The sequence below is a fragment of the Setaria italica genome, chromosome VII (assembly GCF_000263155.2).
Source record: "Setaria italica strain Yugu1 chromosome VII, Setaria_italica_v2.0, whole genome shotgun sequence".
Taxonomy (NCBI): Eukaryota; Viridiplantae; Streptophyta; class Magnoliopsida; order Poales; family Poaceae; genus Setaria; species Setaria italica.
The window spans coordinates 28,109,890-28,180,964 of record NC_028456.1 but is presented as its reverse complement, the minus strand read 5'-3'; the positions used below and the strand labels follow the sequence as shown (position 1 = coordinate 28,180,964).

Below are 71,075 nucleotides of genomic sequence, written 5' to 3'. Positions count from 1 at the left end.
GGAGGTAGCACGTACTACGTATGTTACCGCCTTCGTGCTCTCCCTTTTACCCGTTTCTCCTGCTACAGTCTGTCTGGTTGCAGTTATTTCCTGGTATCTACCTTTTACGTACATTTACCTAGGCAGAGTTACTGTGACAAACGGATGTGTTGTGTAAGTTACGACGGATAAAAAAGCCCTCCATAAATTATGTATGGATCGATCGATCATATTGATCTCCTATTACGATTTACAAATGCCTGGAAATTAATTATAGCAGGGTATCGAATCAAATTTGAAAAATGGAACAGGTTTTGTCCATCACCAATTAGCTTATTATCGATTTCTCTTTGCATGCTCAACATAAATATGAAGAAGGATGCCATGCCATCTCACAAAAACCTCAAATGTAACATCAATTCACAGGCAAGACGAGTTGATTAATCAAACATGATGTCTCATTAGTGATAGATAGTTACACGCACCGTTTTAAGCTGATTTAGTTCTGTCCTAAGCAAAGCTATTTAATTTTGATCAACTTTATATGTAAGAGTACCAAATCTTCGAGACCAAATAATTATGGTATAAAAATATATTTAATGATGGATCTAATAATACTAGTTTCAATAGTGTTTTTACTGTTGTGCTAAAAGTTGAACTAGCTAGAAAAATAACTGCATGGGAAATAGAACATTGAATACATTGTCATGAAGAACATATGTTTGACATGAAATCACCTAATATACAATATAATGGTGACCTAAAATTAATATTTTCTTGTGTCACTACTAGAAGCAGGATCTAAGCAATCTTGTCAAGGAACATTAAGAGCACCCTTGACACGTAACTCATGCGGAACATTCGACAAAGAAAAGTTGAGACCTTACACATCTACGGGAATCAAGCCTACATATATACTTATGTGTCTAAGAAATCTTTTCCAATTTGAAAAATGAGTGTGGTTGCTAAAGAGATGCCTAATAAGTGTAGTAGTGTACTAGTGTTAGTACTTGATCTAATTAGTTATTAGTTGCACTTTATTTGTGGCTAAAAGCATAATTAATCTATCTATCTAGCAGCCGTGCATGGACTTATCAGAGTTCAGTGGTGCGCCTACTAGCTGTGTATGATATATAGGAGGGATTTTTTTAAAAAAAAATATGTACAGGTGCTAAGCTACAGGAAATGGAAAAGTTGGTCCATGGAACACGAAGGGATATGATACATCAGGCAAGCCGGAGGGTCTTTTAAGCTTCATGGAAGTGGAATTAAAGCTCTTCCGATGCTGTAGCTGTGACAAAGAAGAGGGCCCCTTTGTTTTGCAAGTTCTACGATAACGAAAGGCTGCCTCAGCCGGCCTTCATCAGTTTTAGCTTTCCTTTTTTGCCACTCTCGTCTTGTTTCCTGTGTGCCGTGTGCGTCTTTGCAGCTCACTCTCGCGCCCAACAGTATGCAGCTATGATGCAGCAGAGATAAGGAGGTAAAAAGGAGAGGGATTAAACAATAAACATCATGATGCATGTGTCAGGTGAGGAACTAGAAACCTCTGCACATCCGTATGATAACGTCCTGCTGCTACTGCTCATGCCAATAAATGTGAACTCCACCCGCCCGTACGGATCAGTATACGTGTAAATGGCTCTGTGTAAGCGTGTAGTATATTTGTCTTTTTCTGAACTGCAAAGCGCCAAAAGGTGTGGCACAGCTTAGCTCAGACGCCCAAGTCGTTATTTGTGTAAGATAATTTTTTTTAAGACTCTGTAAGGATATGCTATGTGTCAATCATTTGGTTGTTAAAACCATTAACTGTTAACACCAAAATTAACAATCTAATCGTCTGCTATTTATACAGGAGTATAAATAGTTGGTGCCAACAAAAAAACCATGTAGTAGTGTGTTCTATGGTTGACGATTTTGTGAGATAAAATACTACCATTAAAAGCTTCCTAAACAGGACTATCTGACCGTATGTGTGGTTACAGGGACACAGTGCTGCTCCTCCTCCTGCTACCGCCCTGCTGGACGTCGGCTGATCTCGGCAGGATACCCCTGCTATCAAATGCATCGGTCGGCGTGTCTGCCAATTGTGCTCGACTTCAATGATCCGTGGCATGCATGCCACCCGACTCATCTCTGACACGCCTCGCGCCAGAGCGTTCTCTCCCTCTCCTATCCCGGCCTCTGTTCAGCTTCAGCATGCATGGTCGACAGGCCCGGCCGGAGACAACGGATCGCAGGCGGACGGCATCTCTGTATGCATCAAAGTGCCGTCGCAAAAATGCGCCGCCCCTAAAGTCATGTGTTCCCCTGCCGCCGCTGCTGCTGGAAAAGGCGTGTAAGCTACGAGGCACACCAGCTAGTATAGCTTAGCTAGCTGCACGCCCGCTCAGGTTTCTCCATGAAAGGCTGAAGAGCATGCCTGCATGGCGGCAGGACGTATGCATGTCGGGGCCGGGGGACATGGAGTGAGTGATATGCATGCGAGCGAGCCCCCATCGCCCATCCGGCGACGTTCCGGCGACTGATGCGATTGTTCCATCACCCGTCCAACCATCGTCTGCGATCTGCGAGTGAGAGTGTGTGCGTGCATGCATGCACGCGCATGCGTCGGTCGAATCGATGGCTTTCTCTGACACTCCCTGGTGTGGTGCGTGCTGTGCGACCTGCCGAGAGAAATTGGAAACCGTGCACTACCGCGCCGTCGCTTCCGATTTGATCCACGAGAGCTCGGCGGACCAGAAGCCAGGGCGACTAGGCGATGGACGGCGCATCCTGCAGCACAACAACCGGACACCCAGGCGAAAAAGCACAAAAAACCAGCGCGCGCGGTCAAGTCCATTGAGAAAGGCACCTGTTCTCTGTTTGGTGGTCAGCTCTCAGGCTCTCAGCTGTCACCCAACTGAATTGTTTTTAGCGTACACAAAGGCGTTTCTCTCTAGCTAGCAAGCTCCGAGGTTTGCCGATCGGTGGACTAATTTCCTGTGGAGGAATCCAAGGTTTCTTCTTAATCTTGCGCATGGCACATGCAGGAGCATCAGGCCGGACGGGCCGGCGTTAGTTGCTCTATCCGAAATACTACTAAACTGTTGAGGCTTGTTCAGAGGATACCTGATGGCTATCAGGCTATGCAGCATGCACCTTGGTCTTCACATGGTGTAAATTAATTACTGTATGTTCTTCTTTGAAAATTTGAGAACCCTTCGACTACTTTTTTTTTTCCTATTTGAGCTAGAACATCATCTTCAACTGCACAGATGGCGCATCAAGCAAGGGTGCTTCTAATATAATCCTAGTCACATGCATCATCTGAATCTGAACCCATAATTCAGCCCATGAGGTGACCAGTCTTCATCCCATCTAGCGATAGATATTGCCGATTTGATTTCAGGACATTTCTTGTATTATTGCTTTTTTGGTTTTGCAACTAGGAAAACACGCACCAACCAGCAGTGGTCCTTAAATCTCAGCACTCTCAATCCATCGTCTCGATGGCATTTTATGGGAGCTGTGTTGCCATTTTCTTAGGCATCTAATCAGGCTTTTCATTGGCACAGGAGTACGATCTAAACTCTAAAAGAAGCCTATAGGCTGTACCATCTGTGCAGGTGACGAGCAAATTGAGAAGAATCTGTCGTCGTGCACGCATTGTGCTTGTGCGTGGCTTTGTGCTTAACGAGCCCTATAACCTCGGGTTCTGCAGCTATAAACGATAGATCTTCACTTTCATGAGCTTTGTTTTCCCCACCCTAACCACTGCTATCCTGGAAAATGTTCTGCACTGGTACCACTTGCCAGCTTTTCCTCTGCTTCGAGCTCTTCGATAGGCCGGTGCGTGTGGTATCAATTGCGAGCAATCCACTGATTGAGCTTGAAGGAACTAACATGACTAGTGTTAGTGTAAGACGTATGCATAGGGCCTGTTTGTTTACCCACTGTATTGTATAATCCAGCTTACAGGTGTGGAAGAAAAAAGCTAAAATAAGTTGAAATAAGCTTTTGGTCTAGGGCAGCTTATTGGATTATATAAGCTGGGAAGCATAGATCATATAAGCCGGCTTATAAGTTGGGGTGTTAGTTGAGCATATGAGCTTATATAAGTTAGATTATAAAGTTAAAATAAAGTAAAATGGACTATATAAGTTGAGGGGTAAAGAAACAAGCCCTTACACTTCTTGCAGCGGGCGTGCCTACCTTCTGTAAACGAGCAAGTGGTCATTTCAAGCTATATATGTCTAATTTGTAACTTGTCTTTCCTTAACAAGTTGTGCAAAGATAATAGGTGGATTACTGCACTAAATCAAAAGTGCAGTGGCTTCAAGTAAGGCATATTTTAGAATGCTTATGTTTTTTAAAAAAAGTTATCCTAGAGCAACTTGTTTTGGGAGTGAATAATAGTAACTACGCCTGACCTCAACGTAAAAAAATCTTCTTAATCTTCATTTGGCACCATGGCCTTTTGAAGAACATTTGGTTTGTTATTTATTTAACAATGCTTTTTTTAGCAGTGACAATGGGGGGGCACATATGCACCGGCCACTTGATATTGTGAGCATTTGGGTTCGAATCCGGGTAGATGGGCTCCTCATCATAGGAGTTCTCCACCACCCGAGTTAGTTCCGATTCTCACTTTTATATATAATAGTGCAATTAATTAGTTAAAAACAACTTAACTAATTAGATTCTCTAGATGGTACTACCTCAGCATTGGCCAAACCAACCTAACCCTAGTGGTCCAGAAAACTTGAGTGGAAGTTGAACAACAAAAAAATTAAAGGTTCCGTTACACGAATATATACATTATCTTCTGCAAAAGCAATCTACACGTACAAGATCATTTTAGAAGTAACGCATTCAAAAGAGTCGACAAAACTCTTACCAATCATCTATATAGCCCAAAGGGCATGCATCCAGAAATTAAATCCAGTCATTTCTCATTTGAGCTGGCTAGTACACCTCAAATTACTCAAGTGTTTGCATTTTTTTAAAAAAACTAAGTGTATGCAAATGGGTACATGCATTTGCCGCTACCAACGTCCAACGGCACATATATACTACTGTATGAAGTTTGAGCAAAATTCTTCATCATGTGCTGCATTTTGATTAGTGCTACCATAACAGTATATATAACACCATGGAAGTCGGCACAAACCGGCCAGGTACCAGATGCAGGTGGTGTGCGTCTAATGTAGTCCTAGTACAGTTTATTTGCTGCGCAGCGCTGCCCAGCTCTTAAACTACGTAAAAAGAGGGGGTCCGTTTCACCGCCTGCACATGCGCAGTTTTTTGCCGACATGTGCAAGTAGCGGCCGGCGCCCCACTTGCAGTAAACTGGGCAGCGCCAACGCGACTCTGCTAGGTGTCCAGCGCGCCCTGACCCGGCCGGAGAGATCCGAGGCGCTGCCCCGATCGCGCGGCGCCATTGGGCGTCCGCGTTTGTCCCCATGCGCGGCGGCTTTTGCCGTTGCCCAGGGGAGCCAGGGCAACTTGCATTGGCGAGGGATCGGCGAGGAACAGCGCGCCGCGCGCAGGCAGAGAGGCAGGCAACCCAGCTGCGCCGCCCCCCCCCCCCCCCCCCCCCCCCCCCCCCGGTTCAGGCTTAGTAGTTTTTTCCGGGAGCTCCAACTTGCTGGTGGTGTGAGGTCAAATGAGGCCTTAATCATGCCAGTAAACTAAGGATTAAACTAATCCCGGCCCAGTAATCTGATTAAATGAACAGCCTGTTGTTTTATTAGCCCCATGACGCGGTGATGTCACCGACGAAATGGATGATTACATCAGTAAGCAGTACCAATGCAACTTGCATTAGACATATATAGTAGAACGGATAGATATACTAGTACTACTAATTGCCCTCTGCACTATTTTTCTTGTTTTGGAGAATGAGTGTACAAAATACAAATATTGCAGAGATAAGATATACAGCTGCATATTTGTCTTTATATTCCGCCATCCTTTGAACAATAATGTAATTTGGTTACATTATTATTGATATATTCTTCTGCCATCCTGAAACACTGTATGGATAATTTCCTTTATTTGTGTCACTAGAAAAGAAGAATAGTATCCTACTATTTGTTACTTGCGAGCTATAGGCTTGAGAAGATCATATCAGATCAGATGCGCGGCACCTGAAAAACAAAAACAATCTCAGGTGATGGGGGCGAGAAGCCTTTGGAAGCAGAAATGCTTCAGAGACAGGGTCCGGGAACCGCATGAAGTACCAACTGTGGGACGAGACAAACATGACATGTCAACAAACAACGCCATGGCAATCTTCACGCCTCTTTTGCTACAGTGGTAATATTAACGTGCACAGCAGTACTGACATCTTTATTTTAATTTGCTCACCCTTTTTGTCCTTGATAAATAGTTGTATGTTCATATGGTGCAAAGGGATAAAATAATCCAATTGTTCATCACCATTCAATTTTCTTGAATGGACAGTAACATGCATGTGTGTACCTGAGGACTGCAGGTTTAAATTTGGTCACTATTTCGTCCACGGATTTTTCATATAAATGTCCATGGTGGCGTGTACTATGCAGGGAACAGGCTCTTGCACGGACATCCCTGCCAGCGTTCTGGTGTTGCCGGGGGGCAATAGTACCCACTGACATGTGGGACTGGAATCAGCTAAGAAATCAGGAAAAGGTACAGTAAAAGCATGCCGGAGGGAGAATGTACCATCGAGATAATATAAGGGTGGTTATATGCTTTTGTCCATCCACTGCACCCTATATATTTATATATAGCAATTCACCCCGGCATTGATCATTTATATTCTGACAGTAGCATTTACATTGTTACCAGAAATGGCACTGATGTTCCAATTTTTTATTCTTGCTCGATCAAAACGAGGCCATCGCTGAGTACGGAATGTCAAGAAAGTTTATAGTTACAATAGGTAGCAGATATCAATGTAATTTAGCACGTGATCAAAATCCCTCACAGAGCTTGGAAAAACTTTTAAGCCTGTTTTTTTATGGGTTTTATTATTTGAATCCTTTTTTATGGATATCTGTCCTTGAATTATTTCTTACTGCAGCCTGCTTTTTGAGAAGTCATAGCTACAAACTTAGGGGGTGTTTGGGAAACCCCTGTTAAAGTTTAACACCTGTCACATCGGATGTTTGGATGCTAATTAGGAGTACTAAACATAAGCTAATTACAAAACTAATTGCACAGATGGAGTATAATTCGCGAGACGAATCTATTAAGCCTAATTAGTCCATGATTTGACAATGTGGTGCTACAGTAACCATTTGCTAATGATGGATTAATTAGGCTTAATAGATTCGTCTCGCGAATTAGCACAAGGTTCTGCAATTAGTTTTATAATTAGCTCATATTTAGTCCTCCTAATTAGCATCCGAACATCCGATGTGACACTGTTAAAGTTTAGCACCTCATATCCAAACAGCCCCTTATTATGACATGCCTTTATGCTTGAATCTAGCCTTTGATGGGCAATATATAGAAGACTGCTAGTAGTGTAGCATATATATATATATAGATATCTGTGTGTGTGTGTGTGTGTTTTAACAAAGAGTGGACGAAATATATGCTCTGACTGCAAGTATTTGTGCTTGTGTCAGACTCTCAGAACCAGTGCAAGCCGTTTTTTCAGACTACCCAGGCATGCCACAGATCACATCAATCAGCCAAAGTAGAGGACATTTCATGGTTTGATGTGATCCAAGTTGGAAGTCCGGTCTGGAATCTACAGAAACATTTGGGTAGCAACTAATGAATCCCTGCCATTGCTGCAGTGATCTCAGTAAGCACCTGTTTGAAACCTGTGAAATTCACTGTATTTTTACAGGAAACAGAAGTATTCCGGCCTTTTTTTTTTTTGCAGTGGATTCAATCCTTTTGCACTAGGACCCACCATATTTGCATTTTTAGTATCCAGGAAGTCCTAAAGGGAACCTTTGATATACAATCACTTTTGCACAGGAAAATTTGGCAACGGACTCTGTATTGACGCGGGGGCAACGGCCGCTTAACAGAACTGTCTTAGTCATGCTGCTACTCAGCACTGGATTTACGGTCCAATTGTAAGCATTGGTACGGCATGTGGAGGAAATTTTAAAAGTGTTTAAAGGGAATCAGTCTGATCATGGTTGCTGGAAAGGCTAAGAAGAACCAGCTCTGACTAAGACCAACACCACTAACCGAACTCCAACGACATCTGGCTCCTCATTACTTAGGAATGAATCTAATTAGTATATGTAGATGCTGTCTTGTTACGATGCATTTGACTAGTCAGAAAATAAAGCTAATTAGTATATAATCCTATAAAATAATTATGTCATTATGCCGTGCATGTAAACTATATAGACTAGTACTACATAGACAATTATCCAATATGATTAAATTGACCGTCAAGTAGTAGTAGCCAATCAGAAGAGGGAAGTTAAGATACCAGCTAGAAGGATGAAAGGGACACAACACCTTGCTTTTATTGGTAGTTGCATGACATAAACCCACCAAAAGATAGGAATTCAGCCATTTATTTGTCTGTGATCTGCAAAACAAAGGACATGTGTAATGTGTTATTAATGTACTACGCATGGCTAATCTTCTGTTTGGTGATGGCGAACGGGATGTCGGAGTAGTTGTACCATACTTAGATTAGTAACTAGTTTGCCTCCCAAACTGTTGGGGTGATAGATGACAATGCAAAGGCTGAATGATTTGAATTAATTCCTTGATACGTACTTACATCATACTAGCTGCCTTGTGTACTGTCACTTGCCGGATCACGCGTGAGAGACTAGTCCCTTTTCTTTTCCCTGCATCACATCAGGCTTCTTCATCACCTACCTGCAACGATTGGCCGTGGGAGTATCGGGAGAAACGAAGATGAGCTGGGACCCTGATAAAACAAGATAGATACATACATTAATTAGGCTTATCGCTACCAGTACATACCGGTATTGTTAATTCAGAAAAGCAACCGATCGAGATATGGGATCAGCACTGTGTTAGTCGTTGCTAACTGTGCGTTGAACAGTCTGCTCCCGATCGATGGTACAGGAAAAGCTATAATAAGCTTTGATTATCATTTTTTCATGGCAAAAGCTTTGATTATCATTATAAGCACTGTTATATAGTTCAATCAACGATGTGTGTGTGTATGTATGTATGTATGTATGTACACACACACACAATTATAGGCACTGTTCACCTGGTGCCGACGACGGCGATGTGTGATGGGGATTTGCCCGGCGCCACGACGTGGATGCTTGCTTATAATTGGAAGTCACGAGGCGTGCTGGGTGGCGGCTTCACCACATATAGAAGCTTAGCTCACGCCACGCCCTGCAGAGAAAATAAAACTCGGCGCAGAAAGGGAAATTTCACATAGCCGTCTTGGGATGATCTGTAGCGTTGCTTTGCGTGATGGGCACGGCAAAATGAGAGAGAGAGAGAGAGAGATGGAGGAGTGGTAGTAGCGCTGCACGTGCTGAATTGCTGATGCATCATCTGCTGACCGAGCTTGACATGGAGATAAGCTAGCTGATGTGCCTCCTTCCGGAGAACAACTCAACACCAATAATTTACCAGCGGAGAAAACCCTCGGCACAGATCGATTTGCCACGTCAGCAGGAAATTCGGAACCCGAGGGTCCTGGCAACAAGGGGTAGAATTGTGATTACTGTTTTTGTGTTCGTTCAGCTTTTACCCTGGAAAAAGCGTCAGTAAACTAACTTTTGGGTGGTCCTTTCCTTTTCTATTTACTGTGTGCTACCAGCAGTAGTCATCTGATATTGCCCTTTCTTTCTCATGAAAAAAAAGAGAGAGTAGTTCAGAGCCAGATCCTTATCAAGCTGCAAAGTTACTACAATGGTGTACTATTACAAAGCTCCAAGCTAAGGTGACAGTTGCAGAAGTATGCGTCGTGGGGCTCTTTGATGCTTTCCACAACGCTGTGCGCTTACCCTATTTGTATTGAGGGGTCCCGCAGCATCTTGTGCATTCCAGTCTCCGTCGTCCAGTGTACTCGCGTAATTGTCATCCACAGCGTGCTGATTATCCGGGAAAATACACAGCTCGGGAGCATCACTTTTTCTCGCTCCTGTTCCTGACTTCCTTCTCCCTGGCTCGCTTTCGCTCCCCATTCAAGCCGGGGCACGCGCGCCACGCACTTCGCCGCCCATTCTTCGCCAACGCAATCCGCCGGCAAAGACAAATAAAGGCCGCCGGCCGTCTAGGCCCTCTTTCTCCCTCGTGTATTATTCGGTTCGCCGGCCGGCTAAGTTCGACGACTTGCATGTGTTCACCGCTCTCGATCGCCTTTGCCGTGGAGCCGCCGGAACCTGTGGTAGGTGCAGTACCCATGGATGTTGTGCGCACTTGGGATCGATCGCCGTCAAGCTCGCATGAGTGACCCTTTTGATGTAAGAATGCTCCCAGCAAATTAAAGTGCGCTCGAAGAAGAAAAATCTAGTGTTCATGCAGTGGGGAGAAGCCACCATGTGTCTGCTGTGCCAGCTGAATTATTGGCTCTCTTTCTTCTCTTTGAAAAGAAAGGCAGATCTTTCTCCCTCCGAGTACTTCGTGGCTTCGTGCAGAAAACCACCACCACTCCTCTCCCTCCTGCTGTGCAGTTAGAAACTGATCCAGTTGCTGTTAGTTTAGGGGAAATGTTTGTGCGTGTTGAGACTTGAGAGGATCGGAGCTAGGATCCACCACCCAATGAGAGGGACAGCAGGGAACAGGTAATGCGACGTGCAGGCACTGTCCAGCCAATTGACGCGAGCTGGGAGACGGAGAGTACTGGGTCGGGACTCGCCTTTCCCCTGCACTGCACACGGCACTGCTCCTCCTCCAACAACCGGTACCGCCCCTGGGACTAAAAAAATGGGGGGCGGCACATCATGAGAGGACGCTTGACGTAGCATGGTACTCCCCTGGCATGTGTGCGCACCACTCGCATTTCCAAGAGCTTCCTGCGCTCGCTGCGTCGCCTGCGTGCGCGCGCTTCACGAATAAACAAGAGTAAGATGCTTTTACTTTCACTCCTGTCGCACGCAGAGGGCATCTTCTCGATCGGCAGAGGGGGGAGTGAGGAGGATGGACATGGACATGGATGGATACTTTGGTTGAAGGTCTCTAGAACCCTACTGGCCTTTTTGTCTCGGGGAAGCCTCACCAGGACACCTCACTCGTCTTGTAAGCCGGGTCCATGCACCATACACGTATCAATCATTACCTCCACTCAATAAACCTTATAATATTCCGCCCAGGAATTTTACATTTCTGTGCACTTCAAAATTTTCTAGAAAAGGGCATTTTCTGAACACTCTGGTATGAGTATGAGCACACTGCATTTTTGTAGGTGTCTTTTCGCCACTATCTGCCATGTCGGTTACCCCCCCCGGCCCGAACCCTTTTTCATCAATGGGCCTGTTCGCTTCAGCTTATTCAGCCGGCTTATCAGCCACCAAACAGTGTTTTTCTCTCACAACAAATCAGCCGTTTCAGCTTTTCAGCCGGCTTATAAGCTGAAGCGAACAGGCCCAATAATGCAGGGTTCACGATGAATATGCATGTTTGGTTTCCTTGCCTTGCCTTGTCTATCATGGCGTCATCAATGGATAAGGAAACCGTCAATAGTGATGAGTGGAGGGCTAATCAATTTTTTGATAACTCTCGAAAGCAAGAAGTCAGTAAAACTCTTCATTAATTATTACTATGCTACTCACTCCACAAGTCATTCTAACTTTTTTGGATAGTCAAAACATCTGACCAAATCTATACAATAAAGTACTAACATTTACTACCTTTAGAAATTAATTGCTACTAAGTATTTATCCATGTTGCATAGCATGCCATAATCATTTATATTTCAGGACGGGAGGTAATAGGAAAGATGAAAATAGACATGGTTACTCTTGTCAGATAACCTTACCGGGCAAGCGAGAAAAGATCCAAACATATCTGTGACACTGCAAATGATAATTGTAAATGATCATAATTCTTTTATTCAAAAATGATCATCATAAAAATGATACTGCATTTGGCCATGAAAAATATATATACACATGTACTAGTTTCAAAAGAAATATATATACAGATGCTTTATATGAACAGTTTTGGAGATCCTGCCTGAGCACTTGTTAAATTATTGGTGCGGCTTGGCTTATCTGTATGGAAAATATTTCTGATGCTCAGCAGTAGCTAGCTGCCACAAGCTAGCACAATATGAACCCTACGGGCCTGTTTGGTTGGCTGCATTTGAACTAGCCAGGCTCTTCGGATGCCACGTTAGCTTGTTTACTTACCTGTCTCTGCGTCAGGCTTGGCTGGCCAGATGAAAAAGCACCGCTAGGCCTGGCTCCCTCGCGGCATGCGGACATTAGTCCAGTTTAATGATGCTGCTAGTACATAATTAATGCATATTATGTGATTTTAATTTATTTTAAAACAAATTAGGACTTGGTAAGATAAAGTAGATATTATTATAATATAATATCATAAAATAGTTTTTTTTGGCAGTTTCGTATTCCTTACGTGCACTCATACATGAAACCAAACACCATCTCATCTCATCTAGACTAAGCGCATACAAGTAACCAAACAACGACTTCTTGCATGCGCCCAGCATGACCCTCGACAACCAGGCTCGGCTGGGAAGGCAACAAATCACGCCCTACAAACACGGAAGTTGGGGGCAAAATTTGTGGTGCGGCTATATGCCGCGGAAGGCGACAGATCAGCAACCATCGCCTCAAGAAGTGTGCGCTGGACACGTGTCAGCCCAATTAATTAGATTGTTTTAGCACAGTTCGTTGCTCCCCCTAAACTGTTTTAGTGTGGGTCCTTGCTTCCCTATATGACAGTATAGCTTTTTTAAGTCAGATGTCAGTGCATGCATATATAGTTTAAAGGAGATAGAGAAAAAAGACTGCATGGGTGCATGCAAAAAGGACAAGATCATGACCTAACTCACATGCATGCAAATTCAAAGCTAAAAAATATATAAATCTTAAACCGAGCATCCAAACTAAATTTTGATTGCACCATGATGTTTGTTATGTCAAGATCTTCAAAATAAGACCCCACTTGACTATGTTTTGAGATTTTTTTTATTTTTTTCATATTAAATAATTAATTTTGGCTACTGCGAACAAATAATTGAACATCACGAACAAATGATTATTTTCTATGAACAAATAATTAAACATGATGAACAAAATAATTGTACAGTGCGAACAAAAATATTTAAATCATGAACAAATCGTTGCGTAAGAGAGTGTCAAACTAAAGATGAAATCAAAATTAAATTTCGATTGCACCATTAGATTTTAAAATTGAAACCTTCAAAACAAGACCCCAGTTGACTATGTTTGGATGAATTTTTTTATCACTATTTTTTAATCATATTCAAAAAAATTTCTTAGATATATACGCCTGAACAAATTATATGAATTCAAAGAACAAAACATATATACACATCAAACAAATTGTATGTACTTACAGAACAAAAATGTCAACACCTGGAACAAATTATACGAACTCACAGAACAAAATAGTTGTACATGTCGAACAATTTATATGAACTCACGGAACAAAAAATCTATGTAACTCGAACAAAGTGTAGGAACCCACAGAACAAGTATTTATACACATAGAACAAATTATATGAACTCATCGAATAGAAAATTGTACATTTAGAACAAATACATTATAAATATATAACAATATTTTAATCCGTAAAATAGAAAATAATATAGGAAACATGAACTAAAAATAAAAAAGGAAATGAAACTATAATATACCAAATGAAATAAAAGATAAATAAATAATATACAAATAATTAGAAAAAGAAAAGGGCACCACAAGATAACAAAAGCAGAAGAAAAGAAAATAAAATTGTAGTTTAACATTGAATTTCTCTTCGATCTGAATACTTTAATTTCATCATGGGAAAAATCGGTTATATTCTATTAATATAATATATAAAGATTGATGATATAACGTATGAAATAAGCCATCCAGAGAAAGAATATCCACATGAGAATTAGAATAATCAAAAAGAAAGAAAGAAAAAGAAAATAATATATATACAAAGAGAAATAATTAAAAGGGGAAAAATAAAAATTGAAAGGAAAGAAATAGAAAAATTGAACAAACACAAAGAAAGCAAAAACCAAACCAACCTTAGCAAGAAAATAAAATAATCCAACTTAGCATAGTCAAGGAAACAAAATAATTAGAAAAGAAAGAAGTAAAGATATGCGAGAGAGTTAGAAGGAATAAATGAAAAAGAAAGGAAAAGAAAAATAGAAGATGAAATAAGTAGGAAATAAATAAATAAATATATGCATATACAGGTTAAAATAGAATATCTATTAAAGGTTTAGAAATAAAAAAACAAAACAAAATGAAAGTGGAAAAGTAAAAAAAATAAAAAAACCGACCCTAGCATGCATGTGTTTGCATGCAGGTTAGGAGTTCGGGCATGCATGCGCTAAGATCCCACGTTAACTAATACATACACACGACAACTAAATTTTTGAGAGGCTGGCTGGCCTCTCACCGACCATTTAAATGGTTTAGGTGACGAGATGTTATTCATCGCATATGCGACTGCACAGAATTTGCTGCGCAAACATGTCCTGCGCCGCAGCACATGTGATTATCTCCGCCTCCGCATCCGCGAGAGCGATGTGTGGTCGAAAGAGACGGCCTTCATTCGCGTGGTTGATCGCTTGGTTCTAAAGCACAGCTACGATCTGATCAGAGTCTACAGAGGGCATGTCTCGCGGCTGGCATGCGTGTCATACTTGATCCCCATATCATGACAAGGACGAGCTCACATGAGCCCAACCAGTTGATTCATGGGCCCCACCCTACTCCCGCCGTCCTCCCTGCAAAGCTAGCTACACTGAGCCGCGCTAGCTGCAGTGCAGTACTACAAACCTACTTTTCCCCTGCCTAATTACCTGCTCGGTCTCAACTCGGGCAATTCACATTTCGGTTTTTACCGTGGATATGAATTGAATTTTGCCCCCAAAATTCAAGAAGACGCTGCAGTAGCGTGTACTCACAAATGACCCATGCAGTTAGCCTTTGTTCTCTTGTGCACTGGCTCTGAAATGAGGTACTTGTATATGCACAACATTTCTTTGTCTAGTACTAAAAGTTCACTGGTTTGTTCAACGACTTTCTCTGTATGACCAGACATCGTAAATTGGGATAGGAAATCCAGTTGCCTAAAAAAAATAATGCACCCATGGATCGATATTTAAACGGAAGACAGTTGATCCACTGCGAGTTTTGTCAGTTCCTTGAAATTTCATCCTTAAGATCGAATCGGTGGTTTGTTTATGGTTTAGCACAGCTCGCTCGCTCGGTAACAGTGTACGATATATTGTATTCAATAAGACCAAAAAAAAACCAGAAGGCAAAGAGTAGGACCATGCAGTACGATACTCCATGCCCAACAGTACAATACTCTCAGAATAGAAATGCACAACGGCAATACACCATTCCTACTGGTACTAACACGAGCTGTGTGTCCCCGGTCACCTTCCCGGAATCTTCTAGGGCAGTGCCTCCCCCTCCCTAGTAGCAGCTGCGCTGAGCTCACCTCCCTCCCCGCCCATGGGCTGGCCGGCTGGGCTCCTCTCCCTCCCCCACTGTGGGAACGCGGCAGCAGCTAGCAGCTTTCCCGCAGCTCGCTTTACCCCTCCCAAGCAAGCGCCCGCCACTAGTCGCTAGAGAGAGAGAACAACCGCACTTAATTACCACACACTTTCTCTCTCCGTCCCATCGATCCCTCTCCCAGCCCCAGCCTGCCTCCTCTTCCTCCGACGCGTCGCGCGGCGGAGATCGATCCGGCTCCAAGCGGGCGCGGTCAATGCGAAGGCCAGAGGGAGGCAGATGAATCGCTTCCCGTCCCCTCCCGATCGGCCGTGTCGTGCTAGCTAGCTGCCGAGTCAAATTCACCCACAGCCAGAGGAGAGAGAAGGGGAGGGAGACAGACAGATAGGGGCGTGGTAGATATAGATAGGCTCATCGGGGATAGATCCCCCGCCTCCTCTTCACTCTCCCCAGCAAGCAACCAAGCCAGCCTCCACCCCGCCTCCGCCGCGCGCGCCTGGACCGCGTCGTGTCGAAGCCGCCGCAACAGGGACGCCCGGGCCGCTCCAAAGGGAAGGCATCCAAGCAGGACGAAGAGGAGGCCGCGTAGGCGGTAGATATGGAGTTCGCGAGCTCTTCCAGTAGGTTTTCCAAAGAGGAGGACGAGGAGGAAGAGCAGGAGCCGGAGGAGGAGGAGGAGGACGAGGAGGCGTCCCCGCGAGAGATCCCCTTCATGACAGCGGCTGCGGCGGCCAGCAGCACGGGAGGAGGGGCCGCCTCGTCGTCGTCCTCGCCCACCGCGGCGGCCTCCGCGTCCGCGTCGGGCTCGGCCGCCCTCCGCTCCAGCGACGGCGCCGGGGCGTCCGGGAGCGGCGGCGGCGGCGACGACGTGGAGGTGATCGAGAAGGAACACATGTTCGACAAGGTGGTGACGCCCAGCGACGTGGGGAAGCTCAACCGGCTGGTGATCCCGAAGCAGCACGCGGAGAAGTACTTCCCGCTGGACGCCGCGGCCAACGAGAAGGGCCTCCTGCTCAGCTTCGAGGACCGCGCCGGCAAGCTCTGGCGCTTCCGCTACTCCTACTGGAACAGCAGCCAGAGCTACGTCATGACCAAGGGCTGGAGCCGCTTCGTCAAGGAGAAGCGCCTCGACGCCGGGGACACCGTCTCCTTCTGCCGCGGCGCCGGCGACGCCGCGCGGGACCGCCTCTTCATCGACTGGAAGCGCCGCGCCGATTCCCGCGACCCGCACCGCATGCCGCGCCTCCCGCTCCCCATGGCGCCCGTCGCCTCGCCGTACGGCCCCTGGGGAGGCGGCGCGGGTGGCTTCTTCATGCCGCCCGCGCCGCCCGCCACACTCTACGAGCACCACCGCTTCCGCCAGGGCCTCGACTTCCGCAACATCAACGCCGCCGCGCCGGCCAGGCAGCTCCTCTTCTTCGGTTCTGCCGGCATGCCCCCGCGGGCGTCCATGCCGCCGCCGCCGCCGCCTCCACCTCTGCACAACATTATGATGGTGCAGCCCAGCCCCGCGGTCACGTCGGGTCTGCCCATGGTTCTCGACTCCGTACCGCTCGTCAACAGCCCGACGGCGGCCGCCAAGCGCGTGCGCCTCTTCGGAGTCAACCTCGACAACCCGCAACCGAGCACCGGCGAGTCAAGCCAAGACACCGACGCATTGTCGCTGAGGATGCCGGGATGGCAGAGGCCGGGGCCGTTGAGGTTCCTCGAAACGCCTCAACACGGCGGCGCCGTTGCAGCTGGCGCCGAGTCCTCTGCAGCCTCGTCGCCGTCGTCATCGTCCTCCTCCAAGAGAGAAGCGCACTCGTCACTGGATCTCGATCTGTGACCGGTCCCAGATCGATCAGGCCACCTCGATCGATTCGGAGCGTACAAAAGGAAAGTTGAACAATTCTTCCTTCCGCCTGCTACCTTCTTCTTCATCTTCTTCACCTTTTGGGATTCCATTATAACTTATGATAGGATTTAGCTTCTTAACATTTTGTTTTCCAATTTTTGTTTCGGCCATTCAAATTCTTGTGTTGGCTTGACAATATATAGAGAGAAGTTAGTCGAATTAATCAATTTTTAATGCTTTCATATGGTTTCCAAATCTGACTCAGTTTTTGCTTCGCCTCTATTGATCGGTCCATTTTTTGCCCTCGCGATTCGTTTCCATTACTATATGGTAACTTGCTATTTATGTAGTTTGTTTGGACAATCGTGATTGTCCCTACATATGATAACACTCCTCCAAATCTGCACTCCTCACAGCATCAGTACCAAGAATCTGAAACGTAATACCATAGGTGCGGTGCAATATGCATTGTGCCTTCCTTGCATCATATGTATGATCTCTTCTCGTCCTAGATTGGAGTTGCAGCCACACGGATCTCACAAAGCATGGCGAGACATCAGCATTGACAGTGGATTAGCTGCAGTCAACAATGCGGCAGGCAAAGCCATGGAGCTGGCTACGCGCATTGGAGGTCAGATGTTTAAATTCTAAATCCTCTCATCTCCTTCCATCAGTACTGTGCTCATCATCTCTTATGTTTGTGGTGTCGTTCTTGTTTTCATTTTCGTGCTTTCACCGGCAAGCGCTTTCTATACTGTTGCTCTCTCTTTGTCCATTCTACATATATACCAAGGTGCATCTTGGTATAATAGTAGATTGTATGGTAGGTACTAGCACCAGCAGAATGGAAGAATTTTTCATCTTGAGGTTTTTACAAGGTCAACTGAGAATTAACCCCTGTCGCGGGCCAAATTACATGTAGTTTGGTTTGTCTGGGCTTTGAGTGGTATAGACTCCAAGAGTTCTTTATGGCCCCTGGCAGTCTGTAAAGAGGAGGAGGATGAGGAGCATTGCCACTGGCCTTAACTTCTTTGTACGGTCTGATGAACGATTTATGGGGGAGGAGGGCCTCACTACTGTTGCTGTAGTAGTAGGAACAGTGCTGCTTCGATGTGCACCTCTCTCTCTTGGAGTAGTCTTGGTTGCGTTCTGTGTTCTTGTCCTTTGTGTGTGAGACAGTGAGGAAGAGAGAGAGAGCCTGTACATCACCGTCTCTTTTCCTCTTGCTTTTTCACTGCAGTGAGTAGGTACGGGCGTGTGTGCTTGCTGGGAGCAATGGAGGCAAAGGTCACGTACTGGCTCCGGAATAGGTATCCATAACTAGCAAGGTGTAGGAGGGGGATCCTTTTGCACTGGTGAGACTAGAATAGATATGTATAGATGCTGTGTCTGCTGACAAAAGTACCTTTGGTACGTTGTAGGCTGGAAAAGGCAATGTGGAGTTATGGAGAGGTAAAAAAGAGAAGGGCAGTGTCTATATGCATGTGTTTGCTTGTTCTTCTTTCTTCCTTTTGCATATGGTTTGTTCAATAATTCGCCTTTCTTTTCTGGACTTATTGCACTCAGTGCATGCTGAACCTCCAACTTCATACATGGTTGTTGACGTGCCTGGGGTTATCCTTGGTAGAACAGCCTCTTGTGGCCTCTCACAAAGAATATAGAAGTAGATCCTCCATTAATATTATTACTGTTGGATACAATATATTGAATGCATCTTGTGTTTTGTACCCAAAAAAGAAAGAGAAACATCTTAGGTTTACCGACACGTTTAGACAATTAAGAACTTGAGGTGAAACTGTAGCCAATTTTGATTATCATCACCATTCACCAAGTACCAATTGCACCCTCTTTACTATTATAATGGAACACACATTTTATCACATACACATTATTGCATAAACATAACTGAATTGCAATGCTAATTATTGTGTAGTAGTTATCACTTTGTTCATAAATGGTGAAACTGAATTTCTGCACCCCCCCCCCACCCCACCCCACCCCCAATCTTTATTACCTGGACAAGTACAAAACACATTCGCATTCCTCTTTTATTATTTATTTATATTCATGCAAGGCATAGTTTGTACAAATATATACTTCATGAAGAGTTGATGGGTGATATGTGTCTAAAGTTTGGAAGGCTGAGGAGCAATTTTTATTTCACCTGTTTGACAATTAACTCAAACTTGTTGGTCACTATGCAAACCATTCCATGCATATATTTCTGAACAAAACTGCCTAAAATAGTAGATCGGGATTGTACCCCAGGCTGTTTCAGAATCTGCAAACTGTTCTTAGTTGTAGCGTTATTACAACATAACACTTTCAACATCCCATTTGTTGATAAAACATGTATGAACCAAATTATTGAATGCTTGGTGAGTATAATAATCTTTTCTAAAGCTTCAACTAATTAGGAAAATTATAGACCTTAACGTAGCTACACAACTGAGTTAAGTCATCATGTATCCAATGACGAGTTTGGCCATTATTTGAAACTAGATGCTGCACAGCCTTTTAGCTAGGGGTGTATACATTCTCACAGTTTGGACTATGGATTCTAACTAGTGTTTGGTGGCTAAAATTTATAAGTTACCTTCATTTTTGTCAGGAGCATTCAGTGGTCTCAACCATAACATTTTCATAAATTATTTTCTCCCTTCATAGGAACATTTTGATTTATTTTCTCCCTTCCTAGAAATGATTCAGCAAACTACTTTTGCATATTCTTCATTTGGTGTATACTTATTTTTTTCTGTAGCCCATAGCATACATGTTGCTGACTTGCTGTTAGTACCATATATAAGAGCTAAGTTGAAATTAATATATAATGTCACGTTATTTAATCTAGCCATTAGTATCAATCTATAACCAATTTCCCTAACTGTTCACTTACACGGGTAGGCACAGTATACAAATGCATATTCTTTTGTACTGCAAAGCTAGCTAGCTTCGAACAGAGACTGGAATGAATTGCAAAATTTGATAGTCGATACCAATGAGCCTGGGAAATGGAGGTGAAGCACCAATATAATATAGTGGCGAGCAAAAATGTTTGAATATTGTTCATTCATTATTTCTTTCTACTTTATAAGTTTATAAGCTAGGCTGGATGCATCATTTCTGAATATATTTTATCTCACACCTCATTCGTCAACATATATGTTTTATTTGCATGGTTCCTGAATATGTGAAAGCTATATAAATGCTAGATATTTTGTATTACTATATGAATCTAAAACTATAGAAAGTTAACATGATAGATTGTCCTTTTAATTTAATCCAAATGCTCTTGGTATCAGCATTTGTACACGAGATTATGAGAGAAATAATTAAAGCTACACCAGATCCATGCAAGCCGGCCTTTTGCAAATGAAATCTGATATGACCTTTGTGGTTTATGTGTGTTGGTATAAATATGTTGGAATCTGGAAACACTTTTTTTAACTTCATATTTACTAGTTTTTTTTAACACATGGATTGTAGCCATGATGCCTGCCTTTTACATTCGAAAAGTACCGAATAGACATGCATGCTTGAGTGGCAACAGCTAGCTCATCTTTATGTTTTTTCATGTATAGCACTATACTCCTTTTTGATGGACATGACGCAAATTAAGAAGGTTCATCGCGTGTAGGCAGTGATCAGGACCATGGACGTGCTCATGTACTACAGTCTGCACCAGCTGCTTGCCACACTACACCCCCAGGATGGAATAATAGCTAATAAGCTTAGAGTGGCAAACTTGATGCATGAAGCATATGCAAAATATGGTTGATTCAATGCATGTTCGTTAATTGTGGTGGAGTCCTAGTTTACCTCTGCGCCCGCGTGTGTGTGGGTGTGCGCAAAAATTACAGCAGGCTAGATTGGCGATCGATGTACTTCCGAGACGATGCACTGAATCAGCACTAGCCGGCTCGATAGTTTGTCCATGCATGCATAGCCAGATTTCCATAGTACGCATAGACAGATAGCTTTCATCGAATTGTATTATTTCTTTCTTTTGGGTAGCAAATCTCGGTGCAGTTTCTGCATTTCACTCTTGCAAAATCCTTCACTCTTTTGTTGTTCTTAAATCTTAATTCTACGGTAGTGTATATGTTGTAGTAGAAGAGTGGAGAGAGACGACGGCACATTGATTTCATCTGTATAGTGTGGTGTGGAACGCAGTATACTTGTAGTCGTATATACCGCTAAGTAACTAATGCTACGCATGGTGCTTTAAATATAATTTATGGCTGTGCAGCCCTCTTTTACTATCTCTGACTCGTCTTTCTGAATCCAATATGCCAGGTCCTTGGTTGCATGCATGGCTTGGTAAATTGTCTCTTGTGGCACAGTAACTTTGTATCGTACTACGTGACACTTGTCACAGGTAAGTTTTCTACGTGTTTTTTTTTTAAAAAGGCAATCCACGGACCACGGCCTTTTGTGACAATTAAGAGGCATATGGTCGCTCCAATCCGAGTGCAATGAATCGTCAATAAGCACAATATAACGAACAGAAGACATCACGATTCAGAGATGCAGAACGACCAGTATGGAAAATAAAGCGCATGTGTACGAAGGGTCGTCGGTAGGAGAGATATCCTTACAGTGCCAAAAGTGAAACCCTAACTGGAGCATAGCTAAGGAGAAATACGAATCATCCGGAGTACGGTTGTGAAGGTTGACACCGCTTGATGTATCGTGTTTCCTTGGCAAACCGTATGGTCTTTAGATCATTGTCAATCTTCAAAAATTGAAGTTTACATGGTTTAAATGTCAAACCAGATAATTGAAATTGACTACCGATTGCCTAAATTCTAGGCCTAATAACTAGCTAAGCCTATCCTATACCATGATGAACGAGTTTACTTCATTTCCTAACAAACCGGAACTTCTCGCTTCTCTTGCGTGTATATAGTGGTTCTGTAGGCACAGAAGAGTTATTTCGGACAGCACGATCACTTTTAGTAATAGACTCATTTTTTGAGTCCCCACATTAATCCTCATAAAAATTAGAAACGTTAGATACTAATCATCATTGGTAACTGTATCCATTGGCTCTATTATATATATTCTTTAAAAGGTATCCACCTCTGCGATTACAAAATATAATCTAAAGTAACACCCGAATTTATAACCTAAAATAACCCCACAATCTTCTTTTTAAATTACACACCTATATCATTATTATAAAAAGTAAATCTTAAATTAACGCTCTAAATTTGTATCTATATTACCTACATCTATCACTCCAAAGTACATTAATGTGTAATTCTAAATTACACAATTGTCCCCCCTTGCTAATATAAAAAATAGTAACCTAAGCTATGCATGCATGATATGTTCATATGTGTCACCATGTAGACCATGTTTCATGTATGTAGAAAGTGGTGAGAATAACGATTTCCAGGTTAAATTCATACCTCAAACTAAAATTTAGCGAAACACATGTTAAACACATATGAAGGTGGGATCCAAAGGAAAAAACTATGATTTGGATGAAATGTGTACATAGTAAGTACAAATAAAGTCTATCATGATCATATAAAGATAAGTATATGTATATGAGCATTATGTTAGAGTATTTAACATACATCAAAATGAGTTTAGCTCAGTTGGTTAGGCTCTTTACGATGGATCCTGTCCATTTGGATTAGCGTTCTCGCCTCAAGGAGTGTTTGGGAGATAGGGGCTAAACTTTAACCCTGTCACATCCGATGTTCGGATGCTAATTAGGACGACTAAATATGAGCTAATTACAAAACTAATAGCAGAACCCCTAGGCTAAATCGCGAAATGAATCTATTAAGCCTAATTAATCCATCATTAGCGAATGGTTACTGTAGCACCACATTGTCAAATCATGGACTAATTAGGCTTAATAGATTCGTCTCGGGATTTAGCCTAGGGGTTGTGCAATTAGTTTTATAATTAACCAATATTTAATACTTCTAATTAGTGTCCAAACATCCGATGTGACAGGGGCTAAATTTTAGCCCTTGTGTGCCAAACACCCCCTCAGTCTGTATAGGTGATTGTAATTTGCTAGATTTATTCCAAGAATTAACAACCCTATTTTTTCATTGGTAGATGATGTGCCCATCGATAGCGAGTCATTCGTGGTGGCTTTGTAAATTTTAAGATCTACCGGTCTAGTATCTCGAAGGTAAATATAGGGATACGATTGCATGCGTGAGAATTTTTTTTTACAGAAGTCAACATGGGAAGCGCATACCTATTTTTTATAATTTTTTTATTGCAGTTCTGTTTAATTCGCTTCCACGGGGATTTGAACCCGACCTACTGGGTGCTACTCAGGTGCTCTAAACACTAGGCTAGAGGCCCTTTCACTGCATGCGTGAGAATTGCTAGGGCCCGTCGATATGTGAATTTATTAGATATGTGCCATATATTTTAAATAAATTTCTAATACTTATGTCTCCAAAAACCCACTAGCATGTGTGGAAGCACGAGTTGATGATGGACTAGCACAAAATAATTTGACCATAACTACTGGTGCAAAATATGTGTAAATGTAACAAAGATGTAATGTTTTAAAATTAGAAAAAAATATAAATATTTTAAATATTTATACATCCCCCCTTTGAAGAAAAACGTTCTTGTGTAAATTTGACTATCAAGGACCTTTTTGGCTTGAAATTTCGTAACTTATTGAACAAATTTTAGTTGAATGAGTTTTTTTTTCAAAAAAACTCTAATTTGAGTAAGTTTATTTTTGCAGCACTCTACTGAAAAGTTTTTGTGAATAAGTTGCCCTAATAGATTTCCAAATATAGAAAGTTATGGAGGAAGAAAGATTAAAACAAGGAAAGTTGGGAGGTGGGAAGTGGGCATTACCCACCAACTGGTAGGCACGTTTCCATGGGCTCCTTTTGTGGATACCATATATGATGGTCCTTTTTCATTGTGTTTTTTTATACGATGGCGGATGCAAAGCTACTTTTCTAATTAATTTATCGAAGGCACAATTGGAGATGTTGGTCACATCTTGCAATGAAAGGAAAAAAAGAATAGAAACTCTAAATGATGGAATTGTTTGTGCTAAATGCGTAGTAAGGTTGTACTGTTGTATTTATTTATTTATCTATCTATCTATATTTACACTGTCACTAATGCTGAACATTTTTGGCAAACCCTTCTGCTTCATGCATTCCAAATTTCTTAGATCCTAAGGCTGACCTCTTTAATTTGAGAGTTCAGTTTGCGAACCGCGAAGTTTTCATGTCTAGGACCGAAGGAAATGGTTAAGACATCGAGTAGCTGCTCATCTCCAAATGCATATATTGTGATTTCCCGCGTATCATTGTTTTGACTATTATGACACACATATGTATTGGCGAGATGGTTAAAGTTGGTTGGTCAAAATTCATGTACAGTTTCTCTTTTTCCCAGGTTCCAATAGAAAACCAATGCAAGCAGTATACATGTTGACCTATCTCTAAGCTTTACCATTATTAGCCCACCAAAAACCACCGTCGAGTTTGTTAAGATAACTTTTGTTATTGTCTGTTTGTGAATATTATGTTATGCCATGTTATTAGCTATATAAAGACTTCTTTGGTATGGCTCCTCCACCGGATTTTCCACTGACTTATGGAGGAGCCCTACCAAATGGCTCTTTTCAAAACAGCTTCGTTGGTGAAGCCCTCGTAGAGCCGGAGCCAAAAATCAATTGGAGGGGAGGAGCCAAAAATATAGTGGCTCTTCCGGCTTCTCCAACAACCGAGATGTTGAAGGCTGATGCTACCCTCGGGCGGAGTGACGGGATGCGCAAGGGACAGAGCATGTTCGTGCCAACAGGAGGAAGAGATGCGACAGAGCGGCGCGATGGGGATGAAGAACGGCATGGGGCTCACTGGCGGTGGCATGGCACGGTCGCATGGGGAACCACCGGTGCTGGGAAGGAGCACAACAACGTGATCCTGAATCATCGCTGCCATGGAGTCATCCTCGGCCCTCGCCGCACATGGAGCCACCGGCCACGCAACCAACACAAGTGGAGGGTAGGCATTTGCATCATGGCAAGGCGGGCTGCATCCATGGTGCAGGAGATCAGCTTGGGGGAGGAGAGATCAGGGAGGAGGGAAGGCTGAGCGCATGCCTAGACGGATGTATTTGTTGGGGAACGATAGCGGCAGAGGCTCCGCCGTGGAGCAGGACCCGCGAGGCGTCGGGGGCGGATAAGAAATGAAGGGAGGAAGGTAGGGAGAAACAGGCATGGGGTGGTTGTCGTGGATAGGGATTAAAAAAGGAAGAAAATAGAAAAAAAGAGTAAAAGGATAAAATGAAAGAGAAAAATGAATAAAAAGATTTAAAAAATGAGGAATTAATGATTAATCTATAATTCTATTTATTTATGATTTTCATCTCATGCGATCACTGTATAACTTGAGAGAAAATATAAAATGCATATGTACCTTCAAATGAATTAGTCAGGGTATAGTGGACATTTGGCATCTCATCTATTCATTAGAAAATTGGAGGAGTCATTTTACAAAATGTTATTCCAAAACAGCTTCAGCTCCACCAAAGAAGTTGCTTCATCGAAGGATCCAGAGCCGGAGCCATTTCGGTGGGAATCGAAGCTCTACAAAACTCGCCCTAAGAATACTCGCCTATATTTAATTTGTTGGATTTTTACCATACTACACTAGATAAAAATCATTTAAGAATTTAAGATGCTTCCAGTTAACAAGTGCTCCCAAAAATCAGAACAAACAAGTACTTTTAAAAAGTCACTGCATGCGTACGTTCTTGAAGTCAGTCAAAGCGAGCCTTTCAGAACTTTGCACCTAACTAACGTGTACCAGCATATGCGCATGTTCATTCGCTTTTGGATCGACTTCTCGTTCAGCAAATTTTACAGGACTACGAGCACTGAGCCACTGACATATGATGGACAGCACAACACAAGATGTTTACCACCCACCATAGCAGCAGCCTCAGGCCCCCCGCAACATGAATCCACACACATCCAAAGCACGCTGTACTCCGGGAGGGCACCGAAATAATAGCTTTGGTACGAACAGCGAACATGAGAGCGACAAGTGCCCCAGCCTTTGGCCGCCACACGCTCCAAGAAAACGCACGAAAAGAGCTGCGACGCCACGCACCTCTCCTTGATGAGTCATACCGATCGATGCGTGGAGCTGCTGCTGCTGCTGCTCAGCTCTCTGATGGGTAACCAGAAACTGAAGCCGCCGGCCGCTAAAAGACGGCAGGATGGTTGGAGTAGCTCGCCAGGCAGCGCGTCCATGCTCAAGACAACTAGTCCATGCGCAGGCACGGCCCTGGCAGCTTTAATTTATGTGTGCCCATATATATCACCACACCAGCCTTTTGTAGCAGTATGCGTGCATACTACCATGTACAGTACTGACTACTGTTGACACTACATACATGCTCGTAAGAGCATCGAGAGAAGAACTTCAAGAAAATTTTGTGCTCTTCTTTAGGTACCTATAAAGCTTTTTGCAAATACTCTGAAGTTCTAGGGGTTTTCGGTAAACAATCCAAGACACAGAAAATCTACCGAAAATTATAAGATACATTGAGGATCTTTTTGCACAAACTACTTGCAGGGTGAAAATCCCCTCCCGCACGGGGCACGGTCAACCTGACGCCGCCGATTTGCATCTCGCCATTGCCGTTCCTCCGCTCCCCTCCTCGCGGCCGCCACCTCCTCATCCCCTCCCCGCGGCCTCCTCCTTCTCCTTCCCTCCCCACACCCGGCTCCGCCTCCTCGCGACCAATGCCCGGCGAGATCTCGAGCCGGCAGCCACCCTCCACCCCCAAATCGAGCCATATCTCCATCTCCGCTCTGATCCACATCCCCTCCGCCTCCAGCCACCTTCGCTCAAGAAGAGGGGCTCCAGCACCCTTGTCTCGAGCGGCGTCGGCCTTGGGTGGACGGGATCAAGCTCGCCCACGCCGCGGAGCTCGCCCGCACCCTCGGCAAGGCTTGACCTCGACGATTCTGGCGGCACACCGATGGCCCGCCCCTCGCCTCTCCTCTTCGCCATGGAGGGCAGCCGCGGAGGATAAGGAGGGTGGCGGCCGTCATGGGACGGGGAGGACGACGATTCGGCGGAGCGGGGCCGTGGCCGGCCGCGCTGCACGGGGTTGCGTCTGGCGGCGCGGTTGGAGGCGCGTTGCGGGGCCGTGGCCGGCGGCGCGCCGGTGGCCGGAGCATGGCGGTGGCGACGTTCAGCGCCGGAGGTAAGGATGAACCTTCGTGGTTGCGCCTCTGTGCAGGTGATGTGGTCGGCGACGGTTTCTGGCGAGGTGCTGGCGGCCGGAGCCGATAGAGCAGGCGGCGGGTCGGCATGGAAACTTCCTCGCGTTGGTGGTTGAGCTCTCCCGCGTGCGGAGAAGAAAATAGCAAAACAGTGTTGGATTGGCATATGGATCGGTATATCTAGGTCATAGCTTAGAAAATAGCAATCCATATAGTTGGAGTAGTTTTTTTTGGCTGTTTTTAGGTATAAGGGATAAGTATCCATTTTACATAAGAATTACCTGAACCTGCAGGTTATTGGTCAATATGGAACCTGATGATGCTTTCTTCTTGCATTATTGTATCGGAGTATCTTGAGGGCACGCCGCGTCAACCGTCGTAGTGTTTATCTGATGATGCTTCTTGCATTTTTATCTCATGTCGGTAATGTATATGCAAATATAATTAGTTTGCGGCGGTGGCTAGCTGATCAGTGAGAGGAAGAAGGTGCTAGCTCTCATGCATCTATCAGCAGTGCGATCACATGTCAAGCCATGTACTTGAACCAAATTAAGACTGGATCCAGCGGCCTGGTCTGGTCGATGTGTCCAATTAGCGCACTTGTTTATGTCTCGGTAAAAAAAAAAAACTAAAGACCGCCGGCCGTACACGTACGTAGGAGAAGAGATGCATGCATGTAGCCCGCCTCCGCTGCTCGATCGACCCGGATAGGTAAAAGCACATGTAGATTTTACATTTACATGTACCTGACTGTACGTAGTACTATCTCTCGCTGTAGCTGCGAGCTCGCTAGCTTTAACTTTTACCAAACGTACGGCCCAGCAGCAGGGGGTAGTCTCGAGTCTCGACCGGGGAGCAGCGAGCGGTTGCTGATGCGACGGCAGTGCAAGAGACAAAGTCGCATGGCGCTGCCGCTGCCGCGGTGCCTGTCAGGCCACCAAAAGAGCCAGCGCTGCCAAACACGCCCGCGGCATGCATGCACACGCCTGCGCCGGTCAGGGCCGGCCGGAGGCCCGGACGGCGAGGTCGATCGATGCGGAGAAGGGGAGGAGTTTATTTTAATTCCAAATATTAAATAAAATATGACCATAAATAGGAGCATAAACATTTGTATCTATAGCAATGAACATAAAGTATATGATGGAAATAATAAAAAACAAATAATGAAACACAAAGTTCGTGAGAGGGTACCATGCAGCGGGGCCAGTGCAGAGGCACCAAATACGTTGTTACTGGACATTTCGAGTCTATTCGATGTAGTCGATCAAAGTTGATGCTGTGCAGATGTTCACTGTAAGTAAGAAGAGGTGCGCAACGAGCATTCACGCAGATACGCTCCCTAAATAGTCTATGTTTAATACTGTAGCAACACATTGTCAAATCATGGACTAATTAGGCTTAATAGATTCGTCTCGCCGTTTAGCCTCCACTTATGTAATGGATTTTGTAAATAGTCTACGTTTAATACTCCTAATTAGTATCTAAACATTCGATGTGACGGGTACTAAAAATAAGTCTGTGGAACCAAACCCCCGCCTTCACTTTCGATGTAGAAGCTGCAGTTCGGAGGCCTGCCCTCCCAACACTAGTGCACGCGAGTGCCGAGATGAGGATACAGACTGAATGCAGCAACTACCTAAAAGTGGAAGTCTGTTTTTTTCTAAGGTCAAGCACCATTCTTTATAAGAAACGCAGGAAGACTGCATGGCTTTTCACTTTTGCAACGGAAGCGATTAGTACTTAGGGGGTGTTTGGAAGACAGGGGCTAAATTTTAGCCCCTGTCACATCGTATTTTGGACACTAATTAGGAGTATTAAACGTAGTTTAATTACAAAACTAATTGCACAACCTCTAGGCTAAATCGTGAGACGAATCTATTAAGCCTAATTAGTTCATGATTTGACAATGTTGTGCTACAGTAACCATTCGCTAATGATGGATTAATTAGGCTTAATAGATTCGTCTCGTGATTTAGCCTAGGGGTTCTGCTATTAGTTTTGTAATTAGCTCATGTTTAATCCTCCTAATTAGCATCCGAACATCCGACGTGACAGTGCTAAAGTTTAGCCTTTGGTATCCCAACACCCCCTTAGTGCATCAACCTTGCATGTACCTCATGGCTTGCAACACATGCACCAAAAAAACTCCAATGCTGCCAACGCATTTGCATGCACCTTATGGCTTGTGTTACATGCACATTAATCAAACCAGCAATTGCATGACTTTATATTCTGCATGCTACCGCATATACACTTCACTCTTAGCATTGAAATGAACCTTTGTAATTTATTGATTAATTGTATTTTAACGAAGAATAAACCTGAATAAATCCAAAAGAGGATTCGGAGCGCACCACCGCGCACGGCGCTCGATATGATGGCGGCCGCGCCCGCGCGTCGCCTTCGACCACGCCGAGTCCGGGCTCCCGATCGAGTGCTGTGCTGCCTGGCCTGCTGCTGTGTGCCTGTGTCCGTGCAGTGCGGTAAAAAGCTACGGACTACGGAGTTGGAAAGTTTCAGGGAACTTTTTGCCGCGGACGGGCGCGCGGGGAGCGGATAACGAACGAACGCGTGCAGCACAGCTCAGCTCAGCTCAGCTGCCGATCGAGCTTTGCGGCGGCAAGGTTACGGTGGGGTTTGGATTACTCGTTCATGAGCTATATTTTAGCTTCTAAACTTTAGCCTTTAAATTTTAGTTCTGTTCACCTGTTTGGATCCATGAGCTAAACTTTAATTTTTCGACAAACAAAGACTGATTTACCCTCACCCATTTCTCTCTCTAGAGCCCGAGCATCTTCTCCAGCTTCTTCGTCGTTCTCGCTCGCTCGCCCCCATTTTCTCCCTCGTGTCCCCACTTCTCCCCCGCCTCTACCGGATTGCGCGTCCAATCGGTGATGCAGCCCAGCTTGTCGGAGCGGGAGAAGGGCGCGAAGGGATGGAGGTGCCGCCGCCCAGGGACTGCGCCGACGGCGCCGGAGGAGACCTCGGGCGAGAGGGGAGGCGCACCTGGAGTGCCTTCTCGCTGTCGATGGTGACCCACATGGCGGAGTCCTCGACGGCGAGGGAGGAGCCCCCCCGGACGCGGGCGGCCACGCGGTGTCACCGACGGCCAACGTGAGCTCGCCATCAACCGAGACGTGGAGAGAGTACAGCGCTACCACGGTGGCCTTCCCTCCTCGTCCTCCTCCTGCGCCGCCCGATGGCCCCCAGATCCGACGGCCGGCGGCATCGAGGCTGGCGGCGGCGGGGTCGAGGCAGCGGCAGAGGAGGTGGCGGCGGGGGCGAGGCAGAGGTGGAGAAGGAGGTGCCCGGCGGTGGCGGCGAGGGGGGGGGGGCGGCAAGGCGGAGGCGGAGGAGGAGGTGGCCGGCGGCGGCGGGAGCAAGGCGGAGGTGGAGGAGGAGGTGGCGGCGCCGTGAGGTCGAGCGGAGGCGGCGGGGCCGGCGAGGCGAGGCGGAGGTGGCGGGGCCGGCGAGGCGGCGGCGTCGGGCGAAGGAGGCGAGGCTGGGCGGAGCATGCGGGGAGGGAGAGAGAGTGCAGAAAGAGAGAGTGCGGGGAGGAGAGAGAAGGGGGTAAGGAGAGGAAAGTGGCATCCAGGAGCACTTTTAGCCCCTTTTAGGGCCTCTTTGGAGGCTAAAAATTTTAGTCCAAAGTTTAGTTCTTGGTCCCTTTTTGCCCACCTGTTTGGATCTCCAGAGCTAATTTTGAGCTAAAAGTGCAGAATTAAAATTTATCTTACAGATCCAAACAAGTCCTATATTTCTGGTGTTCAAGAAAGGGACTGGGGAGAGATGAAATTTAGTACAGTTGGCAACAGATTCAGCTGCGAAAATGACGGCTCGGCAGAAAGACGGGGAGGGGGAGGCTCAAAGCGAGATCGTAGCTGGAGAAAAGGGCCCATATTCGAAAGACTAGCCTGGTCCTGACACGTGGGGCCGGCCCGGAGCAGTCGGAGGCAGTGGTCCTCGTCCTATCTCTCCTCTCCTCGTCAGGAAATTATTGGAGCACGCAAAAGACGAAAGAAATATTTCCAGCGCACAGCCTGGGTCGGGGTAGAGTCTCGGTCCATGCGCATATGGGCCACTACATCATACTCCATGTCTGTAGTATGTGCCACTGCATACTCCTGCATTCAATTTTATTTCGTCGTCAAAAACTCAAAATGTACATCACCTACTTCTTCCCTGTCCAGGTCCGGCAGCACATCCGATCCTCAGGGACGAAAAAGTTCTGAACCAAACGAGAAAAAAAACACCATGCATGGCCATACGCATCGATCCATCCAGCAATAAAAAAGCACGCTCTGCATCTGCACGCGCAGGAACTTTTGCTCCAGCACCAGCCATCAGGTTTCAGGCGCGCAGGCGACGGGCGCAGCCGCGCGAAGCGAAGCACTCGCACGTACACAGGGCATGTTCGGATGATTTGCCTCGGAGCATATGCTGCCTGCAAGTTGCCTGTGTCCCATTTTGCATGGTCAGGCAGGTGGTAAAATGAACTGTTTGGTTGGAGTCTGGAGTAAGCATCGAGTAATGACACTAATTAAAGCTCAGGCAGCAAGTTGTCTGCGAACGTGTCCCATTTTGCATGGTCAGGCAGTGGTAGAGTGAACCGTTTGGTTGGAGCCTGAAGTAAGCATTGAGTAATGACACTAATTAAAGCTCAGGCAGCAACTAGCAACGCCCAGGCACTTGTTTTTGTTGGCCTGGTGGAGGAAGCAGCTGCCTGGTGCACAAAAATCGAGAAATAACAGTAATTAGAGCTCAAGCAACAGGTAGAAAAGCTGGGTTGAGGAAGCAACTGCCTGGTATAGGCAGCTATCCAAAATTCAAACCAAACATATCACAGGCGACGATCTATCCAGGCAAACTAGGCTGCAACCAAACATGCCCACGTTGCCGGGGCATGGTTACACGTTACGGGCGACGCTCGGGGGCATGCATGCCGCGCAGCCAGCAATCAGGAGATGGGCGCAGGCGCAGTCAGCAGCAGAGCCCCCATGCATGGGCCGTTGCTTTCATTAGAATCCTCCAATGTTGGAGCGGAGGCGCCCAAGGAGGGCCTCGACACGTCACCCCTACGCCGCGCGCCGCACGATCGCAAGGGGATGGTGTCGCGTCCCCTTGCGACCGGATGCGACCTCCCCCAGTAAGGTCCCCGCTCCCACCCCCGCCGCCGCCGTTGCGTCATTGCCCGGTCGCCGGACGTGGGTGACCGGTCCTTCCGTGCGCGCGTGGGCCTCTCCTCCTCTGCTGCTTGCGTCGCCGCCGCGCTGAGGTATGGGCTTCTTCCTTTTAGATGGAGCTTGCGTGCCGCGGACGACGGCCTGGCATTTGTTTTCCCTGTACGTCGGCGAGGTGTCTGCAGTCTGCGTTCCTTTCTTCCCCTGTCGCCTCGCCTTCGACTGACGCTCAGCCGGTTCGCCCACCATCCCTTGGAGTCCTTGGTCTTCGATCCGAATCTGTGCCAATCAGGCGGCCATCAGAATCGTGTGCGCAATTCCTCTCCTCCTCTCCTTGCATCCGCCATTCCTAATGTGATTTGTTGTGTGGAGGCTGTGATGGATCATGGATTGCCTTCCTTCCTTGCGCAAGGTCTGCTCAGTTGAAAAATAGGTTTCTTCCGTTGATTGATTTGGCGCAAGGTCTTGGTGATTCTCTGCTGTTAAGATTTTGTCGTTTGGAAATTTACTGTGCAGCCATTCTCAATTCTTTGAACCACCAACCCAATAGCCGGAGTGGGTGTCAACATGAACAACGCCCAACAACCGCTCGAGGAAATGCCTCCAAGGTAAGGTGCTCACCGAATTGTTAGGTTTTTTTCTTCAGATTTAGCAACTGAATATCACAAAAACCTCATACCAGTCTGCTCCTTCCATTTTTGATCCGCAGCAAAGATTCTTCATGAATCCCCTTGCAAAATTGCCATGGATTTGGGTTAGGAGCTGTTCGGTGAGTCTATTTTGGTTCTACAACTTCCATTATTGTTTTTCAGTTTGATCCCTTTACATCTTGGTTCCCTAAATATCGGATTGTCTGTACAAATTGTGGCAGCTCACCTGTTTGAAATGTTCTCCCTCAATCTGTTCCTCACCTTTATGGCTTTATCTGACTCATGTTAAATAAGTATGCCACCAGATCCCAATACGTCTCTTTCGAATGATTTTTAATGTATATACCTCATATAACTCTTGGCTTCATGAACCAAGGTCAGCTGGTGGTCGAACCAGTAAGCGCATATGCTAGATAAGATTACTGCTTCTGCATATGGCGTTATACCAAATTATGTGCGAAAATCCCTCAAAGATAGTAATATTGGCTATTAAAATAATAAGTGTTATGATCATGATAATATCCATATGCTCCTGTTGTAATTAGCACATCATTTTTTTTCTCCACATGAATTGTTTTTCTATCTATCAGGTCTGAAATTTTAGCACATTACATTTTGTGTGAGGAACACGGGAAACATAGGTAGCCAAGTCTAATTATCAACACTCTCCTAATCAATAGTTGTAATGTGCTCATGTGATGGTTAATATATCTCAATTGGAAGTTGGAACAACCAGTTAAATGACACGTTCTGAAAATTGGTTAATGAAAACGTGCAGAGTTCAATGGCAAACTGTCCAGATCAAAGATTTGAATCAAACATGAATGTTCAGTAATCAGTACTGCACCCATTTTTTTTAGTAGCCACTTCACTCACTTTCAAATTCAGCTCTGCATTCTTACTTGACATAGAATTTTGACTGGACATGTGCATCCATTGGTAGTTTGAAGATCAACCCATTTTGTCCAATGAAAGCATTTATATATGTGGGTACATAATTTTTACACAAAGGATTATGGATCTCATTTTGTTTATGTCCACTTAATTGCATCCTTTAGATATAAACGGGTAAGCTCTGCAAAGACATCATTCTGCAAGTAATGGAACTATTTCTTCTTGACTTACTTCTAAACACCATAGTTATCTCTTTTATTAGCTGAGATGTTAAGTGAAAGGGTCCTTAAAACATTGTAAAGCATTTATTATGTATCATCCACATCAGATTATGAAAATATAGTTTTTTATATTTACTGTTGCAATAATTGGCAGCAGAATTTATTTGATTTAAAATTGGGAATGGATGAAAGTAAATGAATTGACATTTCTTGCTGAGTGTTGACATAATGGAAGTAGTATCATCGATAGTTGTTGCACCAAAATAGCTCCTGTATGATGATTTGGAAATATAATTTAATAAAGAACTTATTTGTTGCAAATGACCATCCCAACAAAATGGTGTTTTATGAATATAAGAGAGCATTAACATACACTGCTTGCCTGCTATTATGGTGGTTCCTGGATTTTTTGCTCTTTGATTGTTTTATGCACAACTGAAATTATTAACCACTCACCAACTTTATGTCCATATATACTAAGGCTAAACTGGGTGACATATTGTTCATCAAATCTTTTTCTGATGAGCTTCTTTTGTGCTTACAGCTGACACTGGGCTGCTGGTGGACAGCTTCCCTAAAGGTATGTGCCGTGTTTGATAATATGTTCTTTGAACCATCTATTTTCCATGTTTATTTCTGAGGTTTTGTTTATATCTATGGAATTCATTTTGTTATCGTTTATCCCTAACCAATACCATGTTTAGATATGTATTTGCGAATTTCCAGAATATGTTCCGATTACAGATTAATATGTCTCATACCAAGTATCACTGAAATTTTGAAATGAGTTTTGCAGCATTATTGGTCTTGAAGTATTTATATCCAAGTCACTAATAGATGCTGATCAAGAATATCTTCAAGAATCTGTTTCCAAATCAGTTCCTATGGATATGAGTGTGAGCTAGGTGTGTAACAAATTTTGGTCCATTGAACCCTTGCTTCACGAGGTATATATCATATATGATACTGGTTGACAATGCTGGTGACAGTTCAGAGATAGATAAAACTAAACTTCCATACTACGATTACAACACTTAACTGCTTGCATAATACTAATGTACACTGCTACACACATGTCAACGTGGTTTAAATAAATAGTTTAGTAGCACGTGATGCAAAACATTCTAACTAGAACCTAAGCTGGGCAATAAAAGCATTCTCATTCAGCAAGCGCACTGAACTGGTGATTGTGTCAAGACATTCATGATGATCAGAAGCAAGAGACTGTAAATCAAGGTGCTCATTCCCTGTGTCAGATTATATCAAGTTGTGTGTGAAATTTCCTTGAAGATGAAGTAATAATTTGTGTTACTTTTGAGATCATATCTACATGCTTTGAAACAAATCGTGTCTTCCTTTTTCTTCTGCATCATTCTTTTTCTGTGTATTCAGGTTGCAAGTAGAGCATGTTGAATTATTATTGTCCATTTGAGGATAAAGTAATTGACTAGCGATCTATAGGGTGATGATTTGCTTTTGTGGTTCTGTTACAAATTCTGTGTAGATTGGTTGTGTAATCTCAGTAGTGCATAGCAAATGAGCTATGTGAGTGATTCTTTTTTCTTTCTGCGGGAAGCTGTGTAAGTTTTAATGGACCAAAGTCACAAATTGCAAAATGTATAATGTATTTATAGTATTAACTTTTTCATGATTTGCTTTGGTGAGATGATTACGGATTATAGTCCAGATGGCACGAATAAAAAGTTAAAAATGAATGGCGAGCTGATCATTATTTTTTCCTTTCAAAAGACTATTGACAGTTGGAAATCGTTTTTCTCTTTAAAAAACTATTCACCAGCTACCTTTCACGACGCGTGCAATGAATTACATTCACCCAATGATGGCGGCGCCCACTAGTGAACAGAACAGGCGCCTCGCCTGCCTGATCGCTCCCCCCTTTGCCGCCTCCTCCGTCCTCCCTCTACCTTCCCCCTCCCCTTTTCTATTAAATCCGGCCGCTTTTGAGCTGTTTCGCAGGCCACACAAGGGCGCCGCGCCGCAGGCTTTTGCATGCCCCGCGCGCGCATGGCCACCAGGCCAGGCGCCGCGCGCGGCAACAGTGTCGGCGGCGTCGCCCACCGGTCCGTCCGTCCGTCCCAAGATCCGCTTCTCTCCTGTGGGCTGTGGCCCCCGTGTACTTGTTGCCTCGCCAGTCGCTAGCATCCACGACGCTCCCCGCTGATGCTGCCGCGGCGCGGCTTGATCAAGCGATAGATGATTATGATTATGTTACTGCCCCAGCAGCGCCGGCCCATGGAGCTAGCGATCGAGCGGCACGGGATCATGCCATGCGGTCGCTGGCCGTGAGAGCGACGGGTGCGCGCGTACTACTGCAGGCAGTCGGGCACCTAGTTTTCAGGCAGCGACAGGGAGTTAAGTGCGACCGCGACGTCGCGCGCGGATGCAAGCGCGGCGTCGAGCTCGATCGGAAGCGCTCCTAGTCACCTGCTAGTGCCGTTCGATCCGAGGGTCATGTGACACAGCCGGGGGATCGCGCGTCGCGGATGGGCGCGAGGGCGTCCCCCCATCCTGACGGAGACCTTGGCGGGGAAAAGCGGCGACACCCTTCGCTGTCCGCGCCAAGGATGTAGCGGAGCTAGGCAGGGGCCAAGATTTGACACGGCCGGAGCAGCGCAGTTTCGAGCTCGCCGCCGATAGCATCGCGACATTCTCTCCAGAGGGTAGCGTCCAAGGGCTACCAGTTCGATTCGTCCCGTTCCATCGCTGTCCCCGGTTGACACGGACGCGACGCCGTCGCTGTCGTGCTACGCGCGCCGTGTCGGTCTATGTACTTCGTCGTACGGCCCATGATCTCTCTTTTCGTTTGCAGCCCATACGGCCCAACAATGGCTGAAGAAGATAGGCCTTGATGGGATTTCGGCCCACAGCGACGAGGCGAGACCACCGGCATGGCGGAGAAGAGGGAGCGCAGAGGGGAAGCCCCGCCGGCGGCGGCATGGATGGACTCGTCGCCATCGGCGCCCGCGTCGCCGGAGCAGACCCATGGAGATGCTCAGGACACACTTCGCGCAGGCCTACGCGCATGAGCTCCTCGAGGTAAATGGCGAAACCCTTCCGCAATTCCGCCCCTCTCCCTTTTGATCAGGTTGTTACTTGTTACTGCGCATCTCCGCTGGATTTTCCCACGGTAGGGTTTCAGTTGGTCCTTTTACGTTCTGAGTGCATCGGTATTTGTTTCTCCGATTCTCGATCTGCGCATCGTATAACCGTAATTAGCATTGTACAAAATACTTCGTTAGTGGCAAACGGTAAGCACAGAAAAACTCGAATCTTCCAACTTGAACAGGAGGACTTAAAAGATATATCACCAAGTATTATAAAAATTTGTTCGGCCGTTGGAAAACGACTTTGTGTATACGGACGAGTCGTTCCGTGATGATATTCCTCAAATTTCAACAGGGGAAAATGAGTTTCTGGTTGCAACCTTTTCTGAAAGCGAGGTACAAATGAAAAATAATACTGCTCCCGGATCAGATGGTTTCCCACCAGAGTTCTACCTAGTATTCTAGAATGTATTAAAAGGAGATTTGATGGCTCTGTTTGAGAAATTCCATAAGAGCTCATTGCCACTTCGCTCCCTCAATTTTGGAACAATTATCTTACTACTTAAAAGTACAGATGCAAAGCAAATTCAACAGTACAGAACTATCTGTTTGTTGAATATGAGCTTCAAAATCTTCACTAAGGTAGCCACTAACATGATTACAAAGGTTGCCCAAAGAATTATTAAACCAACACAAACAACTTTTTGCTTGGAAGAAACATTATGGAGGGGGCGGTGATCCTTCATGAAACAATTCATGAACTTCACACAAAAAAAAATAAAATGGACTAATATTCAAGATAGACTTTAAAAAAGTATATGACAAAGTTAATTAGGATTTTTTTACAACAAACTCTTAGAGAAAGATTTTGACCTAAAGTGGTGCGAGTGGGTTAAATCTTTTGTACAAGGAGGGAACGTGGGGATAAAGGTGAATGATCAAGTTGGACCATACTTTCAAACTAAAAAGGGAGGTGATCCACTATCCCAATACTTTTTAATATCGTAGTGGATATGTTGGCAATCATCATAGAAAGAGTCAAAGAGGATGGTCAAGTGAAAGGGGTGGTGCCAAATTTAATTGACAACGGATTATCTATCCTCCAATACGCAGATGATACAGTTATTTTTATGGACCATGATATCGAATAGGCAAAGAACATGAAACTTATCCTTTGTGCTTTTCGAACAATTATCTAGTCTTAAAATTAATTTTACAAAAGTGAAATATTCTTCTTTGGGGATGCGAGGGATGGGGAAACTCAATATTCGCAAATATTCAGTTGTAAAATAGGTTCTTATCCTTTTCGCTATTTAGGAATCCCAATGCATTATAGAAAGTTGTCAAACAAATATTGGTAGGTAACATAATAGAAAAAAGATTGAGGGGCTGGAAAGGAAAACTCCTATCTACAGGGTGTGTTTAGTCCTAATAAATTTGGTTCTCTCTAGTCTACCTATATTGCTATGTTTTTTTGAGGTTCCAAGGGGAGTCCTTAAAAAAATTGAATACTATAGTCAAGGTTCTTTCGGCAGAATGGCCAACATAAAAAGAAATAGGTTGGTCAAACGGAATATTGGCTTGATAAATTGTGTATCGAAGAAGGATTGTGGCAAGATTTGATTAGAAAAAAATATCTAAAGAATAAAACTTTAAGCTAAACAAGTAAAAAATCACGGGATTCACATTTCTGGTTAAGTCTGATGGAAGTAAAAGACCAATTCCTAAATCTAGGAAGGTTCAAACTAGCTAGCGGTAACCAAATTAGATTTTGGGAAGATAAATGGTTAGGCACCAGAAGCTAAAGGATCAGTTCCCTAATCTATTTAATATTGTACGGCGAAAGCATGCAATTGTTGCGGAGGTGCTTAGCTCTAACCCACTTAATGTCTCCTTTAGGAGACCCTTGGTTGGGGATAAGTTAACCGAATGGTATAACCTTGTCGTAAGCCTTGTACATATTAATCTAAATGAGGAGATGGATTTATTTATGTGGAATCTACATAGGAACGGGAAGTTTACAGTTAACTCAATGTATAGACACCTTGTCAATAACGGTATTAAAGCTACACAAGAAATTTTGTGTATAAAGATTCCTCTCAAGATAAAAATTTTAATGTGGTATCTTAAAAGGGAAGTGATCCTCACAAAAGATAATTTAGCTAGAAGGAATTGGAACAGCAATAAAGCTTGCTGTTTTTGTAGTAAGCAGGAAACTATCCAACATCTGTTTTTCAAATGTCATTATGCAAAAATTTTATAGTGTGCAATTCACATTGTGTTAGGTATACCACCACTGGTAAACTCAGACAATCTGTTTACTAGTTGGCTTAATGTTGACACTCATTATTGACACACTTTTAGTGCCATTTAAGTGGTGTTTTCATACATATTCTTATACTAACCTACCACTTGGCACCTGAAATAACTCCGTTTTCGCATATGCATTGTATTTTGGAAGATATTCTATTTTTGCAAGAAATTGAAACTAAAAGTATATTTTTGGATAAAACCCTGAATGAGCAATAAACCTATCAAAAATGAAGGTTAGCAAGCTCAGAAAGAGCCTAGGCCGATCAGCCCGGTGGAGCCCAACCCGATCGGCTAGGGGTCTTCTAGCCTCCTCCGATGCTCATATTTGGCAAACACTCCTCCAAGATTACTTAAGGGTTAAGTTTGCAAGGATATGGCAAGATGCACTCGCGATCAAAGAAGGTCAAAGGAGAATCAAGCGGAGATTTGGAAAGACATCAAGGATCAACCTCATCCCAAAGCCATCAACGTGTCAGGCCCACATGCATGTGAAAATAAGCTTCCAGAACATCAGAGAAGACTTGGCGATGAAATTAGGTGCGAGGGGATAAAAGGAAGGGCTAGGGCGATCGGCTTGGGGCTTTACTTGCTCCCCTTGCCTTCCAATTTCTACCACGGGTCCTTCGGACTATAAATATGCCTAAAATTATATTGGCATGGGGATCCATCCACCAGAACTCGACGAAACCAAGGACATTCACTAGAGGGAGTTTAGGGTCGTTGCAAGTTTTCGAAGTTGTCTAGGAGATGGCTTATGCCGACCCTAACCGTCATGACCTTCCTACGTGGTTGTGCCATGGTGGAGTTCAGGAGCTAGTTGTGATCATCAATGGTATGTACTCATAGGTGATGATCTAAATACATCTATCATATGAACAATGTCCTTCATGTCATCTGATCTATTAGCGACTCGTTGTCTCCTTTTATGCTTTCTTTCTATCATGAATATGCTTGTTCCTCAGTCTAATGCTAGTTTAGACTACATAGCATGCTTTATATAATCATGGTGATTAGATCTAGTATGTTCACCCTTCATGATAGCTAGACACGTTCACCTTGTGTTCGTGCCCTTAGACTGCCTGCGTCGATAGAGAGGACCGTGATAGGATCTGGCTTGTGTAAGGTGGGGGTTTTTGGGAGGTTGACCGGAGGTAGTAGTTTAAAGATTTCTTTGAATGAGATGCGTGATGTGCTTGCTTGTCTGGCTAGAACTACAACTAGAAGATGATAGGCTCTTTCTACCTTTGGTGGTGTTATCTTATATGTATATGTGGATGTGATCTACCCTTGTTCAAACCATTAATCTTTACATCTAGTCTACTCTCATATGCAATCTATGTTTCATATTAGGATAGATCCGTTAGATTAGATAGAGTACCCTAGTCAATTCGCTGTCGATCCACAGATTAATAAACATTGAATGGAATACTCTAAGGAAAAATCTACGATGATCCGTGCACTTGCGGTTCACAATTTAGCGTGCTAACTGCCGTCAATATCTAAGCATGGGACACAAGCACAATGAAATGTTATTGATAGGAGCCACTGCTATATGTTGGGCAATTTGGCTCACAAGGAATGATACTGTGTTTAACAATTGCAGACAAATTTTTTTTTGCAGGTGCTTTTCAGGGGGACACATTGGCTTCGGTTCTGGGCTCTTTTGCAGCACATTGACGACCGAAGGGAGCGGCTTGTCGAGGCATGCCAGCTTCTAGAGTCTAGAGCCATGCTGTTTTCGCATCCCACGGATGGCCTTTCATCTTGCATATTAGTTAACTATGTTAAATACAGTGTGGTTTAAACTTTGAGTGTGCTTGTAATAATCACGGACTGATGCCTCTTTCTGGGGGATTTGAAGTTGGAATATTTTCCATTATCTAAAAAGGGTGATGATTCCTGTTTTTTCAAGCGATTTGGTTCCAATTGGAACAAAAAGTGTGGTTCGATGTAACAGTATGATCTGGTTGCTGCACTTGGCCTTTGGCTGGTTGAGAAGCTCACGTGTTGGATTATGACTTAGGCATTGCCTGTTTCTGGCAAAATTATGTTGGCATTGCTCCTGATTATTAATTACTTTGAAGGTTTGAAGAGAATAGCACACCTTGCAGGTTCCCCATTGACTACCTAGCAAGCAATCAAAGAGAATAATACACCTTGCAGCATTTTCGCACTAACTACTTAGACTGCAATCGAAGGGAACACCACACCATGTGACATTTTCCTGCTGACTAGCCAGCAAGCAATGGGTTAGGCAACTCTCAAGTTTCTCTTACTTCCATGAAAACATGCTATGCAATGAACACAAATTTGAATGAATCCACATGCTAGTTCATTTATTAAGATTTTCAGTTATTTCAATACTGACTATATATGGATTTTGCCTTTTCCAATGCCTGTTTAGGTGATGAAACTACTTTCCTTTGAAAGCTGAAGTCCGTTGGGTACTGCAATGAAATTGTATGATAATGTTTTTATAAATTTTTCTGAATGTTCCTATCCATGACCTGTTTCAAGCTGAAGTACTTGCATGAATTCCTCCCCATCATATAACTGAATGCTGTGGCATTAATTTTCCTGTTAAACATATAAAATCGATCGAATGTGATGTGGTTTTGTGTACTTTCACACCCTGAATTCTGAAATACCTTGCATGATGTACTGTTACTAGCCCAAATATCTTGTTGAAAAAATTGAGGACAATTCTACCCTTTTCTTGCCCTATTTCTGAATGGTTCTAAGACAAAACGATGCAAGATTTCCCAAACTTTTTACCCAAAAAATGCCATGATGTTGCTCTTGAATTCAGCTATGATCGATATTGACAAATGACAAGTGCGAATATGTGATTTACAGTAAGATGTCAACCTTGAAACTTTGTTACCCTTTTTTTCGGTCTTTTATGCTGCCTTCAGGAGGAGATTTGTGTTTTGCTTCCCGTAATGCAAGTATACAACCGCTAAAGATACCTAAGAATGCCTTTTCTTGATAAATGCTTATTCAAATTTGGCCTGCTAGCCACTTCCGTGAACCCAATTGGACATGGTCTGTAGACCAACCTCCTTCCCAACAGAAGCGCAGAAAAACACTGGTGAAGACTGAACAGAAAACATGACTACGTTGTTTGTCTTTGTGACAAGCCCAACTTGTTTTGCAGAATCATGTGTATCAGTTGGACAGTGATGCACAACATCTTATTTTCTTGTTTGTTTAAGGTTGGGAGTCAGGTGTATTTAAATTCTATAAACCTGTGTATAAGATTAATATATATGCATGCTGTTAATTTGTTTTGCAAATATGTAATATCCTTATGGACTTGTTTTAGATAGTTGCTCTGGTTCGCATGATATCCAACTTATTTACCATGCTTTGTTAACCCACCTGTTAGGTTTATACTGTAAGTAATCAAGTAAATATGAGAGTATGAGACGTTCAAAAGGCAGTTCTTTACAGCTCATGGATGCCTTGGGAACCTTTTCCATCTGATAAAAGTTGGTTTTCATGTAGTTTCTGTTTCTCTTGTTAACAATACTTATTTATTTTTCTCTCCTTCAGATTGATGCTATTTTTTTAATTTTGTAGACTCGGCCATTTTCCCTCTTCCACATGCAACATGGGAATTCTGATGATCCTGTTTTACTCTATTTCAGTGTTGGTTATTCATCTTCCATGTTTTGGCATTATAATGTGGAATGCAGGTCAGCAATGTGTACTGGATGACTGATTAATAATTTGTATCTGAAGATTAATCTTAATTTTTGAAACTTTAATGAAGTCGATATCCTCTGTTCTCTCAGCTAATGTTCTGTACAATATTTCTGCTGGCAACTAGGATAAAAGACATGGTTATTGTTCTGTAGTAAAATAACATGGTAATTATTCTGTAGTTTTCTTAACATGGTTTGAATAATTTTTTGTTGTCCTGCCTGTTGATTGCTTGTATGACTACAGAAGTACAGAAGGCAGCAGTGCATCGTTTTTTTTGCCTGTTGAATCTTCAAACTCATGTAGCCAGTTCAGAAAGCTGATTTAGGTAACTGATTTGATCAACTTGATGCAATAGTTTTTGCTTTTTAAATTGATTGAGTTCATCGTTTGAATTGTCTCATCATTTTTTTGCTTGCGTGCATGCATGTTTGTTTTGGATTTGGTGTAACTGGTGATTCCCAAAAATCATGTGAATTTGAAAATCTTGTGAACCAGAGGAGTGGTGACATTTCTGTGGTGCTGTGTGAATTCCAAGATTGTATGGAGTAGATTATTGTAAATGCTCTTTGAATTGAAGATTTGATGCTATATCTGAAGATTCATAAATAAGTATGCATACACCACTTTGTAACACTGTCAGATTGTACATTTCATTCTGCTGCAATACAATAAAGGGAAACTTTTAGCCCTTTCAATCAATGGAGTGCATCCCATTTGAAAGTTAATTGTCTACTATGCCATGCCACTGGATTTTTACCCCAAACCAAGGGCCAAAATAATCTCTGCATCTGCTTTTATTAATAGGAAGAAGAACATTTTTAGACAAAGAAGTTCATAATCTGTTCCTACCACAAGTCCACAACATATTTGGATTAAGGTCATGGATTTTAAAAAATATGCTCAGAAGTATTGCAGTAAGTGACAGGTGGCATCATGGTGGTACCTAGCGTAGGCTGCCAGTTGGCCAGCACCTTAGCCTGACGTTTTCTAAAACAGTGTCTCAGATAATAACCTTAGTAATTGAGAAAACATTAGTAGCGTCTCAGTGCAGTTGGTCTTCAAGGTGAGGTGCCTGCTGCCTGCTCATCATGGCTCGTCGCCTGGGCGTCACTGCCTCCAATATGTGGGGCACTTGATTTAAAGGCCCTAAATTTTAAAGCAATGTCTTGCTTGTCATCATTCTTTAATTTGAAGGCGATGTATGTGAACCACTATGCTTGAATGTTACTAAGATTTTCCAGTCTTAGGCACTTGTTTAATCCATGTTTGCTCAGTTGTCGGTCTTTCCAGGGGGAAAAAGGAAAAAGAAAAAAAATGTATGTTGTTAGGTACTTAATTATTTTCTGTAACGCTAACTGTAACGAGTGTTGGTTTTGCGGACTGTTGGAACAAGTGCATTGTTAAGTGTGTTACCAAGTCTGGTACAAGAGCCTTAGCAGAAGTGAGGGCAATTCTGTATCACACTGCATCAATAAGGTACATCGAGGCCACTGCCATTATTTCCCAAGCTTTGTCCAGTCCCCAGAAAATGCCCAGGGATTCAATCGCTGCACATTCAGTTTGGGGGAACCTGATGTGTTTACTATTTAGTTTGTATAATGCTGGTATGACTTCTAAGGAAGTGCAGTAACAAATTGCACCGTACTAATTTAAAAACTGGACAAGGTTAGTGAGACTTAAGTGGGCACACCCTATTTATTTGTCATTTTCTGCTACTGTTTTAGAGCCCTTTTGTATCTATAGATGTTTTGATCTAGAACTAGTTCTGTCTTCTGTACTGTAAATTTTGAATGCAAAATCTTGAGATACGGTGTTTCGTATCACGAGCTCCCTGTATGTTCTTTACTGAATCTGAGCACGAATTCCATGAATTTGGTTCATGTTCTTTGTCGCATGTAGTCTGAATTATCGTGCATGATGGTCTCATGCATTTGAACTTTCTCACTAATATTGCAAGTATGTGCACATGTAGTCTAAATTATTGTGCAAGATTGTCTCATGCATTTGAACTTTCTCACGTATATTGCAAGAATCTTCACTTGGAAAGACTGCAAGTGTCTGTACTTAATGTCTGTAAAGATTGCTACAGCTTCCTTGCCCAAGAAATTTTTCGCGCGCCACTATGTACAAGAGCCAAATTACATATTCAGATGGAAGTTCTTGGGAACCATAAAGTTTATATCACACTGACTGCATCGTAAGGCGTCTCCGCAGGCATCACACGGCGACGGAGTACTGCACTGTAGCGCAGTAAACATTTGCCAATCGCCGACGATTACACTATGCCAACCACACATTGGCACGAAAAGCATGCACAAGACTTTGAAACAGCAGATGAGCAGAGCTGCTTCAGCAAGGAGAGGCCTGCTTGATCTGGATATTAACAAGCGGAGGGTCATCGTCTACCTTCACGGGAGCTGGTGGTGCAGGGTGTCCGGCGACATGGAGATCATCTGCAGCAGGCTCGAGCTCGAGAACGTCTCCTCGAGGGAGATCTCGATCTTGCTGCTGCTCCCGTTGTTGTCCCTCAGGATGTGCATCAGCTCCTTGGCGACGGCGAGCATGCACAGCCCGTTCTCGGCGCTGGACAGGCACCGGACGGCGAGGTCGAACACCTTCCTCACTTCGTCGTGCGACGCCGGGAGCTGCTTCCCCGACAGGAGCGTCGGGTCGATGACCTCGTGAAGCCTCCCCTCCCTCACCTTGGGCGCAACCGAGTCGAACGGCATCTGCTGCCTCAGCCCCGTCAGGAGCTCGATCAGGAGGTGGCCGAAGTTGCAGACGACGTCCTGGTCGTGCGACGCCGAGTAGTACGTCGCCGGCCTGGTGAGCTTGTACCCGGCGATCTTGGCGGTGAAGTCGGTATCCAGGAAGATCTCGCTGGACCTCAGGTCGTGGAGGAAGGTCGGCGCGGCCTCGTGCGCCTGCAGGTACGTCAGCGCGCTGGCGAGCTCGATGGCGACGTTGACCCGGTGGTACCAGCTGAGGACGCGGCCCTTCATCTGGCGCAGGTGCTCCTCCAGCGTGCCGCCGGCGAAGTGCTCGTGCACCAGCAGCAGCGCATGGCTGGAGTCAAAGTCAAGGCAGAAGCCCACGACGCGGGCGATGTTGGGGTGGGAGATCTCGGACAGGAGCTCGATCCGGTCCAGCACCAGCCTCAGCTTCCCCTGCGTCTCGTAGCCGATCCTCTGTACCGCCACCAGGGAGCCGTCGTCGAGCACGCCGGCGTGCACCGTGCCGTCGACGGTGTCCACGGCCTTCTCGCTGTCGATCCTCTTCGTCGCTTCTTCCAGCTGCTCGTACGTGAACTGCTTCGCGTCGCACACGCTCCGGAGGATCTTGGGGATGCACGCAGGGTCGAGATCCCACCGGCTGTCCTTGGACGGCTGCCTCAGGAACAGCCAGAACGAGACGGCCGCCGCGAGGAAGAACAGCGACACGAAAAATCCTGTGCACGTATCTGAAATCGGTGAAAAACCTGACTGATCAAACCGGGGAAAATTTGTGTGGTGTGCGGTGACCGCGTACCAGCAAGAACAACCGCCTTCTTGGAGCAAAACCGTCCCTGGCAACAACCCCTGCCGTCACTTGCCTGCCCACCATTGCTGCAGGCTGTGGACACAAATGCATACACATTTGAGGACCGGTATGTTGGCATGGCACGTCGATCGTACGAGTAGATAGAACCAAGCAGTGTACTTACATGTGCCTTTGGAGCAGCCTGTGCCCTGTGCGAAGCCGTCCCCGACGAGACCCGCCGCGCACGAGCACCGCACGCCGTCGTGCAGCGCCGTGGCATTCATGAGCGCCGCGCCATCGGCGCATTTCGCCATGGCGCTGCCCCTCGGCACGGCCCACTCGACCTCGATCCCCCTCACAACCCCGCCCGCCGGCGCCGACCGGTTCTTGACCCAGCTCGAGAACCCTCGGCACCCGTAGTCCGCGAACACGCCCAGCCCGTTCCCGGGCTTCCAGACGCTGCCGTCCGACAGCGGGTAGCAGCACCCGGACCTGCCGCCGCACGTCGCGACGTCGTCGCAGCCGGCGCGGCAGAGCGAGGAGTCCTCGCAGGCGTATAGGCGGAGGACGTTGGCCGGCGTCACGGCGAGGAAGGGCGCGGCGTCGAGCGCGGCCGCCGGGGAGGTCGGCCGCGAGAAGGCCGCGTACGCCGCGTCGCACGGCGCCGGCGACGCCGGGGCGTAGTCGAGGAGCAGCGACCCCGAAGGGAGGAAGGCGAGGACGCGGAAGGTGGCGGGGCCGAGCGCGAGGGTGAGGGTGGCGTTGGCGTTGCAGGAGAGGCGGAAGACGGAGGAGTTGGCGCCGGCGCTCCCGCAGGAGGAGTTGAGATGGAACGGGAAGGGGAGGACGAGGTCGCCGCAGCGGTCGGTCCCGCCGCAGCCGCTGCTGTCGGCGGCGTGCGCGGCGGAGGCCGCGAGGAGGACGAAGAGAAGGAGGAGGCGGAGGCGGGGCGGCGGCAGAGGAGGAGTCGCCATGGGTGGCTGTGGGCGGTCGTGGGCGCGCGGCATGCTGCTTGAGATCGAGTACTCCAGTGGGGTTTTGCCGGGTAGTTGTAGGTGGACGGTGTTGGGGACTGCACTTCGGTTGGCGCGCGGGGCTGAGGGGGCGTGGAAGACCTGTTTCCCGGATGGGAGGGGAGGAATCGGCTGGAGCTCGAGTGCTCGGCAATCAAACGACCAACGGCTGCCAACGACTGTTGGCGCCGGATTCGGCTTTGGAGCCTGCGCGCCAGAGGTGGGTTGCTTGAGCTTGTTTGGAGGCTGAGCTTGCGCATTTCTATGGCGCTCCGAGATAGGTGCCGCAACAGTAATGGTGGCTTGAGTTTGAAGGTTTTCTTTTTGCTCTTTTCTACTGTGTCGAGTTTTTACGGTTCCAGCTTGAGTAAGTAGAATTCCCTATTTGACACTCATTGTATAACGAGTGGTCCTTTCTTGGCTCTCCAAATTTTTTCCTTTCTTATTTAATACTAACGTGAATTTTGGTTCCTTATTTGACACTTTCGTTCGTTCCGATTAACTCGGGTGAATACTACCCCGTGGATACTTCCACCCTATTTTACTGAATAAAACGACATCCAAATCACCTCTAAAATTCATATAATTTTTTGTAGTGATATAAAAGATAGAGATGAACTCATTTTACACAAAAATGTGTATATATATATATCATTTAAAATACTAAAATTAAAATTCACCAAAATACACTACTTTTAAAGATTATGGAATTTTTAGAGCATAAAAATACTTTCCAAAGTTTACATGAAAATACCCAATAATCTAATCGCACATTTAAGCAATTTATAAAAATATTATATTTCACAAGTCGCAAATAAAATTTTTAATTTGTTTAAAAAATAGTTTTGTTAGATAACTTAATATTTATCTATGTAACTTGTTATGGATAATAATTTTATAAATTACTTCATCATGTGTTAGGAATATTGGGTATTTTTATGTAATTTTTGGAAAGTATTTTATGCTCTAAAAATTCACATAATCTTTAAAAGTAGCGTATTTTGGTGAATTTTAGTTTTAGTATTTTAAATGATATATATGTGTGTGTTTTTGTGTAAAATGAGTTCATCTCTATCTTTGTATCACTAAAAAAATTTCATGAATTTTAGAGGTAATTTGGATGTCAAATAAGGAAGGAAAAAATTTTAAAGGCAAAGAAAGAACCACTCATTATATGAGTGTCAAATAGGGAATTCTCTCATAAAAATACGGTAAGGAACATTTGGTAACCCGACACATATTGTTATGCACTGTAGCTTAGATTGGTTCTGTAGAATATTTATCCAATTCATTCACCGTATTATTTGATTCACTATGCATGTCCATTCTATGGTCCACAGAAAAAGAAGTACACGTGTATCATATCTTTTTAGATAATAAAAAAAGGTTCCGGCTTCATCCTCTTTCATGAGAAGAAATCAACCCACAATGTTTGTGCATATTAGCCAAACGTTACTTGACTCCAAACAAGAAAATTAAAATTCAATTCCGAAACTAAAAAACCATCTATGTGAGGCGAAGAACTGCATTGCCAACACTTGAAAAGTTCACAAGCCTAGATTATGTGTGTTTGGTGGGACATGCTATTCTTCACATCTGTTTCTTATGTTCTAGGCACACACTGGCGGTGAGCCGTAGGCTGACTCTTTAAAGACGTGTAGCAGACATGAGCACCCTCCCTTCTTCCTTTGGCTCTGATCAAAGCAAAAGTGATCGAGTGATATTCGGCCCGTCCATCCTTCTCTTGTCTTCAGGAGTGAGGACGTTGTCGGATCCACCCCCACCATGCAAACCACTCCGTTCACTTGCCCTTGTGCCGATCCTAAGTTAAACTTGTTTATATAGCTATGAGCCTTTGACCATCAACAACTAAAAAATAAAGCTTCCAATCCTCTCAATCAAGAACCAAAAATAGGTGCTTTGCATCAAGCCAAAATGGTATCGTATCTATCTATGCGTTGATAGATTTCATGATTGAAATATGCCACTCCTTTTACCATTGGATTAAAATCCAAATATTTGAATTCACCCCTCTATGGTAGAAAAAGTAAAATGAAACCAGAACATTATTTGTCTACTCATAACATTTTACATTTCACTACGGTGACATTTTTTTCTTAGATTGGAACATTGCAAATCTCACACAGTTTTGCTAGAAAATCTGCCACCACTGATTTTCAAGAACATTTTATTTCTCTACCTAGAATATTTTATTTTATTGGAGAAACATTTTTCCTCAGGCTAGAGCATTGCAATCTAACTGCTTTTTGCCAAAAAATAATAACGTCAAATATAAATAGTTTGGTAACATATGAGTCTATGATTCATCATTAAAAGTAATTTCATAATAGGTTTTTATAGATAAATAGGTTGTCAACATTGCACCTTATAGACTGTGCCGATGCCCTAAATTATTTTGTATATTTGTGATCAGAACGAATAGATGAGTGTGGTGTACAAAATATTCATTTTACAATACTTTAGGCCATTCAATCAAGTTTACTAGTAGTACTTAATGAAATGCGAAGGTTGGTTATATATGTACTCATCAATTAGGTTTAGAACGGCCACAGGGTCAAATTTGGTGGTGATATTCCTAGATCCTATGGAGTACTGTGCATACCCAGGCAACCATCCTTTCCAATTTCTATTTACTAGTATTTCCATTGGTGCTTGACACAAACCTGGCCTGTGCACAAGTGTTTGTGTTTGCTCGCATCAAGGTTACGTTCCAGGTAGCGCAGAGGTCCTAGCTGGGGAGAATACCGAACACGCCTATCATATCACGAAAAGGATTCAGCCGCCTCGCCGCAATGATTAGGGGATCCCTTGGCAACCGCAGATGCCGCCGTCGTCCGTCCCACCGCGCTCGCCGCACGGTGAGCAACAGCCGCCGCCTCCCCATCACGCGAGCAGCGGCGCAACGCTTCCACTAGTAGTAAGCGCCGCGCCGGAGGGGGCCTGGGGACGCTCTCGTGACTCGTCTACGGGCTACCGGGGTAGGAGACGAACGAGAGCGTGTGCGGAGAGAAGCGAGGACCGAGGCGATGGCGTGGGGGCGCGCGCGGGCGGGGCGTGGGGCATGTCGGAGACCGGAGCCGGAAAGGCATTTTCTAGCGGCCCCGGCCTCGCGCCTCTCCGAGGGGAACTTGACTGGGCCAGTTCCGGAGCGGCCTCGAGACCGGAGCGGCCGCGCCGCGGAGCCGAGGCCGACACGTCATGTCAGGGGCCTCACGGCGCTCGTGCCCGCCGCCGATGGGCAAGTAGGCGGTGGAGTGCCCGTCGTGTGCGCCTCGCGCGCGGCACAGCTTGTACGGCATCTTTTGTTTTCAATTGAGATTATGATTCGTACGCTATCGGGGCGCGGGAACCTCTCGGGCCCCGGAGCCTGAGGCCCAGTGGCGGCACTTGTACGCTGGGCTCCCTGGGCTTTTTCCGTGCGAATGTCTTCTGTGTCTGTCGCGTTTCTTTAATGGGCTGGGGCCGGTTCACTCTCGAAAAACCGGCAAGGAAACGGGCCCTGCTTCCACTATTTTTCTGCTTTATGTATCTCTCTGGGCTAGTTCTTTACCAAAATCGCAAGTGGCCCGTTTGAGACGAAACATCCAATACTGCCCACTGGGTGAGAACGGAAGAGCGCGGCCGGCGGTCAGCAGACCGGTGCGGCGGTGCCCACCGCCACCAGTGGGCAGTGGTCACGAAAGTATTTCAGTTGCAGGTCACCAACCATCGAGCACCAGGAGCCACTCTCATTTTAGTTTGTTTTCAGCCTAACAAATGCCATGTTTTCCTCGGAGCGTTAGGGAGTCAGGCAGACTTGTCGATTTCATCACCATTTTTTAATAATGATTTCATCACCATTAGTACGAGCGCAAAACATTAAACGTCAATTTCACGAAAAGCAAAACAAAGAACCGCCGGCAGCACACCTATCACGTTAGCATTTAGGCCTGTTCAATTTCGCGTTCAATATTTCTTGAGAGGGCACCGCATACATGTCTGGATATGCTGTACTTTTTAATTTTCCTATTCCCCGCGCATGAAAACCTCAAGAAAGGCGCTGATAATTATACTATATATATGGTTAAGTGGGTATATCGTTACGAAAGGGAAAGAAAAGGGTCGTGGCAGCACTTATATGTTCGTTCAGGTAGCATATTCTACGCCCATTGTGAGGTGTCAGGTTCCGCCGTAGTTCCTTGCTCCTTCCGTCCCACAAAAATTGTTCATTTAAAAAAATTTAGATAAGATAGTACCAATGCTAAAAGTTCAAAGTACCCTAATAAATCTTCTTAATCGGATGGAATCGGATGGATTACTGAGTAAAATTAATTATGCATGCACACTTGCAGTAATTGTCAGACCTATTAGCTTTCCTTATTTAGTGAGTCTAGGTATTATAAGGACCTTTATTGGATGGTCTAAAAGTTATATAAAGTGGGACAAGTTTTGAAGGCTAAACGAACGGTCTTTGCAAGATGGAGAGCTTTGGCAATTGGCATGAAACACGGCCAGAGACCAAGATGCTTATGTAAAAGAACCAGCTTAATTATACAAAATTCAATCAAAGAGAAAAGGTAATAAATTCTCAAAAGATGGCTGCCACGAAACAAAAAGAGAGGGGAAAGCAACAAAAAGGTAGATTTCTTGCTTTAGCAATCCCATTGTATTTCTCTTCTTCTTCTTTTTCAGAAAGTGCCCACAAATATATGTGCAGCTAGCTGTATATTTGACCTCTCAGAAGTAATGGCAAGGAGATCGCTTGACCGCACAATGGCAACACATGACATCATTTCACAAAGTTGACAGTACACCGACGACATGACCGGACTTTTCTCCCATGCCAACCAAAGTGAGATGGCCGAGAGAATACGGCAAACGCGCACCGCTCGCTACGAGCCGATCATTCAACCACCGAATAATCCTACACGGAACAGAATTTTCCTAGGATGGATTGCCGGGTCCTCCCAGATCGATCAGCTTCCCCCCCATCCGCTGAATGACGAGGCTACGTCTTTCGCAAGATGGAACGGTTCCACAGCTGCCTACCGGGGGCGTCGAATGGCCGAGAAGCCGAACGCAACCGATGCACGCGCTGCATAAAAAAAGTAGAAGCTTTGGACGGAACCAAGCATTCCAAACAAAGCTTCGCCGCGCCGGGCCGGCGGCCGCTGCTGTAAAATAAGCCGCCGCAATTCGTGTTGGAATAAAGCACGAGGAGGGGAGGCTGCTCGCGTATGCGCCGAACAAACCGGCGGTGTCCTGTCTATTGATGTACTAGCCTCCATGTAGGCATCGGTGGTCTACCACAGGAAGGAGGAGTCGGAAAAGAAATGAGTACTGTATTTGTCACTGATGAGGTCATTAGGGGAGACGTCACTGGCCTGACGACAGCAGATCAGCATCTCCAGTATCATCCGCGGAACTAATCAGCTCCCGTCTCTCACCGAGATGGCGAACCGCGGCGCACCGAGCCGAGCTACTGGATCCGCCGATCGTCGGGCGAGCAACCTCCATCACACGCCGGCAGATTTGATGGGGCCTCTGGGCATCAGCCACGCTCGCTTGCGTTGCCTGCACGGGGGGCGCGCGCGAAAGATCGAATAGTGAGTGATCGTGAGGCCGCGCGCGGCCCGGCGCCCCCACTGCTGCTGTACGTGTACCTGAACAGCGGAACGCCGGACGGCCGGATCGCACGCACGGCCCCCCCTGCCGACCTGCATTTTGCGGCTGCTGCGTGGGATGCGTGGCGCCGATATTTTGTGGGGCGGCCGGCGCTCCCAACAACCGTATGATTGGCGCTGATCATCATAAGTAAAGGCCGCTGGCGATTGGCCGGGCGTGCGTGAGCGGCGAGCACCCGCGCCCGCGCGTGTCGCCATGCGCCGCGGCACATGCGGGGTGGGCACCGCCGCAACGGGCGCGTGTCGGTGCCGCGGCCTCAGCAGCTCCGTGGCTCCGCGAGCGGCGACGGCGATGGCAACACGTCGATGGGAGCGTGTACAGCCACAGGTGTCCCGCACCCGCAGAGAAAAGAATAAAGGCGGATGGCGGACCCGTCGGTCAGGCCGGGTGACGCCGCTCTGCAGGCGTGTCGGACTGATCCTCTCCCCGGAGAGGAAGACTGGGCTACCCGCTGACGTCCACGGCACGACGGCGAGCCGTCGTCACCCGTCACGCCCGGGCGGCTCAGGTGGCATGGGTAGGCACGGGACGTGCTCTAGATGGACAACAGCGGCGGCCGCGGAATCCTGGTCGGCAGCCGACGGGGAAACTCGGATTCTCCAGCCTGCCGGAATTAACCACGCGGCATGTCGACCTGGATAATGACGATCGATCCCTCGTTTTCGCTTTTGCGAGCGAGAGCAGCAACTAGACCTTGGCTGCAGTACAGCGAATGTTCACGCCTCAATCAGGATTCGGACAACGCATACGCCATTAAGCCTTCGGGAGTAGCTCAGTCAATCTAGTACTCATAGAATATTGCCAAAACCGCATCGTGGTGCCGGACCACCACCATCTCCCTGCTTGCCACCTATAAAATGAGGTGCGAACCGAAACAGGGTATCAGACCAAGCTGAAGGCACCAGCACCGCTTCACATCACCATTGCACAAGTTAACCACACAGCAACTAGTAAGATTACTAGCAGGACTGCGTCCAGCCATCGAGCCCAGCTGCTTAATTAATCAGGAAACCTACGCTACGACAGCATGGCCCCAACCATTGCCAAGCCTCTCCTCAGCGATCTCGTGGCGCAGATTGGGCAAGTCCCATTGAGCCACGTGCGTCCTGTCGGAGACCGCCCGGACCTCGCGAACGTCGACAACGAGTCCGGCGCCGGGATCCCGCTCATCGACCTCAAGAAGCTCAACGGGCCGCAGCGCCGCGAGGTGGTGGAGGCCATCGGCAGGGCCTGCGGATCCGACGGCTTTTTCATGGTACGCGGCCGCGCACTGCTGCTGCGCCGGGACGATCGGTTCTGCTGCTGATGTGATCAGCAGTGATCACACCAAACTTGAGCTGTAGCCTGACTGACTGACATTAATGTGAACAGGTGACGAACCACGGCATCCCGGCGGGAGTCGTGGAGGGGATGCTGCGCGTGGCGCGGGAGTTCTTCCACATGCCGGAGTCGGAGCGGCTCAAGTGCTACTCCGACGACCCCAAGAAGGCCATCCGGCTGTCCACGAGCTTCAACGTGCGCACGGAGAAGGTCAGCAACTGGCGCGACTTCCTGCGCCTGCATTGCTACCCGCTCGAGAGCTTCATCGAACAGTGGCCGTCGAACCCGCCCTCATTCAGGTAAACCATACGGCACTTAATTCGTGTCTGAATTTTACTTCTGTTTCTGCAGCTGACTTTGTGCCTGATTAGTAGTAGTAGTACTAATTTCTGAATTTTCTCTGGTCTTTGGTCCATTGGTGCCGAAGCAACTAGACCTGACAATAATTTGTCAAAGTAAAACTTTTTCTTTCTCAAAAGGACTTGTCAAACTGAAACTTCAACTGAGTAATTGTTTGACATTGACCAATCTTTATTTCCTTTTCAAATGGCTGCTTGTATCTGGGATATAACATGAAAAAGACAAAACAATTGAACAACTGTTTCAGAAAATAGATCGTATGGCAAATTGACAAGTTGTCATGGTGGTTGCTGTTGCTTGACAGGGAAGTGGTGGGCACCTACGCGACGGAAGCGCGAGCGCTGGCGCTGCGGCTGCTGGAGGCGATCTCGGAGAGCCTGGGCCTGGAGCGGAGCCACATGGTGGCGGCCATGGGGAGGCAGGCGCAGCACATGGCGGTGAACTACTACCCACCGTGCCCGCAGCCGGAGCTCACCTACGGGCTGCCGGGGCACAAGGACCCCAATGCCATCACGCTGCTGCTCCAGGACGGCGTCTCCGGCCTGCAGGTGCAGCGCGACGGCCGCTGGGTCGCCGTGAACCCCGTGCCCAACGCGCTGGTCATCAACATCGGCGACCAGCTGCAGGCGCTGAGCAACGACCGCTACAAGAGCGTGCTCCACCGCGTGATCGTCAACAGCGAGAGCGAGCGGATCTCGGTGCCGACGTTCTACTGCCCGTCCCCGGACGCGGTGATCGCGCCGGCGGGCGCGCTGGTGGACGACGCCCACCCGCTGGCCTACCGGCCATTCACCTACCAGGAGTACTACGACGAGTTCTGGAACATGGGCCTCCAGTCAGCCAGCTGCCTCGACCGGTTCAGACCCGGTTGAACGATCCAGTGAACGCCGGCCACGAGCAGAGAGAACGTGCAGAAGGTTGTGGCGTGGCCGTCTCCCATGTGTAATCTGCAATAACTGGACTCGGATTCCCCTCGAGTACGTCCCACGCACACACGTATGGGACCTTTTTGGAGCGGGTTAGCTGAAATATGTCAGATCAAGTTTTGTATGGCTGCGATTGAGACGCAAGGCTCGTTGCAGCGTCTCCCTAAAAAAATCACAAGGTGTTTAGGTTGAGAGATTCTCGTGTAAGGTTTGATTCCTCCATATTTTTTTATGCGAAACAACACAATGCACATCCACAAACATTCACATATACTATACACACACACGCACTCACTCCTATGAGCGCACGCACGCACGCACACCTTATTCCTATGAACACTTCCAAAGACCGGATCAGCAGATTTTGATATCGAAGAAATCACCATGGACGTACACCTCGCTGTTGTCCGCTGATAGACATGTTCCCTATAACTGAGAATATCGCCATTTATTCTTGAGATAAATAGATCCAGAAAAACATGACTACGTATCTAGGTGGACGAGGTTTCATCGTAACAAAACCTAACCAGTTACTATCAATTCATTGATTCTGCCTCACTTTGGTGGTGCGAAACCAAAATACTCCTCTTGCCCTTGAAATGATGCCAGTAATCGAAATATTCCTTCTCTTTTTATAAATATATGGGGAGTCATAAAATTGTTAATATGGAAAACTATTTATTCAACAATGTCAAGAAAATATTAACAAATATTTTTCTACACTTTTGCTATATATATACTTTGAAAATTTGATTATCAAGGTAACAAGGTTGGCTAGTCACCTAAGACGTTGCTTTTCCAAAGAGCAGTGCATGCATAGACGACATAAAGAATTTGATGCCCCCTTTAATCCCTAATATAAATTCATAGGACATCAACACGTTTTACAATGACACTTTTACAATAATATCTATAAATATTTATCATTTCAAAGATAAAAAAGAATATAATATGAAAATATTTTCCATGATAAATCTACTAATGTCAACCTTTTCTTGTCAATTTACATATTTTTATCTATTGGTAGTCAAATCTAAAATATGCACTTATATAAATTGAGATATTCATATATTTGAACAAGAGGTGGTAGTAGTAGTATGCAAATAGTGGTCTTTGATTGAAAAAACAAGATAGTAGTGGTCCCTGAATAATTAACAAGGTACTCCCTCGATCCCAAAATAAGTGTTCGCATAGAAAATTTCAGACAAGTTAGTAGTGTTGAGAAATGTCTATGTTGCCCCTAATAACTAATACTAATTAATTGTGATTGAAAATCATGCTGTCTGTTTAGTTTTTTTTATCCTAAATAAATGCATGTGCATTGGAACCTGAGAAATAACGTCAATTGATTATTTGATTAGCTCTACGCGCTTCTTCATATGCTTTTTTTTACTGGTGTGAGTGTTGCTTTAATTAGATGAGGTTTACTAGGAGATATATGGATACTCTTTGTGGGATAAATTTTGAAGTCTAAATGAACACTCTTCGCTGGACGGAGGGATTACGTAGTCTCAAAGCATGTTTTCCTTTTTGCTGTCATGCATAGCGGCGCCAAACATAATGGCATAATGGCATAACACGGTACACATATAGAGCCGCAGGTATAAGAAAAAGCTAGGGCAAACCACACAAGGAAATGGTACATTCGGGCACGGAATTGGCTGCTGGCCAGCGTACGATGAATGATAATGTTCCATGAAACAAACCGAACAAACGTACGTACTACTTTATAAGCAAAGCCTCAAATGCGCCAGATAGTTACTGGAGCTGGGCGCTTCTGAAGAGCTCCAGGCAGTGTTCCTGGTCCAGGTTCCTGCTCCAGAACCTCTTGTAGTACTCGTCGTAGGTGTAGCTCCGGTACACGGGCGGGTCCCCGTCGCCGACGAGCCCCGCCGCGGGGCTGATCACCGCGCTGTTGCACGGGCACAGGAAAGATGCCACCGACATGCGCTCTCGCGCCGCGTTCACCACCGCGCGGTGCCACACGCTCTTGTACGCGCCGTTGCTCAGCGCCTGCATCATTGTTCATGTATAGCGATCGCATCAGAACGCATAGCATCTATCGATTCGGAAAACTGCATGCGCCACCGCGTGCGTTGTGTTACCTGCAGCTGGTCGCCTAGGTTGATGACGAGAGCGTTCGGCCGGGGGTTGACGGCGATCCAGTGGTCGCCGTCCTTGAGGACCTGGAGGCCGGCGACGTTGGGGTCCTGGAGGAGGATGGTGAGGGCGTTGGGGTCGGTGTGCTTGGGCAGGCCGTAGGTGAGGTCGGGTTCCGGGCACTGCGGGTAGTAGTTCACGGCCATGTGCTGCTCCTGCTCGCCGAGGGCCTTCTCGATGTAGTCCTCCTCCAGGCCGAGGCTGAGGGAGATCATGCCCAGAAGCCGGAGCCCGAGCCGCCGGACCTCGCGGCAGTACTCGCTGACTATCTCCCTGTTGAGAAATTCGGTAGACAAATTACGGCGTCAGCATCATGTTGGGCGGTTAAATTCACACAACTGACCGTCGCAGTTGAGGACTTTAGTTAGTTTGAAAAGAGCGGATGCTCTTTACTATAGCAGCAAGCTGCTCCCTCCGTTCCAAATTATAATTTCTAGATGCATAGATATTATTATGTATTTAGATATGTGGTATATCTAAGTGCATAATAAAGTTCATGAAGCTAATAAAAGTCAAAATGATATATAATTTGGGACGGAGGGAGTAGATGCTACACTTGCATCTCTCTTTTGAACAAATTCAACAAAGTCATGCCTCGAACTAGCTATTAATTTGCTGGTTGGTCTTAGCTAGTGACACGGAGTCGTTTATGGCTGTGATGACTGAAAACGGCACATGGTAATGGAAATCCGAACATTGCATGCCCAGCACGTTCTTAGAAAAAGTAATGGAAGTCACGTTGCTAAAATATAAAGGACAGCAAGTGGACGCTAGTGGAAGTGGAACCAAAGCTACCTTTTGGACTTAAAAAGGTTATTTTTATTTTTCATTTTCTCAACGTGGAGTTGTAGTAACTTTTGGAATTTTAATTTGGTCATCTACCTAAGCTTTTGAATAGGCTTCCAACGTGGTATATCCAAGCCCAATGGTTTGAGCTTGAGATATCTAGGCCGCCTCACACATTATATTGATCCCAAGTATACCCATGTTGTCACCACATGTCGTCACAAGTATACCCATGTAAATTCTACGAAGTTAAGTTTCTGGGGATTTTTCTACCTTAATTTGAACATTTCCCAAGAGGGAAATAAATTAGCAACCAAGAATCCCTAACCGAAGTTTCCCAACAAAAAAGGAAACCGTCGGCCAGTTGATAAATAATCCAGAGGCTGCCGTATCTAGACTAAAATAGCCTTGTCTATATTTGAGAAAATAATAAAGAACACCAATAATCGTTGGCCATTTGTACAAAAAAACTCAAAAATCGTAGAAATCTTATAGTGAACATGGCATAGCAGACAATGCCCTTGGGGGGTTATGGTTGAAACAACAACGGTGGCACTGAACATGGCACTGTCTTATATTGGACATTGAAGCACCATGATTTCCATATTTGGATCCTCACACGCTAAATATTTGACCCCCTAGAGTTTTGAATGTTATTAACTAATAAATACTACCCAATAGGTTTTTTTTTGTCCCCACGTGCACGTGTAGTAATTTTCGATGGTCTTCTACGAAACCCTACCCCCTCCGTTCCAAATTGTAGGTCATTTTAGCTTTTTTTAGGTTCATACATATTATTATGCATCTAGGCATAGTGTATGTCTAGGTGCATAATAATATCTATGAACCTAGAAAAGTCAAAACGACCTACAATTTGGAACGGAGGGACTACATGATAACAAAGGGACAAAGGATAAGGTATAGATGCATCGCTCTACAAGGGAATGGACACAAAGTACATATGAAAGCATCCTATCCCCCTGGAAGTGTGGAGCTTCTCCGTGGGAGCGTTAAGCATCCCTCGATCGAAATGTTCCAAAGCTCTGGATAGGTGTCTCTTGTGGTGTCACATAGGGGGTTAGGCGCTACCTTTTACAAAGTGAAGCGACCTCGTTAGCTACATCTGCACGTCCAATTCGATTGTTGTGTAGTGCGCGCGCATTTCGTGTTCAAGAGAAGCAACAATTTCAAACCAGTGAGAGTCAACAGAAATTGGGAGGACAAATGGGAGAAGACCAGGTGCAGGACCATCAGCTAATGGACTGTGATTTGGTTCTCCATGAAGTGCTCTTCACAGGAAGAGATGATGAGCCGACATTAACTCAAGCAGGAGCTCTGGAGTTGATTCCTGCTAAGTAGCCTCCGATTGTCGGACAAGCTATAGTTAACATGGGCACTCTGTTACTAGGAATGCAAATCCCTATCATAAAGCCGTTTTCAAAACGAATCCTGGCGCCACCTGTGATTCCACCTATTCCACACAAGACACCCCGCCAGTACAAGGGCAAAGAGAAGGCAGAAGAGATAAATAACAAAGCAGTTGAATCAGCAACTAAACAATATAGAAATGGAGTTCAAGGGGGACTGAATGAAGACAATGCCTGCATAGGGTAGCCTCTCAACACCTCAACAAAAACAAACCGGTAGAAGGGGGCTTGGCAAAGAAAATGAGGGTACCTATTCACTGATCCCAGGAGCAATAGAATCCAAGAGGAAGAGCAAAAGAATTGCCAACAAGCCCAAGACTGATCTGTCTATGCAAGAACAAGCCACACAGTTGCTCATGAAGAAGTATGGAATTCTTGATCCGAAGAAGATGGCTGATGAAGCAGATCACCACAGATTCAGGAGTCAGTTTGTGAACCCCCTCCAAGACAGTGCAGTGGATGGTTTTCGCGATGCATTTGGTCTGAATGATACACAGGGAGGACCTCTTAGCGCGGTGACGCTGGAGGCAAACGAATAATTTCACTGCATTCATAGAATGGGGGTGGGGATGGGTGTGTGTGTGTTGTATCAGTTCCATGTGTTTTCTATCATGGTGTTTGTGGATGTGTTGTTTGTGGTGTCCAGTGTGGAAAGGTGTTCACAAGTTCAGGGTAGAGTTGGTGTTGTGGATGGAGGAAGAGCCCAGTGTGGGCTGTCTTTTTCATGGTTACTTGGTATGGGATGTTGGAAGCTACTTGGTTGGCTGTCAAGGAAGGGGATTTGTCAGGGAACAGGGTTCAGGGCCTCTTGGCAAAATAAGGGTACTGATAGATAGCAAAGGGAACCAAAATGCAAATGAATGAACAGAAATGCATCATTCTAAACTAGAATGTGAGGGGACTTAATGGAAGAGCAAGAAGAAAGGTGGTAAAGGATCTTGTGGAGGAGCACAGTTGCACTATTGTGTGCCTCCAAGAAACAAAGGTGGAAATTATAGATGAATTTGTGGTAAGGGAGACTTTAGGGTCACAGTTTGCAAGAAGCTACACTTATTTGCTAGCTCAACCAACAAGAGGAGGGATCTTGCTTGCAGTGCATGAGGATTACTACTATCTGTCCCATTCTAAACCAAAAAACAATACACTCACGGCTAAATTAGAAGCTACAACAACACCAATTAGTTGGTGGATAACGGGAGTCTATTGCCCATAGGATGAAAATGGTAAACTTCTATTCCTGAATGAGATAAGGTCTTGTAAACTAGCACAATCAGACAAATGGCTCCTGCTAGGGGACTTCAACATAATCCTAAATGCTGAAGACAAAAACAACACAACTATTAACACGAGGATTATGGGAGCCTTCAGGACAGTAGTGGATGCTATGGAATTGAAAGAGATTCACTTGAGAGGAAGGAAATTTACTTAGACAAATAATGTAACACATACTATAATTGACAGAGTTTTTTGCTCAAGGGAATGGGAGTGTATGCTACCTAACTGTATTCTGCAGGTAGACTCTTCTTTATCTTCATATCTAGCCCATTGTTGATGACTGCACAGAATAACTTGAAGACATTCAGAGGGTTTAGATTTGAATCATTTTCGCTAAAAATAAGAGGATTTAGAGAGGAAATAACTGACATCTGGAACAAGCATTTGTCACTGCATATTCCTTTCCTCAGATTGCACACCAAGATGCAGCGTACAGCAAGGAGGCTGAGGCTTTGGGCGAGATCAAGAATTGGGAATAATAGGCTCCTATTGGTTGCTGCCAAACAACTGATATTGATCCTAGATGTTGTCCAGGAACACAGAATTTTAACCCCCCAAAAGTTACTGCTAAAAAGGGATTTGAAGAATAGACTCCTAACCATGGCAGCAATTGAAAAACTAAGAGCAAGACAACAATCAAGAATCACATTCATTAAAGCAGGAGATGCAAACTCCAAATACTTCTTTCTTAGTGCTAATGGCAGAAGAAGAAAAAACTTCATCAAGACACTAAACACAGGTCAGAGGGTTATACACCGACAGGAAGAGAAAGAGAAAGCCATATTGGATCATTTCAGTTTAGTACTTGGGAGCACAACAACAAGAAATGAAACACTGAACTGGGAACCTGTCAATCTGCCGAGGCAAGATTTGCAACATCTAGAAGCTAACTTCACTGAAGAAGAAATTAAAGAGACCATAATGGACCTGAAGCCGGAGTCAGCACCAGGACCTGATGGTTTTATTGGGATATTCTTAAAGACTTGTTGGGACATCATCAAGGATGATCTAATTCTGGCAGTTCAGCACTTCCAAAACCTACATGAGCAGTATTTTAACATCCTGAACTCAGCTCATATTGTGCTCATACCGAAAACTACTGAGGCAGCAAAGATAACTGATTACAGCCCGATTAGCTTAACAAGCAACATAGCAAAGATAATTTCAAAGATTCTAACCAACTGTCTCTCACTCTCACTAACTGTGCTGGTGTCCAGAAACCAAAGTGCCTTTATTAGGAAATGAAGTATCCATGATAACTTCCTTTATATTCAAAATTTGATATGAGATTTACATAGGGCACATAACCGGCTTTATTTCTCAAGCTAGACATAGCAAAAACCTTTGACACAGTTTGGTGGGATTACTTGATGGATGTGATGGAGCACTTGGGGTTTGGCACAAGATGGAAAGAATGGATCACAATACTATTGTTCATTGCAACTTCGTTAGTACTGGTAAATGGCTCCCAAACAGCAAAATTCATACACAGGAAGGGGCTGAGACAGGGGGATCCATTATCGCCAATGCTGTTTATTTTGGCCCTAGAGCCATTGCAAAGACTTCTGGCTTTGGCTGAGCAAAACTCTGCATTATCTCCTATAAGAAGTAGAGCTACAAAAATCAGAATTATTTTATATGCGGATGATGCAGCAGTTTTTGTCAATCCTATCAAGGAAGAAATTGACATTGTCAGAATAATCTTTGAAACCTTTGAAAAAGTGTCAGGGCTTAACATCAACATTGCAAAGAGTGTTGCATATCCTATTCGATGTGAAGGCATTCAAGTGGAGCAGGTGCTACAAAACATGCCTTGCCAACTAAAATACTTTCCATGTAAGTACCTGGGACTGCCATTGAGTTTTAGAAGAATTATGAGAATTGAAGTGCAACCTGTCATTGACAAAATTGCAGCAAAACTACCTGCTTGGAAAGGTAAACTTCTTGATAGGACCGGTAGACTAACCCTTATTAGGTTAGTTCTTACTTTGATGCCTATATATTTTCTATCGGTATTCTCCTTGCAAAAATGGGCTCTCAAAAATATTGACAGAATGGGTCTCCTATGGAAGGGTTCTGATAGTGCACAAGGAGGTCATTGTCTTGTGAGATGGAAAAAAGCAGTGCTGCCTAAAAGCAAGGGTGGACTGGGGATCCTGGACCTTGACATATTTAGTCAGGCATTGAGATTATGGTGGCTCTGGTATGAATGGAATGAACCGGATAGGCCATGGGTGGGATCTACAACACCTTGCAGCAACATAGATCGTCAGCTATTTAGAGCAAGCACTGTTGTGACAGTGGGAGATGGGACACATGCAAAGTTTTGGCACTGCATGGCAAAGCACCGATGGACATAGCAACTAACCTTTACAAGCTTGCGTGGAGGAAAAATCGATCGGTGCAGGAAGATTTAACTAATCACAATTGGACAAGAGGACTATGGCGTATGAACTCGGTGGAAGAAATGATTCAATTCATCATATTGTGGGACTTGGTTTAGAATGTTCAGTTAAACAGTGAGGAGGACAGCATCAGATGGAAATGGACATCAACTGGTGTTGACACTTCAAAGTCTGCGTACATGGCACAATTACAAGGAACGTACTCATCCTTTCAATCCCTAAACATATGGAGAGCTCACGCACAAGGAAAGCAGAAGTTCTTTGCTTGGCTGCTTGTTCAGAGCAAAATCCTCACAACAGATAAACTCATGGCAAGGAATTGGCCATGCTCACCACTATGTGCTCTATGTGATCAAGTTCCAGAAACAGCGTCTCATCTATGCCTGCAATGCCCCTATGCAAAAGAAGTATGGATGCTGGTTGTCAATTGGACAGGCGCTGATGCAGCAATGCAGGCAAGGAATGAGGAGGACATTGAAGAATGGTGGAACAGATCGTTGGCCAAGCTGAATGGCAAGCAACGACAATCAATTGCAGCTATCATGATGTACACAACGTGGCATATATGGAAGGAAAGAAACCGAGGAGTCTTCGACAACAAATCTCTTCGGCCTGACCAAGTTCTCGGTTTGATTCAAGATGACATCAACACACGCCGGCAAGCGTGTGCAAATCCTTTGTTAGGAGATGAACTCCATGTATCTTAATGTTGTTTGCCTATCTTTATGTTCTAGTGCCAGAGAGAGACCATCTCATTAATGTATGTAGAAGTAATTGTATAGGATACGGACTCAGAGTCCTTCTTCATGTAATCTTTCATGTGCTAGACTCCTACTAGGAGTTCATCTTGTATCCTATCTTTTGCCGGTCTCTTCCCGGCCTATATAATGAAGCTACCGGCGCCCCTAAAGGGTAAGTTGTTCTAATCAAACCTACAAGGTATAAGAGCCACCTCCTCCTCTAAAGAGTGCATCTAGTTGAAGAAGTAAAAGTACTCGGGGGTTTTTTTCTGTCAACGACGTTCATGGCGTCCTCGAGCTCAACGGTGGCTTCCGCAATGTTCCACATCCCTATCTCGGAGAAGCTTACCTGAGACAACTTTCTTGTGTGGCGAGCACAAGTATTACCTACAATTCGTGGATCGCACCTCATGGGCATCCTAGATGGATTGTCGATCCAACCTGCTGCGACACTTCGCATTGAGAAGGCGGACAAAGCTACTGAAGAAGTTGAGAATCCTGCATATACTACGTGGATTGCCAATGATCAACTCCTTCTCTCCTATCTTTTGTCCTCCATGACTAGGGAAGTTCTAGTCCAAATTTCTTCGCTTGAGCATGCATGTCAAGTCTGGTCCGAGATTAACAAGATGTTTTCCTCACAATCTCGCTCCAAGATATTATAGATCCGTTCCCAACTATCCAGGGAAAAGAAGGGTGATTCCTCAGCTGCTGAGTTCTTTATCAAGATGAAAGCTCTTGCCGATGAGATGGCTACAGCTGGCAAGGCTATTGATGATGATGAATTGATTGGCTATATCCTCAATGGATTAAATTCGGATTATAATCCTTTTGTGTCTTCTATGTCTACCAAAGATTCTGTCAGTTTGAGTGATCTATATGCTCAGCTTCTCTCCTTTGAATCTCAGATCGATCAACAACGTGCTGATGAAGGCAGGTTCTATTCGTCAGCAAACAATGTTTATCATAGTCGTGGTCGTGCACCATCTCATGTAATTGACTACTATTTGTAATTTGGAACCTCATTTCTCTCTTGAATGCACGGCAGTGCTCCTGCCAATATGTTCAAAAAAAAACTTTGTAGCGGTGGTGTGGTGTCCAGAACCAGTAAAGAGGCCGCACTACACCAGCCCGCCGGCCGTGCTCTAGATGGCACATCCAAAGTACTGATGAGCAGGCCGGCAGACAGTAGTGCAATGGAGCATATGTCCAAGAGGATCACGGTCGTATAGATGCAGCTAGCGGTCCTCTCGTGGTCATGAAACACGCGGTGTGTGAGCTAGTACTGCAGTGCGGAGAAAGAAACGACGGCCCGCCGATTGACTTAAAAATCTCTGTCTTCTCAGTGCCCCGGCACTATCGTCTTGTGATCTCCATGGCATGCCCCCAAAACGTATACTAATCACCACAGCTTGAGATCCGTGACAAAGCCACGCCCTAAACCTGGTGATCCGCGTGCATGCATGTGGCATGCAGTCAGCACTTGTGGTTGCGCCCTGCAGCCGCATGTGCGTCGTGTTACAGACTGCTGGTGTGACGGATATGGCTCAAGCTAGCTAAGCGAGGCTGGTGTAGTCTACTCTCCGTGACTACAAGGTGCGTGTGCGTAGTGCTACAGGACATGATATGATGATAAGGATACCCATGCACATGGTGGCCTGGTGGTGAGTGGTGACTAGTGAGTAGCTGAGTATCACTACCTGATTGGCTGTGTCGGGTTATGGATATCGTCCTCTCTATGTCTCGGTGCCAACACGATAGAATGAGTCCGGAAATGTAGCTATCTAGCTTTCTAAAATTGCTCCATTGTTCTGGGCTCTTCTTGAGCGTCAGTGCATGCCAACCACACCCTGTTCGTGCATAAAGCACATGATGCAAATAAGGAGTAGGACGCGTCCATGCATCTTTTGAACTGTTTTTCATTTATAATGGTTAAACCATGCAACTCGCACATTACAACGAATTGTATAGAGCAACTGTCTTTGTTATCATTAAAGTCTGTCTCAGGCTGTCGGTGCATGATGCATTAGTTTTCTTAAAGCGCATTCCGCATTACGTTAAACGGCCATAAAAAACCAAATGGAATTTAACAAGGATCCACAAGTTATTGCGAAATTAAATGAAAAATGGCGTTGATCTAATGAGAATAAATGGTAGGGCTTATGTATAAACAGCCAATTTTATATATATTTGCACTGCATGGTATACATCTTTATTGATGAGCGTGTCCTAAAGAATTGCGTGCAGCACCAACCATAATCCTTAATCCAATTCTTACATGTGAGTGTCCTAGTAATTTTCGTTTTCTTATAAATATCTAAAAGGATACCAGTTTCCACTAAACACAATTTTCCCTTTTTCGACATGCTAAGTCACACCCCCTGTTGACAATATACTATAGACGTTTTTAACTTTTCACGGTCTTTCCGGTGCAACTTTGATCATTATTTTTTTCCTATTACGTATATCTATAAAATAAAATATAATGAACTGATGAGATTATGAGTCCTTTTCAAGGACAAATCTATATATATATATTTAATTTTTTGTTTCCGAAATAAATATTGAAAAAGTTATTCATATCAAACTTTCTAATATTTGATCAGATCTTGGTCAAATAATTATCAAGTAGTTGTGACTAGTTAGATGGAGTACTATCATTAGCACACCAAAACAATGATATATGTGAACATTTTTCAGGTCTTATGTTTTTATATAATCCTCGAATCACTGCAGCATGTTTCGCAGCATGATGTCTTTAGTTTAGACATTACAGGTGGCATAGCACTCATACTTTTAATGTTTTAGTCCTAAAGAAGTGTTATGCGATATGGGACTATGGGTTGCCTATGCACGTATAGGTGCACATTTGCTTTGTCCTGCATCCATCTTTATGTATGTTGTAATCTGGTCATTCTATACTATATATCAACATTGATGTGGTTACTCCACCATCGAGACAACTAACTGCACTGATTTTTTTTTCAGACCCTAACGCTCTAAAAGGTTTATTGGTGATACGTAACTTTACTGACAGGGAAATACAGTGTCATAATGTAGCATAAGGGAAAGACTAATGGAAAGGGGCATAAGTGAGCTAGCCTACTCTATCCGCCCCGAAACAAGTCATTCTTACCTCCATTTAGTATATGTATGTGCATGTGGCAGTTAATTAGCATCGCATATGGCTAATAAGTGAGGCAAACAATATTATTTTAGCTCTTGTTGTTAACCTGTCCTAAAATTAATGACTTGTTTTTTGGACGTAGAAATTAAAGTATGACCTGTGCCTAAGTTTACAAGTCAATTGTCGGTAAGGTATGTAAGCAGCTAGCTTGTGATGCATGCTTACTTGAAGGATTCAGGATTGGATGGCCATTCCGGCAAGAACTCCTCCAAAGGGTGGCAGTGAAGACGCAGATAGTCGCGCCAGTTGTGCACCGTCTCCTTGCGGACGTTGAAGCTGGTGGAGAGCCTTATCTTTTTGGACGGTTCATCTGAGTACAGCTTCTCCTTCTCCTCTGGCGGGAGACGGAAGAACTGCAGACCCACGGCCATCATTTTGTCCAGTAGCTCCTTTTCTATTCCATGGTTTATGACCTAAAAGAAACCAAGAAGAGCATGCGCACTTACTAAAGCGTAAACGAATGTTTCTAGATCAGGGAGTGAGCATCAGCAGTAGCAAATAAGCCTCTAATGTTCCAACGAGGCGGCAGTACGTCCCGGCTGATCACCAAGGACGCCCTAACAAGCAGAGACGCAAATTCTACAGCCTCCGAAGAAGTTAAGCCGCCATTTTTGAACGCTGAGGCACAGTGCCAGAAGAAAACCTAGCTGATCATTTAAGGCGAGAGCGAGAGAGGCAGAGAGACCTGGAAGAAGCCATAGGTGCGGCAAGCCAGGCCAATCTCGGCGATGACACGTTGCTTATCCGGCGACGAGAGGTCGACGAGCGGGACGTTGCTGTCCGTCATCACTTCGGCGAGCCGCGGCCTGTCGGACTCCGGCCGGATATAGCTCTCCGGGAGGACCTCGCGACGCTCGACGATGGACAGAAGCTGGCTTCCCATCGGGACTGCAAGAGATCAGGATGCTTAATTTCTGAAAGATTGGCCTTAATACATGGGGATGGGAGGGAGAGGATCGTCCACCCAGGAGGCGGAGACCTAGCGTTGACGTGCGCAGTGGCCGGCCCTGAAGACTCGGTTAATTAAGTGCACCAAGGGTTTGCTCCCGAGACACATAGCAACGAGCGGTATATATTTATCCACACCATCAGTTTTCTATTTCTTTTTCTTTAATTTTATTGGTATATGTCTTAGCGCCAGGACGATCCGATAACTGGGCACTGCTAATTAATGATGACCACAGTCCACCAAATCAATTGTAAGGGTAGTCCCGACCCTCCAATTAGTATGATTTCTATAGCATTAATTGTATTGCTACATAGAATTTTTAGCTTATGTAGCACTATATTAAATGAGAGAGGATGAGAAGAGTAAGAAACTGGGTCTCATGCAAGACACAATGTCAACACGAGAACCTATATATACTAGACATTGCTAAATTTTGCATTGCGAAGAGATGGTGTCTTCATAATTGATGAGAAATAAATATGATTGGTTGAGAGGAGAGATAATGAATTTATTAAGGATTCACATTAAGAAATCATGGGTGTAGAGTGTAATTTTTAAAGTGATGTCTTACTTATATGGTAACATAAACACTACTTATGGACACCTATGACTGCAACATAAACACTACCTACCTTACAATTGTAACAGTTTTTCTCTGTCTTTTCAATTTCTAGGATGTCTTTCCATTTCTTGCATGAGAATTAATGTGGAAGGTATAATTAATAGTAGTTCTAAATGCAATAATAATGTCTGTGAATTGGTAACATTTTTCTGATTTTATTTCAGGAATTAACCGACACTACTTTTTCTAGGCTAGGCTATGTGCCCATCAATAATGAGGTGATTGTGATAACTTCATCAATCTCGAGATCTGGCGGCTAGTCTCTTAGAGATGTTTATAGGATGGGGTTGCGTGTGTATATATGAATATGTACGTCTGTTCAGCCTCTCGGAGATGTTTGTAGGGATAAGTGTGCATGCACATATGTGAGTATGTCTGCGTAAGCAATACTTTGATAAAAAAATACAACGATGTTTGCAATAGTCCAAGGGAGCCTTAAGTGTGCATGCGTGTATGTAATACTTTGAAAACATACGACGATGTTTTTCTTATAAAAGATGACATATGATACATGACGATGGAGTGATTTGTTTTTGTCGACCAACTTTAACATAGATATGAAAAAGGTCCTCATTCTAAACATGACAGCAACGGGACTCGTTGCGCTCGCGTCAGCAATGTAACTCAGAGAACTTTAACAAAGAGAAAGTGCATAGATCGGATCGCCTTGTGAGGTTCGAACTAGTAGCGCATGCATGGACATCCACTGGCTTGCCACGTATGATCTAATCAGCTAAAGCAAACATTTGCAACGTGTAGGGATATAATAGTTCCCGGTCCGACTGCTAAATTCAGGGAAGATGTTATTATGTTAAGTAACATTATCTAGTGTGTGTTTGCCTGTCGAGTGGACTGCTACTACTAATTGTTTCTATAATCTGGTCGCAACACAAGATGCGAATCCACTAGGAGAGTTTATTCCTAATCGTGCGGGATGCGTCAGTGATCTATCATTGTGCAAGTACAGCACTGTAAGCATTACGTGATTAT

General features: G+C 45.0%; 5 protein-coding genes across 10 annotated transcripts; 3 read left to right on the top strand and 2 right to left on the bottom strand.

Moving 5' to 3' along the window:
* Positions 1-15,560: 15,560 nt before the first annotated feature.
* Positions 15,561-17,713, top strand: LOC101765487 (B3 domain-containing protein Os02g0683500). Its single transcript, XM_004976535.3, has one exon. The coding sequence runs from the start codon at positions 16,193-16,195 to the stop codon at positions 17,420-17,422; it is 1,230 nt and encodes a 409-aa protein (XP_004976592.1). The 5' UTR covers positions 15,561-16,192; the 3' UTR covers positions 17,423-17,713.
* Positions 17,714-32,735: 15,022 nt separating this feature from the next.
* On the top strand, positions 32,736-36,276 carry LOC111257815. 5 transcript variants are annotated; one of them, XM_022827908.1, is made up of 5 exons: positions 32,736-33,169; positions 33,377-33,468; positions 33,570-33,629; positions 35,170-35,205; positions 35,422-36,276. In XM_022827908.1, exons 1-5 carry the CDS (start codon positions 32,977-32,979, stop codon positions 35,434-35,436), a joined length of 396 nt encoding a protein of 131 aa, XP_022683643.1. In that variant the 5' UTR covers positions 32,736-32,976; the 3' UTR covers positions 35,437-36,276. The 5 variants fall into 5 exon arrangements, 2 of the variants coding, with proteins under 2 accessions (XP_022683643.1, XP_022683644.1); XR_002678370.1 differs by having other exon boundaries at positions 32,736-33,272; positions 33,732-36,276; XR_002678372.1 differs by having other exon boundaries at positions 32,736-33,272; positions 33,570-35,205.
* Positions 36,277-45,830: 9,554 nt separating this feature from the next.
* LOC101764805 (probably inactive receptor-like protein kinase At2g46850) lies at positions 45,831-48,278 on the bottom strand. Its single transcript, XM_004976534.3, is given in 3 exon segments — positions 45,831-47,159; positions 47,240-47,357; positions 47,359-48,278. Coding segments are annotated over 3 exon segments (2,037 nt in total). The 5' UTR covers positions 48,238-48,278; the 3' UTR covers positions 45,831-46,119.
* A 6,521-nt stretch (positions 48,279-54,799) lies between these two features.
* Positions 54,800-56,756, top strand: LOC101764405 (protein DMR6-LIKE OXYGENASE 1). The gene is made up of 3 exons (XM_012847269.2): positions 54,800-55,183; positions 55,300-55,547; positions 55,913-56,756. The coding sequence occupies exons 1-3, from the start codon at positions 54,956-54,958 to the stop codon at positions 56,478-56,480; spliced, it is 1,044 nt and encodes a 347-aa protein (XP_012702723.1). The 5' UTR covers positions 54,800-54,955; the 3' UTR covers positions 56,481-56,756.
* A 1,279-nt stretch (positions 56,757-58,035) lies between these two features.
* On the bottom strand, positions 58,036-69,584 carry LOC101763459 (flavanone 3-dioxygenase 2). 2 transcript variants are annotated; one of them, XM_004976532.4, is made up of 5 exons: positions 69,494-69,584; positions 69,200-69,402; positions 68,680-68,927; positions 58,640-58,967; positions 58,036-58,547 (listed from the first exon to the last, which is right to left on the bottom strand). In XM_004976532.4, exons 2-5 carry the CDS (start codon positions 69,395-69,397, stop codon positions 58,293-58,295), a joined length of 1,029 nt encoding a protein of 342 aa, XP_004976589.1. In that variant the 5' UTR covers positions 69,398-69,402; positions 69,494-69,584; the 3' UTR covers positions 58,036-58,292. The 2 variants fall into 2 exon arrangements, with proteins under 2 accessions (XP_004976589.1, XP_004976590.1); XM_004976533.4 differs by having other exon boundaries at positions 69,479-69,497.
* Between the last annotated feature and the right edge of the window lie 1,491 nt (positions 69,585-71,075).

Coding starts and splice junctions, on each gene's coding strand:
- LOC101765487 (XM_004976535.3), top strand. CDS start 16,193: ATGGAGTTCGCGAGCTCTTCCAGTAGGTTTTCCAAAGAGGAGGACGAG.
- LOC101764405 (XM_012847269.2), top strand. CDS start 54,956: ATGGCCCCAACCATTGCCAAGCCTCTCCTCAGCGATCTCGTGGCGCAG. Junction 55,184..55,299: donor GATCCGACGGCTTTTTCATG/GTACGCGGCCGC, acceptor TAATGTGAACAG/GTGACGAACCACGGCATCCC. Junction 55,548..55,912: donor TCGAACCCGCCCTCATTCAG/GTAAACCATACG, acceptor GTTGCTTGACAG/GGAAGTGGTGGGCACCTACG.
- LOC101763459 (XM_004976532.4), bottom strand. CDS start 69,397: ATGGGAAGCCAGCTTCTGTCCATCGTCGAGCGTCGCGAGGTCCTCCCG. Junction 68,928..69,199: donor GCACCTATGGCTTCTTCCAG/GTCTCTCTGCCT, acceptor GGTTTCTTTTAG/GTCATAAACCATGGAATAGA. Junction 58,548..58,639: donor ACCTAGGCGACCAGCTGCAG/GTAACACAACGC, acceptor ACAATGATGCAG/GCGCTGAGCAACGGCGCGTA.
- LOC111257815 (XM_022827908.1), top strand. CDS start 32,977: ATGGAGCTTGCGTGCCGCGGACGACGGCCTGGCATTTGTTTTCCCTGT. Junction 33,170..33,376: donor CAGGCGGCCATCAGAATCGT/GTGCGCAATTCC, acceptor TTTACTGTGCAG/CCATTCTCAATTCTTTGAAC. Junction 33,630..35,169: donor TTTGGGTTAGGAGCTGTTCG/GTGAGTCTATTT, acceptor TTGTGCTTACAG/CTGACACTGGGCTGCTGGTG.